This window comes from Acartia tonsa, chromosome 12 (genome assembly GCF_053477335.1).
Source record: "Acartia tonsa isolate MP-2025a chromosome 12, ASM5347733v1, whole genome shotgun sequence".
Lineage (NCBI taxonomy): Eukaryota > Metazoa > Arthropoda > Copepoda > Calanoida > Acartiidae > Acartia > Acartia tonsa.
The window spans coordinates 33,563,304-33,630,096 of NC_137271.1; the positions used below are offsets into that span (position 1 = coordinate 33,563,304).

The 66,793-nt window shown below is 33.3% G+C and overlaps 3 protein-coding genes across 5 annotated transcripts; 1 reads left to right on the forward strand and 2 right to left on the reverse strand.

Moving 5' to 3' along the window:
• Positions 1-18,954: 18,954 nt before the first annotated feature.
• On the reverse strand, positions 18,955-39,498 carry LOC145333907 (uncharacterized). 3 transcript variants are annotated; one of them, XM_080179169.1, is made up of 8 exons: positions 39,456-39,498; positions 33,639-33,696; positions 32,940-33,016; positions 30,196-30,277; positions 24,687-24,752; positions 23,760-23,816; positions 22,315-22,412; positions 20,264-21,262 (listed from the first exon to the last, which is right to left on the reverse strand). In XM_080179169.1, the coding sequence occupies exons 1-7, from the start codon at positions 39,469-39,471 to the stop codon at positions 22,316-22,318; spliced, it is 453 nt and encodes a 150-aa protein (XP_080035295.1). In that variant the 5' UTR covers positions 39,472-39,498; the 3' UTR covers positions 20,264-21,262; position 22,315. The 3 variants fall into 3 exon arrangements, with proteins under 3 accessions (XP_080035297.1, XP_080035295.1, XP_080035296.1); XM_080179171.1 differs by lacking the exons at positions 20,264-21,262; positions 22,315-22,412 and adding an exon at positions 18,955-19,088; XM_080179170.1 differs by lacking the exon at positions 22,315-22,412 and having other exon boundaries at positions 20,265-21,262.
• Positions 39,499-44,568: 5,070 nt separating this feature from the next.
• On the reverse strand, positions 44,569-51,202 carry LOC145334410 (C-type mannose receptor 2-like). Its single transcript, XM_080179863.1, has 14 exons — positions 51,171-51,202; positions 48,364-48,413; positions 48,146-48,184; positions 47,967-48,031; positions 47,744-47,804; positions 47,567-47,665; positions 47,303-47,367; positions 46,908-46,992; positions 46,778-46,819; positions 46,448-46,576; positions 46,108-46,203; positions 45,901-45,974; positions 45,237-45,330; positions 44,569-44,736 (listed from the first exon to the last, which is right to left on the reverse strand). The coding sequence occupies exons 2-14, from the start codon at positions 48,404-48,406 to the stop codon at positions 44,732-44,734; spliced, it is 897 nt and encodes a 298-aa protein (XP_080035989.1). The 5' UTR covers positions 48,407-48,413; positions 51,171-51,202; the 3' UTR covers positions 44,569-44,731.
• A 6,959-nt stretch (positions 51,203-58,161) lies between these two features.
• On the forward strand, positions 58,162-59,776 carry LOC145333536 (uncharacterized). Its single transcript, XM_080178695.1, has 3 exons — positions 58,162-58,372; positions 58,757-58,806; positions 59,560-59,776. The coding sequence occupies exons 1-3, from the start codon at positions 58,204-58,206 to the stop codon at positions 59,701-59,703; spliced, it is 363 nt and encodes a 120-aa protein (XP_080034821.1). The 5' UTR covers positions 58,162-58,203; the 3' UTR covers positions 59,704-59,776.
• Positions 59,777-66,793: the final 7,017 nt, after the last annotated feature.

Sequence of the window (66,793 nt, forward strand, 5' to 3'; positions counted from 1 at the left end):
ACAAAAAACCTATATATTTCTTATCTGAATGATTAAAATTCTTTCCTTAGGACGTTCAGACAAACAGACAAAGATAATTATAAAGTAGTTTTTTTTTATTTTAAGATTATTATTAGGGACAAACTTACAATTTATGAAAATCTATGGAATTATGAAAAAGATATTAGTCATAATAAACATGCTTATGTGGTAATACGACAACCAGACGGACAGGCAGTTTACAGAGTTGCTACGCTGTGACTTATCATAACAAACCCCCTGCACTAATCTTATTATATCACCATCTATCTCATGACCGAAGTTGACCCCGCAACCCAGCGGTCAAACTGGCCTGCCTAAATGTGGGGAGGGACTCAAACATGCAGCTATCACGCGCTCTTCACGCGATTATACAACCGGGAGGCGCTGCCTCCCCTTTTACCACCGCTGCCCCCACAGCCTGTCTACCGCCAGGAGCTAAGCCCTAGCGTCCCACACCCCCTTCAAACCTAACCATTGTTATAATCTGTTGTATATATATAGTAAACATTCACTGTAAATATTATTCAGTTAAATATATAATTTCTGTATGACTAAATCCTGCTTGTTTGTTTTGGTAGAATAATTAAAGGCTAGGGCTCGTTGAACTCGAACTCGTTACCCTGTGGGCCGAGAACGCTCGGCTTACCAGAACTTGGTGTCAGCGTGTTTCAATCGAGCCTTACAGAAACTAGCCTATTCTACCTCTGATTGGACCCTTTGGCAAGTAAGGGGACAATCAGCCGCCAACTGAGAAGCCAACTGACCCGTGAGACGGCCTTTTTAGGTCGAATTTCCATCATTTTGAACGCAATATGTGGGCCTCTGGCCTACGGCAAGCAGATTTAGCCTGCTAAAAGCGCCAGTTAAGACGCTTTTTTCCGTACCGTGTAGGAGTAGCGCTAGGTGCGCAGCCACGGTAATCGGATAATTTAGCTCAGACGGCTACAGAACTGAGTCTAAATTGGCAAGTGTAGCTGGGACAAGCCCCAGGACACCCAGGCCAAACCTACGAGACAGACAGCTGGGTGCTGGTCTCCTTGAGAAGGCAATGTGTGGCTGCGAAGCTTCAGCACACAAGTAAGCCCTACCACTGCGACGGATAGCAGATTTTGAGCCACAGGCACGGCAGGACGGGACATTCCCTGCCGCTGCCTCCCAGGATTCGAACCCGAGGCGCTGTAGGACGGGCCATTCCCTGCCGCCATTTTCGGGATTCGAACCAGCGGCGCTGTAGGACGGGTCATTCCCTACCGCCGTCACCCCTCTGAACCTTGCAGGACGGACATTCCCTGCTGCCAGTGCTTCCAGAATCACACCTAGAGCTCCTAGTGATAACAACACATAAGTGTGTATAAATGTCAACCAAGTGATAAAAAGAAATATAAAATTGTTGACCCAGTGATAATTAATAAGCTCTAGTGATTCGAAGCTACAGTCTAAGCCACCATGGTAAGCGATACCACCATAGCTGCGGTTCGGCCACCACCGAAGTTTCTGCCAACCCCAGCCGAACGGAAGGCCCCCTTGTCTCAAGGGCAGGACCTCCACTTCCCCTGCCATATCAGGGTGAGGTTTCCTACTCCTGACCCTGCCCAGCATGTACAGGTTGATGCCATGATCGATTCTGGCAACCGTGTACCAGGGTCTGCTGTAATTTCTGAACACCTCATGCACGCAATGGGCGTGCAACGCATGTTGATTCCGGACAACACCCAAATCCTGACTGCTAACGAGGAAGGCCAGCTCCTCCAGGTAATAGGAAAATTGAAAGAATTATATATGGCAGTTTCACACACCCTTATACTCCATCTGTACCACGTGACTGTGGTCCGGAACCTCTCACACCCTCTGAACCTAGGAGGGTATTTTCTCAAGGAGTTTGGAACTAGGCTCTGTTTCGACATGCAACCACCTTGCTTGTGGGTGCGTGGGGAGTTTATCCCACTCCGTGGCGTCCCCATTGACCGGGAGACAGCCGAGAGAGAGCTGAGTTATGAGGGGCCTCTGCCAGGCCCACTGCCAGAGCAGCCGCGTGTGGTCGAGAAAGGCACGCACTGGGTGGACACTGCGCTCAACGCCCACAAGGGGGCCAACCTGCTAGCCATGGGGTTGCCCCCAGTGCCCCAGGTGCCGCGGGAGAACCTGCCAACAACGTTCCCTGAGATTGCCAGCCCTCCAGAACCCATCTTCTCCGCCGACACCTTCATCAACGGCCAGCCGTGTCCCCCTGGCTCCCTCTACCTGGGGCCCCCAGCCAGTCAGCCAGCCAAGTCCGAGTCCAGACCCGTCAAGTCGCGGTCTGAGGCACCCGGAGCCACACTCGACTCCCAGGAATCAGCCTCTCCCGGCGCCGAGCCCGTCAAGTCGCGGCCGGACGCCCACGGAGCCCAGGCTGGACCCAGCACCTTGGCCTCTCCCAGCACCGAGCCCGTCAAATCGTGGCCGGACGCCCTCGGAGCCACACTTGGCTCCGACACGTCAGCCCCTCCAGAGGCCGAGCCCGTCAAGTCGCGGCCAGTGGGTCCCGGAGCCGAAGCTGACCCCACACCAGCCACGTACAGGCTAAGCGCTGTCACTCCAATTGACGGCCAGCCACCCCAACTCCGCACGGCCAAGCGGGTGGTCTTGCCTGGCTGCGGTGTCATGGCGGTCCCTGTTGAGCTAGTAGGCCACCGCACCAAGGATGCCATCCAACTAGCTGCCCCAGAGCAGAGGTTTGGGGAGGATCTTGTCATCCCAGAAGGCCTGTATGCCCACAGGCCTGGCTCCGCCACTGTGTTTCGAGTGTTGGTGGTTAATGAAGGGGAGATGCCCCTCTTGCTGGACGCTGGCCTCCCAGTGGCTGGGGAGCTGGTCAAGCCTGACATTCTAGAGGTTTCTGATAAGCCTCCCCCGCGTCTCCACTCGTTCCAAGAGCCTGCTGAGCCCCCAGATATGCAGGAGTTGTGGGAGGCCCTTGAGATGGAAGACAACGAGTTCCTGCGCAAGGACCCCTTGCTCAAAAAGGAGGTTTGGACCATGTTATCAGAATACAGGGACGTCTTCTCCAACTCTACCCCCGGCTGCACAGATGTAGTCGAGCTGCAGCTGCGCCTCAAGCCAGGGACCCAGCCGATCCGCCAGAGATTTAGGGATCTGAACCCGCGGCAGGAGGCTGAGCTGGAGAAACAACTGGACACCTGGCTACAGGAGGGAGTTATAGAGCCGTCAGACTCCGCCTGGAGCAGCCCCCTGGTGCCCATCAAGAAGAAGGACGGGAGCACCCGCTGGGCCGTCGACTACAGAGCCCTCAACAAGTGCCTGGAACTGGATAGCTACCCCCTGCCCAGGATCCAGCAGTTGGTAGAACGAGCTGGAGGGCACCGTGTCTACAGTGCCTTAGACGCGGTGGCCGCGTACTACACCATCCGTGTGTCTGAGGACAGCCGGCCCTGCACCGCCTTCACCACCCCCAGGGGCTTGTATCAATGGAAAAGGATGCCCTTTGGCCTGGCTACGGCACCGTCTGTCTATTCCAGGTTTATTGCAGGGGTCCTAAATCCACTAGGCACAGCCAACCTCCAGTCATACCTTGACGACGTCCTGACCTTCCACCAGGATAACTGGGCCCACCTGGCTAGGCTCTGGGAGGTCCTGGAAGCCCACCGCAGGGGAGGAATCCGCCTCAAGCCAGCCAAGACCAAGCTGTTCCGATCCAAGGTGGATTATCTGGGCCACACCCTCAGCCGTGAGGGGATAGCCATGCAGGAGGATTATATTGACCGTATCCTGGACTGGCCGGCCCCCAGCACCCCCAAGGATTTGCTGGCGCTTCTGGGGTTCTTTGGATACTACCGCCTGTTCATCCCAGAGTATGCAGACCTCATCTACGAGATGAATCGGCAGAAGACGGCCAAGACCCTAGCCTGGACGCCTGAAATGGAAGCCCAGCTGCTACAGCTCAAGGACAAGTTCCGCAAAGCCCCCATCCGAGCGCCGCCCAGGTTTGACTTGCCGGCGGTATTCCAGCTCACCACAGACTTCAGCAGCCGCGCCATCTCTGCCATTCTGAGTCAATGCCAGGACGGCAAGGAGAGGCTGATTGCCGCCGTGGGGCGCAAGACAACTGACCCTGAGACTCGCTACCCGTCCTGGAAGGGAGAGATGGCCGCCATTATGTATGGAATCCGGAAATTCCACGGCATCTTGTCCTACCGCAGCTTCCAGATCAACACTGATTCCTCAGCCTTGCTACAGATGAAATCACTGAACACATCCACAGGGATGGTGGCCCGCTGGCAGGAGGAGCTAGCGGCCCTAGATTTTACTGTCTGCCACCGTCCTGGCACCCAGAACACCAACGCCGACGCCCTCAGCCGCCGGGAGGACGCCAACATGCCAACGGCTAGCGCCGAAGAATTAGCAGAGCAGGCTGAGTATATCCACACCCTTTGCCAGCTAGGGGAGTCCGCAGCTAGCCGGCCCCCTGCCGCACGACTGGACCCAGCTAGAGTGTTAGAAGCCCAGACACAGGACCCTCTCCTGCTCCGTGTCCGCCAGTGGGTGGCTGACGGCAGAGCCCCAACTAAGGCTGAGCTGCGCGGCAAGGAACGAGACGAGCAGCAGTACGCCAGCCGCTTCCCAGCCCTGGGGCTTGACGAGCATGGCTGCCTCACCACCACTGACCAGACCCTGACAGGGGAAAGGACAAGATACCTGCTGCCTTCGGCCCTCCAGCAGGACGCGTTCTTTCTAGCCCATGGGACCCCCATGGCTGGGCACTTTGGGATGGACGCGACTATCGCCCGCGTTGCCATGCACTTTTGGTGGCCCAACCTGGCCCGTGATGTCCGTCTGATGGTTCAGACTTGTCCTGAGTGTGTCCAGAAGGTTACCAAGGAAAGATTGAAGCAAGGGATACATGTGCCCTCCCGCCAGGGGTATCCACAACAAGTCCTATTTATCGACCTGGTGGGGCCACTGCCAGAGACCCCAGCCGGGAACCGCTATATCCTCACCTGTCAAGACGGGTTCAGCCGGTTTGTCAGCCTCTACGCCATCCCCAACAAGCGCACCCTCACGGTAGCTGAAGCCCTGCTGCACTGCCACCTGGCCACGTTCGGATGCCCCCTGAAGATCCACTCCGACAATGGGATGGAGTTCACCGGCCAGGTATTCCAGGAACTGGCCTCCAAGCTTGAGATTGGCCTGACACATCCACCACCCTACAACCCGCAGTCCAACCGAGTGGAGAGGTTTCACCGGACGCTCAATACAGGCATGCGCCTGTTCCTAGACAGAGACGACAACAACTGGGAGCCCCACTTGCCTGCCATTGCCTTCGCCTACAACACCAAGGCCTGCAGATCCACTGGCGTGACCCCGTTCCTGGCCTTCTTTGGGAGAGAGGCCAAGCTTCCGGTGGACATGGACGGCGACGAGGATGCCACCGAGCTGCCGGTTGGAGCGGCGGCGCCCACAGCCTAGCGGCCAGGATCGTGACCCAGTAGAAGAGAACCTGCAGGAGCAACCCAACGAACCACCGCCGCCGCCGCCAGCTCCAGAGCCACCCAGAGATGCCATCTGGAATCCTGATACGGACATGGAGAACCTGCCAGCCAGCAGCGAGCCTGTAGGAGGAGAACCAGCCACTGCGATGGAAGAGGCCGCCCCAGAGGATGAAGCTGAAGCCATGTGCCCCCTGTTGATGACAGCCATCCCCATCCGGGTAGGAGCTAGGAGACCAAGCAACCTGAATCAAGCAGGCGCCCCCATGGAATTTTATGCGCCCTCTGCCATCGTCATTCCCCCCTTGGGAACCACCAGAGTTAGCCTAGGCCTCCGTGTCCAGCTACCCGCTGAGGCAGAGCTAGTCCTGCAGACGAGGCAAAACTTCCAGCGGCGGGGCTTGGCCGTCGCCAACCCACGCCTAGAAGCCAACCAGGAGCTGACAATGCTGATATCCAACCACAGCCAGACCGAGCAACGAGTGTCCCGGGGAGCCTGTGTAGCCCGAGCTGTCCTCCATCGAGCAGTGCCCCAGGAAGAGCCTGTCCTGCGCAGACATAGGTTGTCGTATCCCCAGGTTCAAGGCCTGGTGGCTCGAGAGCCACGCAACCCTTGAAGGGGAGGTTGTGGTAATACGACAACCAGACGGACAGGCAGTTTACAGAGTTGCTACGCTGTGACTTATCATAACAAACCCCCTGCACTAATCTTATTATATCACCATCTATCTCATGACCGATGTTGACCCCGCAACCCAGCGGTCAAACTGGCCTGCCTAAATGTGGGGAGGGACTCAAACATGCAGCTATCACGCGCTCTTCACGCGATTATACAACCGGGAGGCGCTGCCTCCCCTTTTACCACCGCTGCCCCCACAGCCTGTCTACCGCCGGGAGCTAAGCCCTAGCGTCCCACACCCCCTTCAAACCTAACCATTGTTATAATCTGTTGTATATATATAGTAAACATTCACTGTAAATATTATTCAGTTAAATATATAATTTCTGTATGACTAAATCCTGCTTGTTTGTTTTGGTAGAATAATTAAAGGCTAGGGCTCGTTGAACTCGAACTCGTTACCCTGTGGGCCGAGAACGCTCGGCTTACCAGACTTACATAAAAATGATCCTTAAAAAAAGTTAGTCTTTTGGGGAAGAGAAAAGTTAAATGCTTTGAAAACTTATAAATGAAGTTTTACTTTTAAAATAAGTTTTTATCCTAGTGGTCAAAGGGTTGGATGTTTCTATATTTGGTTGTATCAAAAGATCTCGCAAAGAGATGTACTAACTGCTCGCCCTTACAAAAAGGCTTACATATAATCATACATCATTGGATGGTTTTTTGGCAATTTATAAAAAAAATTATATAAATATCGGGGAGTGGCCCCTTCAACCCGCTACACGAGGCGCAGCCGCTATTTAGTATTTAATAACACAATAATTAATGTTAATTAAGTTTAAACAAAAACAATAACCTATTTTAAATGCAGTCTTTTTACGGAGGACATTTCATGATCTTTTTACCACTGATTTTTTGTAGTCAAATATGTGCACGATTATTTTTGAGGCAAGGACCGCTAGTCCTGGGTTTTATCCAGGGATCTAGAGGGTTGATAAAACGGCCGATAAATTGATGTACATCCCCAATGATAATATACATAATTACCCCTTCTGTAGATTACAATTAGTAGTTGAAACGTTTAAACACTCAACACAATGAAACAACCAAACAAAATTCAATAGAAGTCCCCAAAGTTGGTACGTTTTTATAAAAACTTTGGGGACGAGTGTAATAATCAGCCCAATGTCCCCTCCCTCCCTGGCTTTTATCGATGGTTTTGTTGCCGTGCAATCATTTAGTTACCACCCAGGCATACAGGGATAAGACAATGGACGATAAATTATTCTGTGCTATCCCTGAAAGAACCTGTCGAACACTAAAACTTTTTCCTTTTGGAATAAATTGAAAATATTGTTGGAGGGGTGGGGTATTTTTTTCTATGCCTACCCTCTGTGGGGCCCATACCTGCAAGGTAGTCAGCTTAAATATATGTTTATTCGAACCTGACCTTAACAAATGTATACCCCCTTACAACTCTTAACTTTAAATATTTCAAAAATATTAAAGGGTTAAATGCTCGAAAAGGCACTTATAATGTTCATTACCAATAGAGGCTTGAGAGAAAAAAGGGTTGTAGAAAAATTTAATCTTCATTGTCAATTCTCCTTCCATCTCTGGTCACCATCTGTTTTTGACAACATCATCTACTTGCCATGGGCCAAATACAATTAATCCTAACCCCCCCCCCCCCAAAAAAAAATAATAATAATACTGTACAAAATTATGAGTTTTCAAACATGAAATTATTAAACTAATTCAAAATAGATTAGTTTAAATTGTTGATGATATAATATTTCATTATGACAGTTCTCTAGGTAACTATGGCCATTTTAACTAAACCATGATTGGGTTGTATAAACTAGCAGTGTCCAAACTTTTCAAACAAAAAAATAAATAACAAAGTATTGTTAATTTATCGGCTATTGTCTTATCCTTAAAAATCCCTATAATTTTTGTATTTTATTTATTCAGTTAAATTTTGAATTATTGCCTTAATTTCATATATCATACGGACAGACGGACAGACAAACATAGATTATTTATAGAGTAACAACGCTCCAAAAAAAATTCATATTACCGTTGCAATGATTGGCTTACCACGCAACCCAAAATATTAATAGATAGATATTAAGACATCTATGATATGATCTAAATCAGAGTGAGAGGGGGGACAATGGGCTGTTTATTACACTATATTTCCCAAAGTTTTATAATAACATTTTCTTATTCGTTGGCTAAACAACTTTAAGGACTTTTATTGAATTTAATTGGTTAATTAAGTCAAGTGTTCAAGCGTTTCAACCACTAATTTTAGTCTACAGAAGGGATAATTTTGAGTATCATCATTGGGGATGTACAGTAGCAGTCGGGAAGGGTGAGGGTAAGCTACAACCGTTTCTTCTACCATTAATTCTAAGATATCAAAAATATAATTTCAAAAATGAATTTCGGAGAAAAGATTCATTTATTGTCCATTGTCCTATTCCTGTATCCCTGATGGTAGTAAAATTGGTGCACAGCAACAAAAATGTTGCCGTCTTGCAATCATTGGTTTACAACTAACCCAACCCTCCCAAAAATATGATTTATACACATACACAAGAATGATAACATCAATAAGAAGCGAAGCTTATAAAAAATGTTAAGAATTAGCTTATACCAACAACGACATTAATTCGGAAAAAAAATCACGAAACCTATACGTGATTTTCAGCTGTCTTTTGGGGGCAAAAAATTATATAACTGACGACCTTTTTATCTGCCCCCCAAATATTATTTTAGATTTATTTTGCTTGTTGGCTATAGCTTATTCCTCATTGAGAACAAATAATAAGATAATGCTCATTGCTAAGGAGAATCTCCTCAAGAAACTCCAGAACCCTATCTCAATTTAATTCTAGATCTTATTTAATAATGTCCTTTGTGTAAGGAAATCTTCAAAAAAAAACAATTATCTTTCTTGAATTGCAGTAAAGTTTTCGCAAAATGATGGACAAACTGACTATCCTATTATTTAAAGTAGTAAGTTTTTTTGTCTGTAGCGAATGATCTCGCTTACCGCTGAACCGATATGGTCCTCCTTTACAGTGAAGCTTCTTATAGGTCCCAGGATGGTTTTTGGCTATTTTATTCTTATGAAATTAGGGGTATGGTTTAGACTATTTTTCTGTACTTTTATATTCTTAAAACTAGATGCTAGAAGCGCAGCCGCTAGTAGAATTATAAAGTTATCTCACTACTAGTAAATTATGGTAGTAAAATATGTACACAACAACAAAAATGATTCTACGTTGCAATCATTGGGTTACCACTACCCCTAAAAATATTAGATAGATGGATATATGTTTAGATATTATATAAACATAGTTGAGAGGTTGAAAATATTTTCATTTCTTATTGATTCAATCTTAGATTACTATCTATAATACAAAGTAGTATGATTTCTGTCTGTCTGTCCTTCTGTATGTCTGTCTGAAGCCATAGATCTCAGTAATCACTGAACCGATTAGGCTCTACTCTTCAAGGAATATATCCTACTGGTCCTGGTATGGTTTTAAGCTATTTTCTTAAATTGTGTGACACCTCCATCCCCCCCCCACTAAAAAAAAGAAAAATACCCCCCCCCAAAAAAAAATTTCTTTATAAATCTAAAATATGAAAAATTATTTTGATCAAACCTCTTGGGGTGAAGCGCCTAGAGGCTAGGGGCGAATATAGTTGCATCTATATACAATTTTAGTTTATTTGTGGATTTTTTTCGATAGATTAATTTATGCATTTATTTTTATATATCAACTTTTTTTTTAGATAAAATATTTACCATGGATGAATTATATACTTTTATTTTCATCAAGTTGTTACTTATATAATGAAGAAAATAAACAGTTGAAGAAAAAAGGTAATACATTGGAAAATTTCATACAACTCAAAGTTTAAAAGAAAAACAACATATTTTTAGCACTTATTTTAGTTTTGATTTAATCAATTAAGAGTTGGGAGATACCCACAAGATTATGACCCCCCCCACACCCCACCAGAAAAAAAGGGCTTTTTAGAATTAAGAAAAGGGGGGGGGGAGATATTTCTATTTCTAATAATCTTAAGAGAGGCGATAATGTCTTCAACTGCCCAACTTTAAGATATCAAGAAGGATAGAGATAGAAAGATTTATCTATGTATATTTAGACATAAAACCAAATTATGGTATTGAAATACGTGCACAGTTTACGGCATTGTTGTACCGCTAGCTACTGTTGCCGCGGTGCAACCATTGTTTTACCTCCAACTAAATTTATAGGGTGCCACATAATATTCTTTCTGTTGTTTTTTTATCATAAATTTTTCCATGTTAAACATCCTATATATTTCCAACTTTGTATGCAGATTTCTTTATTGATAAAGTATGAAACAGCTTATAGTGCATATAGAAAAATGACGTCATACAATACAAATGTCCAAGGATAGGTCAGTAAACATTTTATCATTGGTCAATATAAATGTATACTATCCTATCATTGGTCAATTTGTATTGTATGACATTATTTTTTATAGGCATGATTCAACTGTTGTTTTAAGCATGTTGATTTTTCATATATACTTAAACCTTAAATTTTGACATGAAATAATGATCCAATTGATTTGATTTCTAAAATAGTGATTTCTAGGACAATTAGACACAGTTTTACAAGTGTAATATCTCTAATTTTGAGCCTTATATTATAAACAATTTCATAATAATATTTTTATATTTTAGGAAATTTCATGACATTTAATTAATATTAATCATCTTGTTTGACAATAATTTGATGTATTAAATAAAAAGAAATTACTCCCCCTTTGAAAGCTGAATTATTGGAGGATAAGTTTGGTTCAATGCAAGATGAAACAACTCTTTCAAGATTTATTTTCTTAGTCAACAAATGAGAGAGCGTGTTTAGACTTCTCAAAAAAATTTCTGATTTCTGAGCTTCCATTTAAATAATGGTGTCACCCTTATTTGTAACCCATAATTGCAAGTTAGCTACCACACAAAAAATAATAAAATTATTGGTTTTTTGATATACGGCTTTATGGCAATAACAAATAAATTTATAAAATCCAAAATCTTCAAATGGAATCTTATACCCCCTCCCCCCCTCCTCTCGCCTTCTTTTATATATATTTATTGTCAATTATCACAGAATATGTAATTGAGCACTTACCCCCTAGTCTTTGGGTACCAGTATAATTTACAGTCCAATGTCCCCTCCATCCCTGCCTTCACTAGATCAAATTAAACTTTTGAGAGGAGATTCATTTTAAGCCAAATTGGATATTGAAAATTGAATTGGTTAATTCTAACCCCATTTATTCTTTATTCTGTTTTTATGTTTGAACATAAATACTAGATTTAGCTAACATTAGATTCACTAGAGCAGACAAAAACTAAAAAATCTTAAAACAGAATATGATTTTGCTTAGGTATTGAGTTCCCTATTATAGGGAAGCTATACATAGGTCCTTCCTGTGATGGTTTTAGATCCCCTAGATGATATGGGCGTAACCGATAGTTATAATAAAGTGACTACAATTTAATCATTATGTCTTATTGATGCAGTAATCTTAATATCATTTGAAATTTACTGCAGGCTTACAATATGCCCATTATGGAGGGAAGGGACATTAGGCTGTTCATTACACTAGTCTCCAAAGTTTTAAAATAAAGTTTTCTTATTTGCTGGCTCAACATCTTTGGTGATTTTTATAGATTTTTGATTGGTTGGTTCATTACGATGAGTGTCCAAGCGTTTTAACCACTAATTGTAATATACAGAAGGGATAATATGCATAATTTTATGGATTTACATCAATTTATCAGGCATTTAAATCCCTTGAATTCCCTGCCCCCAACTGCAGAAAAGCTTTGCTTTGTGATAATTTTGGTGTAATGTAGGATATACAAAAATGGTATCAAAACCGTTGCACGTCTAACAACGTAAGCTGTAATAGGTAGCTGTTCTTAAAATTATCAAACATAATAATAATGTCAAAACAAAAGTTTAATTTTACATAACAACATCCATAAAAGCGAAGCTGAACACTAAAATTACTAAAAAAGGATGGACATTTATGTTCAATTAACTTTTAAGATTAAGAATTTACAGTCAATTTGGTAAAAACTACCTAAATAAATGATAAAGTTAGTCAAATGATTTTATTTTTAGATAAATATTTTTTAAAGCGAAGCTTTTCTATAATTAGGGTCGGTCCGTCCGTACGTTCGTCCGTAACGGATAGCTTTTTTCGTTAATTTAGGCAAGTTAGTATTGTCCAATCGATTTCAAATTTTGCATGGTGATTCTTGTAGAATTAGGTAGTAATTAGTACTAATTAGGTAATTAGGTAATTTAGAAAGCGTAGCAACTCTATAATCATTACCAAAATGTCCGTACGTCCACTTTAAACATGTTGATTTTTTACATTTTTAACAACAAATTTTTATGTGATCTAATCATCCGATTGATCTTGTTTTTGGTATATTGATTTCTGGAACAACAAAGTATAATGTTATTAGCGAAGCAGCTATATAATCAAGTCCTAAAAATGTAAGAATGTCCATAAACATTGTTCTGTATTAAGCAGTTTTTCAACAAATTTACTTACAATTTTGCTTTGACACTTGTACATTTATATTCTTATTATTTAGTTCTGACACTGCCGTTTCAGTGTTTCGCTTTTATGGATGTTGTTTTTTGATAATTAACTGTTTTCCTGAAACTATTATATAGACCAAACCTGTTTAGTAAGCATAATCCAGCAATTTGTGTTATCACAAAAATAATGAAATTCACTTTAATGCAAAATTTTTCTAATATTTGGGTCGGTCTGTAACGGATAGCTCTTAAGGTTAATTTCAATAATCTTTGATGTAACGATTTTATACAATTTTTAAAAGCGAAGCTTTTCCATAATCACGGTCGGTCAGTCCGTCAAGCAGTCAGTCCGTGACGGTTAGCTCTTTTCGATAATTTAGGCATGTTAGAGTTGTCCTATCGATTTTAAACTTTGCATGGTGATTCCTGTAGTAGTTAGGTACAATTTAGAATACGTAGCAACTCTATAATCTTTACCAGAATGTCCGTACGTCCATTCTAAACATTTTGTTTTTTAACTTTTTTAACAACAAATTTTTATATGATAGAATCATTTGATTGATCTGATTGATTTTGCAACACTGATTCCTAGGACAACAAAGTACAATGTTATAAGCAAAGCATCTCTATACTCAGGTCCTAAAAATGTAATATGGCCTTAAACATTATCCTGTATTAGCGCAGTTTTTTAACAAATTTGCTTAAATTTTGTTTCTAATTTTATACATTTATATTCTGATTATTCAGTTATGGCACTCTACAAGTTTCAGAGCTTCGCTTTTATGGATGTTGTCATCCTTGTTTGTATAACTTAATTTTCATTCAACTAGTCTATCGTTAACATGATAAATATATAATAATTTTCAATAATCCTATCAATATCCTATCCCTTTTCATTTTTGGATATTGATTTCTAGGACGATTAGGAACAGTATTTATTATGAAATTTTGTACAGACTTCCAAATTCAATCAATGTTTAATATAAAACGCTGTTACTTTACATTTGTAAATGTTCTTATACGTCTGATTCTTTGAACTTGGGTTTTATGGATGATTTGAACCTTTTTAAAAGAGTCCGTACGTCCGAGATAGTTAGCTTTTATTCGTTAATTTAAGCATGATAGAATTGTCCTATCGATTTCAAACTTTGCATGGTGATTCCTGTAGTAATTAGAAAGCGTAGCAACTCTATAATCGTTACTAGAATGTCCGTACGTCCATTTAAACATGTTGATTTTTTTACTGTTTTAATAACAATTTTTTATGTGATTCCTATTACAATAAGGTACAATATTATGAGCTAAGCGTCTCTATAATCAAGTATTAAAATGTCAGAATGTCCTTAAACAGAATTCTGTATTTAAGAAGTTTTGCAACAAATTTACGTATAATTTTGTCATATTTTCATATTTTGTATATTCAGTTCTGACACTCAACAAAAGTTAATGTTCGTCTGTCATATCGTTTCAGAGTTTCGCTTTTATGGATGTTGTCATCCTTGTTTTTTTAAAATATATTTTAACGTAATATTATGAAAACTTTCTGTAACAACTAAGGCTTTTAAGTCAACTAAAGAGAGAAACCTTAATTTTGTATAAAACATATAACAGGGATTTAGGGGATAGGGCAATAGGAATTAAACTAATCTCCCCCCATAAAAAAAAATGCTGCTGGAAGCTAGTTGATATTGGGGGAAGAATGTGTCATAGATTTTATAACTGCCATTCCCCTCCCCCTTTGTCCCTGAATACATTTATAGGTGAAATTATATCTCGTACTCTATAATACTGCTAAAAATTAACTTAGTGTTTTTAAAATGTAGCTGATAAAAGAACCTTAAGTAGCGCAGTAATTAAATATATTTAGGATTATAAAAAAATACTAGGCGTTATCCTCTTAGACAATTTTTTTTCAATTTTGAAAATTTGAGTAGCCTCACCCCCGCCTTACAACGACGAACAACTATTTTAGGTTAGGTTAGGTTTTAGGCTAGGGAGCCGAGCGCTGCGGTCGGAGTTCATAGTTCTCTGTCGGGGGGGAGGAAATTGAATAATTGAATTGGGAATATATATCAATTTATCGGCAATTGTCTTATCCCTTTAGATCCCCGATTTTGCCGTTACTTGTATTCAATAATATTTTATGATAATTTTGGTTATTTAAGATTTCTTTCTAGTCGTGCCATATAGAATTATGTTTTCCAAAATACCTAAATTTTATGACAAATTATAGTTATCAAAGAACTAATATGTAACGTTTGTTTTTACGTCAGTTACGTGCAGAGGGTTTTGAGGGGGGGGGGATTAAAAGAAGAAGGCAGGCCTTTTCAGTTATAATTTAAAAAAGGGTGTTACACACCCCTTCCACACGCCTATGCATTGCGTCATTGACATTTAGTATTTTAAGGCTTGATAGAATATCCGATTTCTATAAAACTTTGAGTAAGCATATTTGTAATAATTTGACACATTTTTGTCAATCGTTTGTGTTTTAAAAAGCGAAGCTTTTCTATAATTAGGGTCGGTCCGTCCGTCCGTACGTCCGTCCGTCCGTCCGTAACGGATAGCTTTTTTCGTTAATTTGGGCATGTTAGAATTGTCCTATCGATTTCAAATTTTGCATGGTGATTTCTATAGTATGTAGTTAGGTAAGATTTAGAAAGCGTAGCAACTCTATAATAATTACCAAAATGTCCGTACGTCCATTTTAAACATGTAAATTTTTTACTTTTTTAACAACAAATTTTTATGTGATCTAATCATCCGATTGATCGGATTTTTAGTATTTGAATCCTGGGACAACAAAGTATAATGTTATAAGCGAAGCAACTCTATAATCAAGTCCTAAAAATGTAAGTATGTCCTTAAACATTATCCTGTATAAGCAGTTTTTCTACAAATTTACTTAAGATTTTGCTTCATTTCTTATACATTTATATTCTGATTATTCAGTTCTGACACTATAAAAGTGTTAATGTCCGTTTGTCCTACCGTTTCAGTGCTTCGCTTTTATGAATGTTGTCATCCTTGTTATTATATCAACATAATCAGAGAGTGATGAGACATTGCTCTGAAAATTTTACTGGTACCCAAAGTTTATAACTGTGGCTACTTTTAACAAGTTCTAAATGTTTTGTACAAAACTTTCAACTATTAATTCTAATTTTTATCATAATTAATTTATAGCCCATTATCTTATCCCTTAAGATTCCTGCAACATAACATTTCATTTCAATTGGAGTGACGTCATGTCGCCATTATGTCAGCCTTAACCACTTTTACTTTTAATAAATGCCAAACAAATAGCCGAAATTTAATAGAATAACGAAAAATCGATGATATGTCAGCCTTTATCAGTTTTGATATAAGAAATACATAACAGATTTTGTTAAATAATCTACATTATCCAGTAAAATGATAGAAAGTCGATAATATGTCAGCCATGGTCCCTTTTCATTCATATAATTGACACTATGAATTATAGAAGTTGACAGCAATTAACATTTTTATTTAATATTAACTGTTGAAATTGTATGGTAATACAAAATTACTTGGTTTCAGGGAAACTAATATAAAATTTGCTATATTGTTTAAAACGTTGATTTTTTTCCAAATTGAAGAAAAAAAACATAGGACCATACAGAAATAGAATTTTGTAGTGTTACCATAGTAAATATTCATGCAGTGAATTTGATTACTAAGGTATTTAATTTTATACAGTTTTTTAGCATATTTGCTTTGTTTCCTGTTAATATATCGTATTATAGACATGTGTTCGCTAATAGTTAAATAAAAGATTATACGATCAATACCAGTTTTGTTGGCCTAAGAGACTGAAGGATTCGGTCACCAAAACTGGTAATAATTTAATGGCTTTAGTTTTTTATACTTGGAAAATAATTCAGAGGAGCAAACATAATTTCTTCTTCGAATATTTATTGCGTTTTGATGGTTGATAAATAAATGGATATAACCGTCCTTGTTGATTGTTGCTATAGAGTAGTCACGGAATAAACATAATGTTATCGAACTTCAAGAAAATGGTGGAGGGCTTATGGGTCAGATTTTGCACGTGTGAGTTCTTATCGAATTTTACAGATATTTTTATACCTGATGTTAGGTAAACCTTGTTATTTTATTAAGACTCTAGGGGGCTTGGTGTCGCTTCGGGTACTAGGTAACTAGACCTCTCTCCACGCACCTTGAAACCTACTCCGCTTATGATTGCGGTGTAAAGCGTCCATTCGCCCATCAGACAACCAACTCTCTGAGATGCACGACCCTTGTCTGAGAAGTCCCAACTGTGCATGGTAACGAGTTGCGCCTGTTTTAGGCCAATGCATCCCCCCCCCTCTGACTATTTACGTCACGCATCTGACATAGTAGCAGTGGGAAAATTTTTTAATTTTTAATTTTTACTACATAATAAAATTTTAACTTTGTTTTTGTAATTGATCTTTATAATATGAATAATTACATTTTACATATGGATGGAGCTTTTTGAGGCTGATATTAAAGCCAATACATGACAAGTACATGAGCCAGTGCAGTGGCAGGAATATAGTATTTTCGCAGGGAACAACAAGCTAGGAACTTAAGTTGTTTTTACACAAAGTGCCTGTGGAGCACAGTTATCCCTTCCCCCTTTATTTGAATTTGATTTTTTTATTCCCCTATCTTGGACGTCTATGAGCTTGTTTAATTTATCCCTGCTTAACTCCTAGAGGGGTCTCTTACACTTCCGGGGCTACATAGTTCCAAATATAACCTAACCTTACTTGACCGTTTGAGAAAAAAAACGAAAAACTACATCCCCCTTATTTTCTTTTTTTACTGACTCTTTAAATTTTACTGTAAATTACACAGGTACCCAAAGTTTCATCCTATCTGTTTGCTCAAATTATTTGGATACTTGAATTTAATTTTGATTTGTTTGTACCGTATTATTGAAGTCCAAATTTTTCAACTAATGATTTTAAGCCATATGTAACATCATTGGGGATGTATCATCTATTCTCTTATCTCGTAAGATCCCTAATAAATTCACAAAAACAACAGTCCAACCAATACTAAAGAGTGTTACTAGTCGCTTCGCTGCCGTCTATGTACATACTATAGGAGACTTATGGATGGTTAGTAAAATAGCCTAAAACCACCTCAAGCATTTATAACAAGTTACTTGTAAAGCTACAAACTATAACCTTACTACTTTATGTTACAAAATTAAAAGAAATTAATTCAAATAGTTTATTTCAAATTAATAAAAATTACACTTAAATAAGGCTTAATAATTAAGAATATTTTTGATTTTAGATTTTTGACTAGAACATGATAAATAAATAGATTAAATATTTTGATTTTTCAGTTGTACTAATATATAAAGATTTTCTGGCACTTTTGAAGTTTTTTTTTAGAGAATAACAAAACAGTTATTTTAGTTACGCAGCTACCCTATAAATAGGTTACATTTGTACGTTAATTTGAAATCATGAAAAATGTCATAAAAGAATTTATAAGGTATTTTTCTAATGATTTAGTAAATTGACTAAGCGAATCAAATTTTGAAACTAAAATGTCTAAAATCTTACTGTATAATAGTTTGATCTTATTTGTTTAAATTGTTGTAAGCTTGTTATTGCTGTGCTGCTTAAGAGACAAAATTGTCTTTTTTAATCCAAAAGAAAGGAAAATTTGAATTATAATCATGGATTTTACATTTTGAAATTGGTATTTTTAGCATTTATAATATATATGTTTTAAAATTGACTAGTATTTTACTATGAAGCCTCTGAAATTAAATAGATATACATTGCATGTCCAAATTAATAGTTCATAAAAAAAGCATTAAAAACTTTAAATGTTTTCATTCTTTTTAGAATAATTCTTTAAAAGGGAATATGCACAAAAAATTGCAGAATTAAAATATATTTGTAATTTCTAGTGTAGTTATATTAATACATAAAATCATATATAGATAGGTGGAGAGGTATACAGACAATTACTTTGAATTCAACTATTGTAAAACTTTCATTAAAATAGAATATAAAATAACAGAATTAAATAGATTTGTAGTTTCTAGTGCCCGTCCCCTTTAAATTGTTATATTAATACATAAAATCATAGATATAGAAGGGTGGACAGGTATACAGGCAATTACTTTGAATTCAACTTTTTTGAAACTTCCCTAAAATAGAATATAAATAATTGCAAAGAAACATAAATAAAGTTTGATAGGTAGGTATATTTTATCCTCTGACTCTGTTTCTAGTACACCTTCTTTGTCTACATTCGCGTTGGTGGGGACAGTCACGGTTTGTACGGCATCTCCTGAAATTAATAATTATAGAGTAGCTGTGCATATCGCAACTCAAATTTACAAAGGACCAACAAAACAAAGGTTGTTAAAATAGGAGGTTAAGGATGCAAAATAAGAATTTGACTGTATATAGCCTGAAAATCTTTACAAAAATAAGAAACCAAAAACTTGAAGTTGAGAAATAAAGGGGGAACTTTTCTACACAGTCAGACACCTGTATGCCTCAGGGAAATCAACCTTAAAACAAGCCCTAAGGTTAAACCTGACCTTAATATGGCAATAACTCTTTTCCAAAAAAAAATGTCAAAGCATTCAAGCTGGTGTTAATTTGAGGCTTAGCTTGCGGATGATGTTAGAGCCTTATAAAAAAATGTTTAATGTTAGACTTGTACAATACTTTGAAGCTTAAGGTTTGAGGTCAAAACACTTATATGAAATGAGTTTTACATGTTATGAAATGAATAAAATGGTTGAATTTTGTAAGAATTTAGTAAGTGAAGAATAAATGTAATAAAATAAATGAAATAAAATAATGAAATAAAATAAATGAAATGAAATATAATAAATGAAATTGAAATAGTAAATGAATCAATAATAATGTTAGTATTTAGTGAACAAATATGGAAATTAAATGAAATGAAACTTACAAAATAATGTTAATGGGTGAAGGAATTTGGCTACACAAATTTTCTATCTAATGGATACAAGGGCGGTTTCATGGGAGAGATGGGAATACTTTAGTTAATTTTCTGGGAAAATGGGGAGGGAAACTCAAGGATGAGTAGGTTTCTTTTAGTTTCTTTGGTTAGGTGGGGAGGATGAATTTCTCCCACACATATATAGGAAGCTTATTTTTCCTAATCCAAAAAATATTTTTGGAAGAGTCAACATTTTTTCAGAAGTTCAAAAAAATCTTTGTAAATTTGATGCCATCTACCTTATCCCATCTGGAGCCTGTAATCCATCCTGTTTCTGAAACATCAGCACTGGAAGCATTGAAGCTCATGAGGACAATCTCTGTCAGTTCTACATCGTCTAACAATCACTAATAATGCTTTTATTGGAATTTCACCCACACAGGATTTTAAGAAAGCCCCTAGCCCCTGCAAGGACCCATAATCAATTAATTATTATTTGAAATTACCATGTGCTTTACCACTGTCTGTAGCCTATATGGGACAAAAGGGTTGTAAGTAAAACAGCCTAAAACCACCTCAAGTCTATATAAAAAGTTACTTGAAAAGCTACAAACAAAAACCTTACAACTTTATATATCAGAATGAATAAAGATCAATTCAAACAGTTTATTTAAATAATAAAAATATACTTTAATAATGCTTAAATAATAAAACTGTTTAGATTCAAGTTTTTTGTCAAGAACAAGAACATTATAAATCAATAAAATAAAATAAATAAATAAAATTAATGTTTTGATTATTGAGTTGTACTAATATATATAGAATATCTGGCACTTGAAAAGTTTTTTAGAGAGGAACAATTATTTTAGTTCCGCAGCTACTCTAAAAACAGGGTATGTTTGTATGTCTGTCTATTTGTACTGATGAAAAATGACTTTTAAAAGATATTTCAGATAGAAAGTATCTTTCTAATGAATTAGAAAATTAATCTAAATAGTTTGGTAATCTTTCTATCAAATCAAAAATTGAAAAAGTCTTTAATCTTAATGTTTACAACTTAAATCTTATTCTTAAATGTTTTTAGCTTGTTTTTGCTTTGCTGTGTATGGAATTTAAAATTTTGAATTAACTTATAAAAAGGCTTAATGTTATCATTAATTACATATTATAAAAAATGACTAGTATTGATATGAAATCCTTTAAGATTAGATATTAAATGCCCAAAATAATAGTTTGTAAATAAAGCATTAAAAAACTTTAAAATGTGATCATGGAATCATTCCATGAATTCTTTAAAAAAAATATGCATTAAAAATTACGGAATTACTGTAATTGTTGTAATTTCTAGTTACCATTCTCTCATGAATACATAAAATGGTAAATATAGAATCTGTGAATTTCCCTTGAAATAGAATATAAATAAATACAAAGAAGCATAAATATAGTTAGATAGGCAGGTAGTTATTTATCCTGAGACTCGGTTTCTTGTACACCTCCTTTGCATACATTGGCGTTGGTGGGGACAGTCACGGTCTGTACGGCACCTCCTAAAAGTAATCATTACACAGTTGCTGTGCGAGTGCGACAATTATTTGACAACTGTTAAAAGAGGACCAAAAAGCAAAAGCATAAAAAAAACTTTGACTATTTTAAAGTCGGAAAATCTTGGCAACAATGAGATTCCAAACTGCAATTATTATAAATCTTGCTGTATTGGGAGTTGGGTGCTTTTTAACACAGGGCTTGACAGTCATGTGTCAGCTGACTGTACACCTCAAGGAAATCAACCTTTCACAATTTTAAAATCAGCCTGAAGTTTAAACTTGACCTAAATATGACAATTACTTTTTTCCAAACAAAAATTTTAAACATCGAAGTTAAATTTGAAAGATTGTTGCGGATGCCGAGCCTTGATTTTACAACCTTCATTAAATAATGGTTTATGTGTCAAAGTAAGACCCTTAACTTTTATGTATTGTATACTAATTAACAGACCAATTATCACAAAAACTTGTACAATACTCTTGCTTTAAAGCTTGAGGTTAGAATTTTAAAAAATGAGATGAGTTATGAGATATTTATGAAATGAAAAAAATGGATGAATTTAGTAAAAAGATGAATAAATGAAATTAAAATAATAAATGAATCAATAAATAATGTTAGTACTTAGTAAATAAATGTGGACATTAAATGAAATGAAACCTAAAAAATAATGTTATTAGTTTCAAGGGGTAAAGGAATTTGGCATCAAGATTTAATTGCAAGTTGATACAAAGGCGTTTTCACTGATGGGGGGAGGGAAAGAGCCCCTTTAATATAATTCTCTGGGGGGAGGGGGAGGGAAACCCAAGGAGGAAAAAATTTTCTTCACCTCCATATCTATATCGTTTTGAGAGATGGGGAGCCTGTGGTATACTACAGGATACTTTTTTCAATTGGGGTTGATTATTCTTGGTTGGGGGGGGGGGGGGGGATGGGTGGTGAAATAAATTTCTTCAGGGGCAAAGAGTAAATATTTTTTATCCCCATCTGAAATTGTGGAACGCCCTTATACCTATTTGTATAAAAAAAAAATATTTTGAAATTTGATGCCATCTACCTTATCCCATCTGGAGCCTGCCATCAGTTCTGTTCCTGGAACATCTGCGCTGGAAGCATTGACGTTCATGTGGACAATCCCTGTCGGTTCTACACCGTCTAATCAAGCATAAAGGATGATTATGGTTTAATTGTAAAGCTCTTTATAGTGCCTTTAAAAAACTTACGTCATACAATACAAAATGCCTAATGATAGGCCAGTATACATTTATATTGACCATTTTTTTACTTTCCCATCTTTGGTCATTTGTATTGTATGACGTTGTTTTTAATAGGCACTATAAGCTGCTTTCCTTGATTGGAATTTTACCCACATGGGATTGTACCAAAAGCCCCTAGCCTCTGAATGGGACCTAAACTAATCATTTTCCCTAAAAGTGCCCTACGAGCACAGAAACCTCTCTCTCTTATTTCAAAATTCATTAAATGAGGGAGGAAGAGGTGTTTTATAATACCCCCCCCCCCCAAACTTATTTTAAAAAGGTAGTGGGTATTCTGTATTTAAATAGGTTTTTTGAGGTAATCATCTTAACCAAACCTAAACCCCCTAATAGATACTTTGTATCCCGTATGGGTGCAATTCCAGGTTCATCGATAATTATGTATGCTATGGTGAATGTAAGATAAATTAATCTCATTCTAAATTAAGTTAAACAAAGAGATTAATTTTACTGCCATTCACCTTAAAGATGATATGATAAATGAAATAATGAAAAGTGATTTTTAAAATTTATGTTAATAAATGATATTATGAAGTATTATAAAGTATTATGTTAAGTTTTAGGCTAAAATAATATTTGCCTTGATATATGACAAATTTAAGGAGGGTGGCCGGTTGAGCAGTGATAATACCCCCCTCCCTACCCCCCCCCCCTATTTAGAAATAAATTAAAATCAAGGGGTGTTTTTTTCTTATAACTAACCCTATCTAGGCCTATACCTCTACTGGTCTTAACCTGCGAGGCTACCAAAGGCCTAATATGACCCAACCTAATCTGACTTAAAGTAATAAACAAACAATCAAAAACTACTACCCCTACCCCTGCTAAGTGGGGAGGGGTGTTATCTGTGTTATACAAGGTATTATGTGTGAAGGTACCGAAATTAAACATTTTATGATGATTAATATGTGCATGCAAATTTAATGAAACTTTTATAGTGCCTATAAAAAAAAATATGTCATACTGGCCTACCATCATTTATAGGCACTATAAAGAGCTTTAAATTGAACAGGATTTGCTGTAAGGATTCGAAACCGATTAATATCCGCTGGATTATAACAGGTTCTGAGGCGCACTAAAAAAATGTATTGCATCTTATCAAAAAAAAAAATTAATAACCCATGAAATTAAAACTAATTATTATTAGTGGCCAACAAACCCTGGGGACAACAAAGCTGTAATTAATTTTATAATTTCACTATCTGCAAAAAGCTATCTATAATACCTGCCGATACAGACACCCTTGTGGCACATCTGCCAGTTGACACACTCGTGGTTGAACCTTAATTATTTAGGATTAGTTTTCTTACTTGAGAAATGAGGAGGGCGGAGAAGGAGATTTTAGTTTTAAGAAGAAAAAGTAAAAAATATTAAATTTATTTTTTCCAGGGGCGATATCTCTTTGAAGGGTGGAAGTACCCTCTCTCAAAATAGCTAGAAACCTTTCCAGGGCCTATCAGAAGCTTCACGAAGCTTCACTAATAAGGAGAACCATAGTATAAACTAATAAAATAAACTAATAAATTAATAACTAATAATAAAAATCTAAGTATTAAAAACACCGAAGATATGCAAATTGCAAAGTTAAACAGACAGACACAGACAGACAGACAGACAGACACAGACATTAGTAAATCTATCTATCTAACGATCTATATATTTTTTTTATCTATTCAGCCATCTATATCAAGCATCTATTTCGCATTTATACCGTTAGTTACACATCTGTATTATCTATCTAACTGTCTGTCTCTCTGTTTTTCTGTCTGACTGTCTGTTTTAATTAATCACTTATTTCTTCATTTATCTACTTTATCTATCCATTTACTTTTATATCTACTTACTCGCATCTGTTACGCGTAGATACTGTGGGAGTCTTACATTTGTATTTTTCATAAATCTATTCATCTATTTAATTATCTATTTATCTATCTACTTACTCGCATCTATTACGCGTAGATACTGTGGGAGTTTTACATTTGTATTTTTCATCAATTTACATATTTATCTATTTAATTATCTATTTATCTATCTATCTATCTACTTACTCGCATCTGTTACGCGTAGACACTGTGGGAGTTTTACATTTGTATTTTCCATCGATCTATTTATCTATTTAATTATCTATTTATCTATCTATCTATCTACTTACTCGCATCTATTACGCGTAGATACTGTGGGAGTCTTACATTTGTACCATTTACACTCCTTTCCAGAACTAAAATATAATCAACAATGAAAACATCAATAAACATCGAAGCGGGGTAGAACATAGAATCAGGAACTTTTGTCCGTTTCAAAACATCTCGTTCCTAGCCATAGAAATTACTAAAAAGCCATCATTTTTTAAAGATTTATTGAAAATTGTCCAATTTGTAGAGGTTTTTTGAGTTTTTCTCAGGCTAGGAACGAGATTTTTTGAAACGGTCAAAAGTTCCTGATTCTACTCCTCAATGCCTTTCCTAGGAGCACCATGAAGCCATAGTTCTGATTCAATAAATTTTTGACACCCATTTACAAATAGATCTACAACTGAAAGTCTGATCGTCAGCGGTTTTAAGACTTAGGATAAATTTTAAATCATCCAGAGGTGTATTATACTCAAAAAAATCATTTGCAGATCCCCCCTTTGGTCTCAGAAATTTTTTTTTTAAATCGACCCATCCTAATCTACCTGGATCCCTCTGTTGAGATTGTCTGCTAGCAAATTGCTTACTGCTCTTTTGTAGCGACTTGGCTGTGAATATTATCCCGCTATTGATTGATTTTCAACAACCCAATTAAAAGTCGTCATAGGGTCCTTGAAGGTAGGGGGGGGGGGGGGGAGGAAATGCAGTTATTCAGGCCCTTCCCCCTCTATTGTAATATTCGGGCTATATGATATTGACTGATTCTTCTTTCATAGAGAATCTTTGCGCTATCTCCTTAATGGACATTTAGACAATTCATTTATATGTTTGTTTATAGAAAGATTAACTAATGATCAATGTAATTTAGGCTTCATTGAATTTAGATAATAACAAGGATGACAACATCTATAAGTAGCTAAGCTCAAAATTTATTGATAGACATCAGGAAAAAATAATCTTTTGAGTATGTTAAAAAGACATAAATGAAATAAATCACGAAACCTTTTAAAAATGTATAATATCTTTTGAAGCATTAAGCTAAGAAGAAAAACGTAAAATCTAGGAACCGATCTAGCACCCAAACCAATAGCAATAGTCTTTAATAAACTTGGTGAAAATATGTAGAATGTTGACTTAATTAATCCCTAAAAATTACAGCTGTTTATCTTGAACAGGAGTCGAAAAAAATCAATCATGAAAACTTGAAAAACTAGGAATTGATCTAGCACCCCAACCAATTATCATATCTTTATAAAAAACTTTTTCAAAATGTGTAGAATGCTGACTTAATAAATCCCTGAAAATTCCAGCCGTTTATCTTGAACAGGATAATCATGAAAACTTGAAAAACTAGGAATCGATCTAGCACCCCAATCAATATACAAATCTTAATGAAACTTAGTAAAAATATGTAGGATGCAAATTTACTTAATCCCTGCTAACTTCAGTTGTCTGTCTTGAAAAGGAGTCGAGAAAATTACAAAAACAAAAAAATCTAGAAGTCGATCTAGCACCCCAATTAACAAACAGATGGACAAAACAATGTATAGATTAGATGCGCATATGTCATGGGAATCTTCTTCAAAATTTCAGCTGTCTATCTTTAATAGGAGCCGAGAAAATCACTTTTCCCCCACTTTGCCTCAGACAAACGGACGGACGGACATTTCAAATTATAGAGTAGCTTCGCTACTAATAATGGATATAGTATTAAATCATATGATTGGATATGTTTCTTTGTCTTTTAATATCTCTTAAACAGCTGGGCCGATTAATCAACAATTTTAAGATTAACTTAGTATTAGTATTTGTTTCATACAGAAGGACACATTAATAAACAGACGGACGGACGGACAGAGCGACAGAGAGGCAGAAAAATAGACTAACAGGCAGACGGACAGATAGACAGACACAAAGACACACTTATATTCGAATGGAAGGACAAACAGGCAGACATACAGACGTAGAAAAATTGATTGTTTAATGAAGAAGCTCTAATGATAGAATTGACAGTAATTTTTTCATTAATTCTTTTTACTATGAGAATAAAGAACAAGAAGAGTTATGTCCATAAATAGTGAAGCAACATAAAACTACCAAATATTTAAAATAATAAAAGCATAGTAAATTATAATACACATTTTTTAACATTTTTGTTGGCTTTTTATTTTTTTTTTTCAAACTTTAAAAAATAGTAGATAGTAATAATACTGTTGTAAAGATAATCTTATTCCACATTTAGTAAATATAGGTTTAAATTAAAGTTTATAAAGTTTAGTGGTCCAAGAAAGGTTTATATCTTTTTTAAAAATATATTTAAGAAATGGTGGGTGTGACTTCCCACCACCCCCCCTCACTCAAGGACCCCTAGAGGCCTCTAGGGAAGTAGCCGCTAGTATATTAATAAAGCTCTTTATCTTCATTTAAACTATCATTACTTCAAAGATTATTAATATTAATAATCTTTACAGTTTATTAATTAAATAAGTATATAACGTACATAAATGATTGGGAAAATTATTTTAACATTAATGTTTTGTTTTATTTTTACGGCTCTAAATAGTTATAAACCTTCCCCGGACTTATGATCAGCCTCACTGACAAGGATAACCAAAACCATGTTGGTTCAGATTAAGAGATCCTTCGCTACAAAAACACATACACACATTTATAAATATCCTGTTACTTTCAGCATTAAAGAAAATTGAATTTTTGGGCTGAGAAAATGAAGTCAGCTAATTACAGCTGCTGCCAAAAGCTGCCTTAGTAAGTGCTGCTGCTTTAAGCCGCTTTCGAGCCTTCTTTTTTTCTAATTATTACAAAATGGACTGTAAATAATACTAGCACACAAAGTTTTAAAATCATGTTATCTTATTTGTTGACTCAAAAGCTTTGTGTAAATTTATTCAATTTTGATTGGTTCTTAGTGTCCAAACTTTTGAACCAATAATCTTAATACTCAGGAAGCGTAATTTTGTTTATGATTATTAGGGATGTACATAAATTTATCGTCCATTGTCTTATCCCTTAAAAATCCTGGTATTTCCCTTAAAAGGGCCGATAAATTGATGTACATCCTCAATGATGATACACAAAATTACCCCTTCTGTAGATTACAAATAGTGGTTAAAACGTTTTGACACTCAACTTAATAAACCAACCAATCAAAATTTAATTAAGTCCCCATGTTGTTAAGAAAACTCCTAAAGTTTAATTTTTATATTTCTGAACATTTTTTCGTGTTTTCTATATTATTTCTTTTATGCTTTTTATGGATAAGGTTGATATTGTTTATAACTTATGATAATAAATTAAAAATAGTAATTAAAAATGTAAGCTAAAATAATAATAATAAATCATAGGAAATGCTAATGTGTTCATACATAACTAGCAACTTTATAATGTAAACTTAGCACATATAAAAAAAAAACTTATATGACAACAATTTAATTATAGAGATGCTTCGCTTTTAATAAAATGTATGGGGACTCTTTGCTAAAAATTTCATTTGTATCACTCAAATAGCAGCCAAGAAAATCACATTTCCCCCATAGCGTTACTGACTGACTGACGGACGGACGGACACACAAACTGAAATAGAGAGTAGCTTCTCTACTAAAAAGGGTTCTGGCTGACAAATTACCGACGTATTTATACTTATACTAGAGGCGGCGTTCTAAACTTATCCCGCTAGATTATTGCCTAGATTGAATATTAATCTTTTTCTTCCATTGGCCTATCCCTGAATATTAATCTTTTTTGTCCATTGTGCAGTCCCTGAATATCAACCCAACTAAAAAAAAGTTACTACACATTAAGATTACTACGACTTTAGTTTAAATTAAATGTTTCTCTCTCTCACTTCCTTCTCCTTCCGTCTTTTTTAAATTTCATTATTTTTATGTAAAACCGTATTTATAATTTTGTCTCTCTTTCCTTAAAATGTTTTAGGATCCTAGTATTTTTTGTTTCAGATTATCGTCCTGAAAGGGTTATAATGTTTAGTTAAATGTTAAATTATAGTTTAATATCTGAACACATTATGGATGCGTTGCTAGTAATAAATAATATGAATTTATTCTTCATAGAGTAAAATAATGGGTCTTATCGTTCTGGTCAATGAGAGTTTATCAGGGAGTAAGGGAGGGGACAATGGGCAATTAATTCAATTTGAGAGTTTTTGAAGAAAGGCCACGAAAACCAGAATATTTCCGAAAATATGGTGGAAATTGTAAAGTGATTGTTGATTAAATCTAGAAAACCATAAACTAAGAAAAAAGTTCCAAGAAAAAAAGCAATCATTTGAAAATAAGATTACCAGTATTACAGACTGACATAACCATTCTGTAATTAATTACTAGAAATATCTCCCTGGATCTCTTCAGATGACAGGGAAAGAGAAAAGAGATTTGGGGGCAAGTGATGTGAACACGGAAAAAAGGGGCAGGCAGGCGTGTAGCTGGATGGGCAAGTATATGACCCGCATGCCTTCCTGCCCCTTTTTATCCTGTTTATTTCCCCCACCTCCCTTCTCCATTTCCCTTTCTCGTCTACTTTTAAAAAGGAGGTGGGGATGAAGGAAGTGAAATATAGTATGGGAGGGGGGCCGTGTATTTATATTTGAACTACTCTCTGTCTGCAAAACTATATATATTCAAATAGCGAGTAACGCAAGTCCCCAAACTCAGTCAGAAACTGCTAAATTCTTGCACATTCCCTTTAAGCCAGTCCCCAAAGTCTGAGACTCCTAAAGATTGAATATTCGATCCATTGTCCCCTCCCTTACTCCCTGGAGTTTATTATGGATTATTGAAGCACTATGAGTATTAAACACTCTACTATTGAAAGACTCGAGCTTATTTATATATGTTTATTTCCTATATAGATATGTCATGGATCTTGATGCAATAAAGCAAGCCGTTTTATTAAAAAAATCTGTCGAAAATAATTCATAAGGTAAAAAACAGAAAAAGTAGTCGCTCATATAGGTATAGAATAACCAAAAAAGACGACTGTCTGACCGTTCATTGACATACATATTGTTTATATCTTTATGACTACATATTTAGACACAGATAGAAGAATAAAGGGCATACAATCAAGCTGAATAAAATTTGGGTTTTGTTTGTGATTGGAAAAAACACCATCTAGTCCGTAGCTGTTAAGTTAATTACTAATTAGTGGTTATACGCGGATTTTACAATAAAACTTTTATCTTTTGTAGTTCCAGAAATCTTTAAGGACATAATTTAAAATTATACAGTAATCTAGAAGGAAAGATATTAAAGCTCTTTATAGTGCCTTTATAAATGACCAATAATAGGCTAATACACAGGCTAAACAACCAATGGCAGGCCAGTGTACATTTTAATTAACCAATAGTAGGACAGGATGACGTCATTTTTATGGACACTATAAAAACCTTTAAAGATTTTATTAAAAGTAGGGCAATTTTTAATTACGAAAACAGCCTAAAACTTCCATGGAATTCTTTCTATCTAGATATATATCTATCAATTTTTATGTACTAACCTGCAGTGGCTATCTTTAGTACATTCCGCGCATTTGGTTGTTACACATAGCTCAGGGTCTCTGTCTTTACCAGTCAATATTCCTATAATAATAATATATACTTTTTTCACTATCCTAGCGGCCACAGGAGCCATCCAAATTTCATAAAAATCCAGGTCTTTTTGAAAAGGTACATAGATCACATTCTTTATGCCATTTCTCCTCCAAAAACAAATAAACATTAATTATAAACTGACAAAAAAAAACATTTTTAACCTTGGAAAGGCCGTTAACAGGTATACCTGACAGGCACCAGAATTACCTGGGGCCTGGAGCGTCCTGATGACTTATAAGGTCAGAAACTCCATATTGTTTTAATGAAAATAATAAAACTTTAGCAAATGTTTATTTTTGACACATCTATCACATATTTTTCTCCCTGTTCTCTAAAACCAACAACAAAATATGCAACTATTCTACTTTTTCATGTTTTCTACCGTTATGGCCGTTTTAAACAATAAATAAGAGTGCAACGGCGGTAAAAATAATTTGAATCTTCCTGAATGAAAAAAATAAACAACTTTGTCAATAAGTGCGTCTTCATATCTCTTATAGTTTCCGTGATATGAAATGGGAGGGGGTTGAGCCCCTCGGAATTGTGATTATTCTTCTAAGGCATATACAGGTTTATGAAAAAATAGATAAGGCTTTGACATTATATAATATTAACTTTTTAAAAAGGTATTGTATTAAAACAACAAATAAAAATATAAATATGTTGTTCTATTTTTGTACATTTAGTGTGTACGGAGGTGTAGGTGTGGGTTGTGTGCGTGTGTGTGGGTTGTGTGCGTGTGTGTAGGTGTGGGTTGTGTGCGTGTGTGTAGGTGTATGTGTGAGATGCGCGAGTGTAATAGTTTTTGAGGCAAAGAAACGTGATTTGAGTGAGGGAATCTAGGTTATAAATAATTTTAGTGCGACAATTAAAGGGCATGTGCCTAAAAAAAATCCTTATTGCCTTTAGACATTCCGACTATCAAAAATAGTGTGCTTTTTAAAAATTAATAACAAATACAGCATGGAAATGTATACAAAGCGCAATAATTAAAGAAAAAGGATCGTTTTTTGGCATAATAAATTTGTAGTGCTTTATGTGTATAAATGCTAGTGATTTTAAGGGATAACACAATGGAAGATAAATTTATATACAAACACAAAGACAATAAACAAAATTTCTCCTTCTGTAGATTCAATTCTTGGTTAAAAATTGTATCACATCTAGTTTTAGTCAATCAAACAAGATTTAATGGAGTTAGCCAAAGTTTTCTAGCCATAATATAATAGGCTTTTAAACTTTGGGTACCGGCATAGATTATGGTCCATGTTCCCTCCCTCTCTGTCATGCGCATTATTTAAAAGTGCTAATGTGGTGGTTGTGATAGTGGGATAGGACAAGGAACGATAAATTAATCTTCTACCAAACAAGTATTATTAGGAAAAGAATTTGGTGTAGATTAATTACATAGCCATTGTCCTTTCCCTGTGTGATTTTTTTTATAAAAACCTGTTTGAAAAATGAAGTTCTGAGCTATGCCTAAAAAAAGGAGACGAAGTTATGAAAAAATTGGTGCTTTGATGGCTCCTTAACTATTTGACTAGCATCCAAGCCTTTAGAGGCATCAAGGGACATTTTAGGTGGGGGGGGGGGGGTCTCTCTTATTTCTAATTTTAGTTTTAGAAAGAAAACGATAGATTTTTTTTTTTTGGGGGGGGGATAATTTAGTTCTATTGAGGATTTCTCTTGATTCGGGGGTTGGTGGTACCCTCCCCTAAACTATTTATAAATCATAAAGCTACATGATAAAGGAGAACCATATTGGTTAAGCGGTTAGCAAGATCCTTCAGTAAAGACAGCCTACATCTTGTTACGTTTAAATAAGGAAATATCATTTTAAAAGTTACTGAAAAGATAGAAACATTTTAACATGTTATAATTTGCGATCTCTTATAACTTTTTGTTATCTCTTTGTTACAGCCAAATGGACAAACGGATATACAAAAAAATGAATATTTAAAACAACCTTAACATTTCTTAGAATATTAAGGCAGCAAAAAGTAAATCCAACCTTTTTATTGGAAATATGAATTCAAGGTTTTTATTTGAAAATCACAAAAAATAAACTTAAATAATCATAAGAAACTGCTGAATTAAAGTGATATGAAATTAATACAAATTTCAACCAATGATTATGTTTTAATTAAATACTTTTTTATGAAAAAGTATAACTAGAATAAATATGCTCATAAGTATATCTGCTAATAACTAGATAACAGCAATTATGTTGAAAAGAACAGTAAAGCATTATGCAGTAATAAAAGAGTATATTTTCAACCCTTCTTGACATTTTAGAGTAATATAGTTTTGAAATGAAATATCCCAGGAGAGACATACGGATATACTGCACACTATTGTTGTATGGAGCTGTGCTAACAAAAACCCAGTTAATGTTTTTATTGAAGTAAAAAAAACATAGAAACACAAAAAGTTGGGTTTTGTTGTTAAAAATTAAATATTTTTTTAATTTTAATGCGCTATTGAAAATAATCCTTCATAATACAAGGACAAGTTTATCCGTAAGTAATAAAAAAGTGGATCGTCAAATATTTTAATTTTGAGGGGAGTAAATGAGGGGTTTTAAAGGTTTTGGGCTATTAAGCTGGGGGTTCGGTCAACCTACATATTTTTCGGTTTAAAACTGACTTACTGTTAAGATAGCACAGCTTATTGAAGGAATAAAGGCACTTGTGGCTGGCACAGTCATAGTCACGGTTACACGTTCCCCTAGATAGATAGATAGATAGATAGGTAGACGGATAGGTAAATAGATAGATGAATATTTAGGTAGGTAGCTAGGTTGCCAGGTAGGTAGATATATATTTAGATATATACAAACATAGAGGTATACAGAAAAACATAGAGACAACAGACATACAGACAGATAGACAGACAAACATTCAGACAGATATACATATAGATATAAGATAGACATACAGGAATTCCTACGGACAGCCAAACAGACAGTCACACAGATGACCGTATAGACAGCCGTACAGACAGACATACAGACAGTTTTACAGACAGAAAGACATTCCACAGACATGCTGAATAATAAATGCATAAGTATAGATGTATAATCCTGACAACTACCTTGCTCAAGTGAGGGAGACCCTTTTCGTCTGCAAGCAAACTGCTTTCTGTTCTTTTGTAGGGACTCAGCGGTGTTTATATTTTTTATGCTATTTGCTGATTTCAAAGACCCAATACAAAATCGGGACAGAGTCCCCACCCCAAGGGTAGAGTTACATATAGCTCATGCCCTATATATTCTTTTATTTTGATAATTAAATCCCGTTGGGAGGAATCCAGTGGGAGGAATCCCGTTGGGAGGAATCCCGTGACTTACTTTGCTTTACTGTACTTGGCTGAAGTAGTCTCCAAAATTACAACAAGAATGGCAACAACTAAAAAAAATATTGCATAAATAAATATATTAAAGTGTTGGTGATGATATTTATGTATTTTGTCGTTACTACCTCGGTCTATAAGTTTATAGAGATCCAGGATACATTTGTTAAATTTATTTTGGGCAAAGTAGACAGATCTATAGTGATCTATTCATGGTTACCCAGACAGAACTGATAAGGATTTAGGTTGTTTTTTGTTACAGTAATTTTGATTTTATCTGTATCTTATATTTTAGATTGTATGACTTTGTATAAAATTGAATGCCAAATTAAATATTTTTATAATGCTTATAATAAAAAAAATCTTATACATAATTTGAAAGAAATTTGAAGAAAAACACAGTAAAGTTTTTCCAATTCTCTAACTATGCTATATTAGACTAAACTGCTCGCGATGTGACGTACTATACACGCTAATTATAGGGTAGTTTCGCTATTAATAATAGTACTTTTACTTTGTCTTCTTATAACATAACATTAATCATGACATAGAAGTACTTTTTAATCCAAATTTTTCTGGTATATTATATTTTAGGGTACATAGGGATAGATAAATGGATTATACAATAATCTCTCCTCTTATCTTAGAATATCATATAAATAGATATATTAGATGTATTTCAACATAATATAATTTTATGCATAGTTTGGTACTTTCATAACCTGGGTTGGCCGTTGCAAAAGCTGGAAGTAATAGGTATATTAGATCTAGATACCTTATTATCAAATTAGACCAATAAGAACACAATGTGAAAACAATCCAGTCATACATAATATTTGTTAATCATGTACAATCTTGTTTTTTTTATTTATTTATAATATAAGTCTACTAAATATGTCAAATTTCTTAGATTTAAGAAATTGTCCAAAAATAGAATGAAACATAGTGACTAAATATAAATAAAATTATTTGCTATAAAATCCTTTTTAAATTAAACGGATTGTTATGTATCACAGGGGCAATACATTTGTTGTAATATAAGATCGATAATTTCCATAAGTAGCGCAACAACATTAGAAGTCGTAATTATATTAGTTGATAATGTAATCCCTATGTAATATTAATCCGAACAACATTACATCCACGATATGTCAGACATAATCACATTTATTTAGTAACATATACTCGACATAATTTTTAAAGATTTTAGATTAATCTATTATTGTCCTTAAAGATTTTAGATTAATCTATTATTTTCCTATCTCCCTAACCCTGTAATAAAAAATGATATTTATGTGCCTTACTTATATTTCTGAAGACAATACGCAATTACGTAAAATTTATATGTTTAAAATACGCGTAAACAAGGACAATTATATCAATATGAAGCGAAGCAATAAAGATGACGTCTAAGTTTTCTTGTGTGATAGGGGGGAAGGGCTGGCTAAAACCTTTTGGGTTAAAAAGTGAGGGGGGGGGGGAATGGGAGTAAATAAGTTTTTTTTTCATTTCACATTTTGTTTTTGTGTTGTAATAACCCAATTGACCCCTTCCCCTTCCCCCCACTTAGACGTTTCCGATTCGTTTTTAATTCATTATTCTTGCATAAATAAGCTAAAAAAAAAACTAATAAAAAGCATTAACTAGTTAATTAAAGAGTAGTTTCGCTACTAAAACGTCCAGAGTTCAAAAGTGCGTTACTCCTGTCAGAGCCAGGGATTTTAAGAGATAAGACAGTAGAGGAAAAATTGATGTAAATATCCAATGATGAAAATATAAAATCCACAAACTTTAAAGCTAACATAGGTGTTTTAACCTTTGGGGACCGGTATAATTTACAGTTCAATGTCCCCTCCCTCCCTGATAGCTCTGGTCAGAGCGTAAAAAATGATCATGCGTTTATGTGTAGTTATTATATATTAATTAGTAGCGAAGCTACTCAATAACTAGGATATGTACATCAATATGTCCGTTTGTCCGTTTGACCTTTCTTAAATTAGAATATTGTTAATGTCGATAATATGTCAGCCATGGCCAATTTTAGTTATTGCTTTAGAGTCAACATAAACCAAGAAAATTAATAGGATAAATCAACTTTACCATCAATTGTTTATTGGTCAATTTTAGTTATGTAACCCTTACTTTTAATTTCAATTATATACATTACCATTAGATACTTATTGCTGCACTACTTATGGATATAATTATAATTATTTTGATAAAACTAATTATTATTATGTAATAACTGGTAAAATCTAGAAATGCTTTCACGATAATAAATTCGGACAAAAAAAGCAAAGGACAGTTATGTCCATAAGTAGCGGAGTAAGTCTTTCGAACCCAGTATTTTCAAAGTTCAATTAGAGCTTAATGGCCTAAAACTTGACCGGGAACCATGTTAATCTATACTCATATATGTAGACCGATTGTTCAAGCAGTTTCTGAGATAATATTGTAGAAATATGCATCTGTTTTTGTGAGAAATTTTAGCATTGGTAAAAGACATGTTTCAAGCTATATTTGTGATGCCAGTTACGAAATATGACTTTTTAAAATATAGATAAAATTGAGATAAAGAAGCAAAGAAATTTGTCAACCTTTTCATTTAAGAATTCGTTTATATGTAAATAATTTATTAGCTGGATAAAATGAAAAAAAAAACATATTGATTGCACTTTCTAATCAATAATGTTGTCGGATTGTTCCTACAACTACTAGAGCTTTCTATATCTGTGAGACTGTAGTTGTCCAAAATGAGATGCGTCATTTGCGTAAATCTCATGTGAACGCAATTAGTTTATTTCTCGTGATTAAAAAGAAGACTTACAAAGAGTGTGCATTTAAACATGCAAATTTTTTAACTGGGGGGCATTTTATAGGATCCTACAAAAAGATCTATTAATTGTAAAGGTTTTTCTTCTTTTCATGTGGAGGGGGTAAACCCTTCCCGCAAATAGCCAAAAACCATACCATGACGTATAAATGGCCTTCCCTTTAAAAACATACCCAAAAGGTCCATTGGTTATCAAAATCTAATAGATAGATAAAAGTAATCTATTTGTTTGTTTCATGAAGATGAGTTTCCTAACTCTATATTTCTATTTCAGCTTTAAAACTTAAAAGTATTCATAAACTTTGCTTATATGACGAAACATATCAACATAAGCAAGAAATAATATAAAAATATTGTAGAACTTCTATTTAGCAGTTTTTACTTAAAAATCCAAATGTTCTTTTTTATTTAAAGCTGTTTATTTAAAAACAAGAACGTTTACTTCCAACATTTACAGATAGAAAGGGGACTGTATATTATTCTGGTACCCAACGTTTTATAAGCAAGTCCTCTAACTCGTTGTGTTAAAAAAACAGGGAATTCATGAATCTTGATTGGTTGGTTCACACTACCAGTTACCACATTTCAATAATTTAAATCTTAAGAGTGGCAAATTTGTTTTTATCGTCTATTTTCTTGTCCCTAAAGATCCCTTACCTAAAGCTGAATGAAAAGAGTAGAAAATAATGAAAACTATTTTGTTTTTGTCTAATTTATATATACCCAGGGATCTAAAGGGATAAGACAATGGCCGATGAATTGTCTAACAATTAGTTGTTGAAACGATTTGACACTCAATTTAATGAACAAATCAATCCAATCATAAAAGTTCCAAAATGTCATAAGCAAATGAATAAGAAACTTTATTTCAAAACTTTGGGAACTAGTTTGATAAAAAAAAGCCCATTGTCCCCTCCCTCCCTGATATATACCACTAATCCTCAAACAAAAGTTGGGAAGGTGGAAAACTTTTAGAAATGATTTTGATGATTTTTAAATCCTAATGCCATTATGATAAAAAAAAATGTGAAGATTGCCATGCTTATTCTATAAACCAGTGACTCTGATTTGTTTTACCTATTATTTATATGCTTCGCTACTTAAGGTTTTTGTCATCCTTTATTTTTATCATGTTATTAGTTTTTTTAAAAATATTGGGTACTATTTTATTTGATATTGATTGGTTGGTTTCAAATTAGCAGTGTCCATACGTTTTAACCAATTATTTATTCTACAAAATGGGGTGATTTTGTTATATTGATTAATTAATTGAAGAGCAATATTTACCATCCTTCCAACTTTGTGGGACAGTTATGCGTTCAGTATACCCTAAGGTTATTTCTTTAGGGTCTGGGTTTAACTTAACTAAGTTTTAAAGTGCTGAAATTATTTTGACTATCTATGATTTTCTAGTTTATTATTGTAGTTATTTTTATATGAAAGTAATAGTATGTCTGTCTGTTTATGTCTACCAAAAGTTCTCGCTAACCGCTAAACCATTATGATTCTCCTTCTTCTCATAATTAATAATTAATAATTTAATTGATTTTTATATGCTTTAAAGAAACTGTAATCTTATTTTTTTTAAATTACGGTCAAAATTAAGCTACCATAACCCCATTCTAATTACATTGTTGAATGTTAAATTATTATTTAATTTTTGTTATTTTTGCTTCACTTGACCAGAGAAAAAATAACAAGAATAAAAAGTTTGAAGCAGCGAAGCAATAATTAATGAATGGTAGATGTTTTTATAAAAGAATAATATTTTAGAATATTAAATCATTTAAAGATTTTTCCTAATTTTTAGTAGCAAGAGAGATTGGGCAAATTGTTGTACCTTTCCAATGACTACAAACAAAATTAACCCTTCCGTAGACTAAGATTATTGCATGGAAAGTTTGAACACTGCTAGTTTTAACCAACCAATCAAGATTATTACTTAAAAACCCGAATTTTTAAGCCAAGGAATGATAAAGAATGTATAATGTTTATATATCTTGGGTACTAGTATTATTTCTTTCCATATCATTGTCCCCTCCCTTCCCGATAGAAACATATAAACCTTAACTATAGAATAATATACTTCATGGCGTGAATTATAGAATAGAGACGCTAAATTTAATTATTTCTAGACATATTTGCATTAATTTAGATATCAGACTTAGACAACAATGTTTTCATTTTTATGTCTCCATATTTTTTAATGACAGGCGAATTCGGGGTCCGATTTTGTACAGAATGTATTATGTACAGGATTTTTTTACAGTTTTTCTTAAATAAAGATATTTTCAGAAATAATATAATATTTAAACTTTTACAGGTTCTTTGTAATTAAACTCAGGGGTCTTATGGGATAAGACAATGACAGATAAACTGATACACCAATGATTATAAACCCTTCTGTACATAATAATTACTGGTTAAAACCTTTGGACACTCATCTTAATGAACTAACCAATCAAATTAGTTAAAGTCTCCTAAGTTGTTAAGCTAACGAATAAGAAACTTTGGGGACATGTGTACATTCTCCTACTACTGGGTATCTTTAATCATATTTCTGTCTATTTTCTTACATTTCTTTGTCTGCGTGTCCATCTGTTCTCTTCATTAAAAATGTCTTTTATTTTGCAAGTTTGTATCTACTGTATGATATATCAGCGATTGTGCCCCTATATTTTAAGGGGGGGGTGGCAGAGTGGGAAATAAAATAGTTCAGAACCATTCAAAGACATTTATGAAATAGCATAAAATAAGTAAATTTTTCAAAAAGAAAAGGACTTGATCGGTTTATTGTTTAGTGAGATCTTAACGGACAAACAAAAGATAATATAACACTCTATATAATATGAGTACACCACTTTTTTAATTAAAAGGGGGGGGGGGCTACCAAAACAATAAACGTCTTACTCTACTTCTTTAATTGGTATAACTACCCCTCCCCCCTCATTTTCTAACTTTCTATCTTAAAAAAATGCTTACCTAATATTTTTCTCATTTTCTTATTATTAAATTATCATAATCTGAAAAAAAAGAAAGAAAAAAATTATTAATATCATATGGCATAGCTAAACCGGTTCAGCGAATTCTAAGATATCAAGCTTCAAATATTAATTTTAGTTAGTTCTCTAGTGAGGCTGTCGGTACCCTCCCTTAAAATAGCTATGAACCTTCCCAGGATCTATAAAAAGTCACACTGTAAAGAAGAACCTTATCGGTTCAGCAGTTAGCAAGATCCTTCAGTTCAAAAAGACATCTTTCTTTTATATAAGGTTATTCCGCTACTTTAGGTTTCAGTTGTCCTTATTTGTAAAGTGTCTAGGGCAAAATGCAAAACCACATAAACAGTTTAAAATTGCAAATTTATTTGAGAACAATACATTTTAGGCAATTATTAATTTCCTTATTTTACATATCAAAACAAAATGGTTGCACCTCCTCTATAACTAAATAATTAATATAAATAAAAGGATGAATATTGCCAATTTTGACAGGGAGGGAGAACACACTGGGATAAAAATTATCTTGGTAACCAAAGAACTTTTTACAATTTTAAGCTTTTGGTACTTTTCTGAAATCTTGATAGGGTTGTACAAACCAGCAGTGTCCAAACTTTTCCATCATTATTAAAAGTTTAAGACGGTGTTTTTCTTTATAAATTTATCTTCCAAGTATTACAAGCATGACAGAAAGACCAACATACAACAATTCTTGTATAGCAGCTTAGCTTTGTTTTATACTATCTTGTTAAGAACAATGTAAGGAAATATTGCCAACCAGAGGTGGATCCTTAAAAAAAGCAAGGGTCGCTGAAACGGCTAAGGTAGCCAGATCACCAAATTTTATTTTCTTTACAAATTTTCGAACAATTTAGATAAAAGTGTTCTAAAATCATAGAAGGGTTACTGGCATATGGTTTTTATTCTTTAATTTGGAGATTCTTAATATTATTTTGGAAGATTTAAAAAAAAAATTTTGTGATTTGTCACAATTGAATCAGCGATACTTATTATTTTTAAGAATCCACCTGAGAGGTGTGCACATGATTATTATTATGGTGTGACTTCACTTCCGCACAGTTATTAAGTAACTAAATTAACAAAACAGCTAATTATCACAAATAATCAAGCTACCCATTCCCCTTATATCAATAATCTTTTTGCTAGGACGCTTAAGTGATGTACATAACTAATGATGATAAACTAAATTACCTCTTCGGTGAATTAAAATTACTGGTTCAAAATTGTTTACACTGCAAATTTGAACCAACTTAAAACTAAGTATCCAAAGTTTTTAGGCCAAAGACTAGAAAATGTTTATAAAACTTTGGGCACCAGAATTTCAATTTCCCTTCCCTTTTTGCGATTATAAAGCAATAAGCAGACTTATTAATGAGGATGGGATTGCACACTTATTTGCTAACCAGATAAAAGTTAACAATGTATTTTTGTGGACAGATTTGCATTAATACCAACTTCTTTCAAGACTTTTATTTGAGGGGGGGGGTACTACCCCTCCTATTCTAAAGAAAAAAAAACACGAGGTTTTTTTTTGGAAGGGGGGTTAAGTTTATTTCCTACCGCCCTCTCAAAGAAAAAAAATAGCTGGATGTGGTAATCAAACCTTTACCCCTCCCCACATGTCAATAGGAATCAAACCTAAAATTCAATCTTTATTCTTTAATTATTACATATAATTTAAGATGTGTTAGCTTGTCAATGCTGATCTACTTTTGGATATAAAAGTTATACTATGGCTTTTCAATTTTAAATAGCTTTTAAATCATGTAAACTAATATTAAAATATTGTTTTAATTTTCAAACTTTTTTGTAAATTCTTTCAGTATTGTTGCTATTTCATATGTTAATAAGATAATAATATGTTATTTAAAATAGCATTTTTATCATATATGTTTATTTAAGACAGCAAAAACATAACTTAGTCCACTATAATAGATGAAAACAGAAAAATAGAAAAAAATTAGCTTTCTTGGAAAATTGTTATTTAAACCATAAAATTCTTTTTAATGTCCTTTAATTTTGCTTGTTATATTCTGCTTTACTTTTCTGTTGTAAATGTTATGGACATAAATGCGCATTTTTTTAACATGTACACTTTTAGAGCTGAATTTCCTCTAGGGCATAAAATTAATACAATACTTAGTTCTGTTTTTTGTGGTCTGGTTATATCAATCCAAGCTTTTCTATATTTAGGTTATTAAATTGTCAATAATTGGCTAATAAACACAATTGTAATTATATTCAAACAATTTTTACTTGATATAAGTAATTCTAACTCAAAGAATCTTAGGGCTCTTATTCAAAAGGGTAAGTAGGGGTTAGAAAAATTTCCTAAAACCATCCCAGGACATAAGCGATCTTTACTAAAAAAAGAAAACTTAATCATTTTGGTAGTTATTAAAACCTTAGGCTTCTACCCATAAAAACTTACTACATTTTACAATAGGATTTTAATATAGAATTTATCCCAGATGGTGGATGATTGCTAATAGCCTCAAACAACCACTAACATACACGAAGCTTCCTCGAAAATAACATAATATTCTGTTTAAAATAATGTCTATTGTTTTATTTATGGACAATTATTATGAAATATTAAAATGTAATACATACTTAATCTTAAAATTCAATATTTCATAAATTCAATCAATCCTAATCAAATTACTGCAAGGATATGATTTACTCAGCTGCTATAAAAGATAAATGAATAATATTTCTTATGAATAATCTCATGACCAAAATGCTTTAATATGTAAAGAGAAATAGTAGTTTTCCTTAATAAAATATCACTGTATTACATAGATTAATATTGGCTTATTATTGCTGCACTACATATGGGCATAAGTGTTCTTGTTATAAAAAAAGTAGAGGTGGATTTTTAAAAAAAAAATTAGGGTTGCTGCTCGCGGGGTAGGCACAATTTTTTTTGGTGAAAAATCCTCCAAAATCGCATAAAAAATCCACAAAAATTAAATAAAATCATAAAAAGGGTTAATAACATAAGATTTTGATTTTTTATGTGATTTTGAAGGATTTTTTAAAGAATCTACCTCAGGTATTTTAAAGGATAAGACAATGGATGATAAATTGATGTATACCCAAATTTACGAAAAACAAAATAACCTTAAAAACCTTAAAATTCTTGGTAAAGTTTGAAAATTGCTAGTTTGTCTTGAATTAAAGTCTACAAAGCTTTTAAGCCAACGAATAAAAGATTGTGTTGATAAAACTTTGGGGACCAGTATAATTACCAGTCCAATGTCTCCCTCCTCCCTGAAATCAATACAGGAAGAACATTGGGCTAATAACCCGTTATTGCTTTAAGGCTTTTTTATTTTAAAAAAACAACAACAAGGACAATTATGTCTATGAAAGACACAACAATAACAACAAGGGTTTAAAGGGATAAGACAATGGCCGATAAAGTTATGCACATCCCCTATAATAATACACAAAATTAACCCTTCTGTAGATTACAATTAGTGGTGGAAACGTTTGAACACTCAACTAAATGAGGTAACCAATCAAAATTCAATAATATATTTAAGTCTAGTATCATGACATTATAACTACACAAAATCTTAACAATTTTATCTTAATCGAATATGTGTTTAGCGAGATCTTAATGGAAAAAAAGTGTAATAAAACGTTAATAAATTAAATAAAAGTAATATAAAAAAACACTATGATAGAAGCGCTATTGTAACGCATGTGCGTACATCTCACCGGTTTAACAACAACTGAGCTTTTGCGTCAGTCCAAGAATTCTTTTAAAAAGCACCAGAAGCCTCAGGGAAGCAGGGATATTTCACATGGACAGTAAATCAATCTTCCTCAAAATAATACTTCTAATTCTGAATGACTCAATATATCTGGGAAGTTAGGGTTTTAGAATAATTATCTTATATTGTACTTTTCCTCCCTGAATGACTTTGAGTAAGCATTAAGTTTTTCTCGTACGCATTTTGACGCATTTAGTGGTGGTGAGGAGGGAGGGGCGGGGGGAGTAAAAGTAAGAATATGGTATAAATTGACGCATTTACGCATATTTTTTTTAGCATTATCCATCAAATTGTGTTTATAACATTATACAATTCAATTCTATTATTAATTAACTAAATATCTTATTATTAGTAAATCTTTACTTTCGATAAGTTGCGTGGAAATTAATGTTAAAAAAATTTATGTTTCATATGACTCTTTTATAAAGAAGCAAACCAAATCCAATTAAATCCATGAAAATGTTTAAAAATCCTTAGAATTTATTAAGATTAATTATTTTTTTCCTCATAACAGAGCTTACTACAAGCACTTTTTGACCTGTCACAAAAGTAGCTGATGACTACAGCGCCCTGCTAACTATTAACATTCATTATTGTTTTTGTCTACTAGATAACCATGTTCCTTTATTCTAAGACCAATTTAAAATTGCGTTGTTTGTCTGTTTTTTAATTTTGTTGTGACAAACCACCGACATTTTTAACAAATGCATTGAAAAAAAGGTTTTAGCTTTTCTATAATTAGGGTCGGTCCGTCTGAAACGGATATATTTTTCGTTAAGTTAGGCATGTTAGAATTGTCCTATCGATTTCAAACTTTGCATGGTAATTCCTGAAGTATTTAGGTACGATTTAGAAAATAACAACTTTATAATCATTACCAGAATGTCCGCACGTCCATTTGAAACATGTTAATTTTTTTACTTTTTTAACAACACATTTTTATGTGATCTAATTCTCCGATTGTTCTGATTTTTGGTATACTGATTCCTGGGACAACAAAGTACAATACTATAAGCGAAGCAACTCTATAATCAAGTCCTAAAAATGTAAGTATGTCAAAAAACATTATCCTGTATCTAGCAGTTTTTTAACAAATTTACTTACAATTTTGCTTTGACTCTTATTCATTTATAATCTGAATATTCAGTTCAAGTGTTAATGTTCGTTTGTCCTACCGTTTCATAGCTTTGCTTTTATGGATGTTGTCATCCTTGTTATATCAGTTTTCTACCAGTATTGTCGTTTATGCTGGTAAATAGCGGTGTGACAGCAACAATATTAAATATAATTCTCTTAATTTGAACATTGCTTTTGAAACTGTTTATTTTTGGAAAACTATGTTATGAATATTAAAAATGATAAAAAACTTGTAATTTATGAAAACATTTTTAACTTTTGTGTGTGGGTATTGTGATACATTGGCAGAAAACCTTCTCAGTTGAAGCTTCCATTCAATTTATGCTGAAATAATAGTATAATGAAAATTGAATATTTTAAACTAAATAGTATATATAATGATCATATCATGCAGAAGCTTTTATATTTTTAATTGTGCCAAAGAGTATCTTTGATTAGAATTTTTTATCCTATTATGTAAAGTAGTAAGCTTTTTTTTGTATGTAGCAAAGGATCTCACTAACCTCTGAACTAATATAGTTCTCCTATACAGTGAAGCTTTTTATAGAACAAGGGAAAGTTTTTACCTATTTTGGGGAAGGGTATCTGCACCCTCCCAATAATTGATAAACCCTAATTAATTTGTATTCTTAAAACCAACTTTTTCCTCCTCCCAACTTAAGTACCCCTAGAGGCTTCTAGGGGTGTAGCCGCTAGTAATGTGTACATATAGCTATAAGAACGATTCTGTATAGGATGGGGGTCTAAGCGCCCATTTGCTACGATTGAAGCTTTAGGTAATAGATAAATAGGGACAAATACAATTCTGATATGTGTGTTTATACCTGAAATTTGACAAACAGCAGGAAAGTATCCATATCTTCCATCACAAGGAGCATCATTCCATTGGAAACTTGAAGTGGAAGACCACCTGCGCCACTGATATATGCAAAGGTATCAGTCATTTTCAATACACAGCCGAATACCAAATATTAAAAAACTATATTTTAGGTTAAGTTAGGTTATAGGCTAGGGGGCCGAGCGCTGCGGCTAGGCAGGCCAGGGGGGCCGAGCGCTGCGGCTAGGAAGGCAAGGGTGCCGAACACCGCGGCCAGAGTACATAGGAGTACATAGTTAGAGGATAATACCAATATCCGGGTATCCAGCCCAACCCTTGTCCTTTTCTGTTTATTGTAAACAAATAACGGATATTTATCATCATTGTCCAGAAATTTAGCAGATGAAAATAAACTTTTTCCTAGTCAAGAGCCTAGTTCACAAAAGACATAGGTTGACCTCAGGAATTTTTAGGTCGACCTATGGAAGCTTTAGGTTGACCTATTTCATAAAGGTATTTGTTAGTTGTACTTGTATAGGTTGACCTAAAGAAAAAATGGGTCAAGCTCTAAAAGTTATTTGTGAACTGGGTCTTTAACAATTTTAAGAATTAAAATATACATATGATTAATTTTATGATTTGTATTTAAATCATCAAAAAAAACACTCTACCATAGCACAGTCTTCATCTCCTATAGCATCTTTAAAATTATTTGGTTCATTGACTTGCCAAGCTGTGAATTGTACTAAACAGAATAATTTCTTTATAAAAAATCCACATTTATGCTATTTTTGAATCTTCCCATTTTATTACATAAATTGAACTTAGATAGTTCTTCTCCTTTAGTGATAAATAATACATAACTGAAATGTTTATACCTTCAGTACCATCCACCCAGACCCAGGTATCTTCATTTTGGATATCATTTGCACCCATCCAGTATCCATCATTCAAATTGGTTTTCATCAACAGTTCTGAATGGAAATAAAACTGGATTAAATGTATTATTTCTATTTCTGACCTAATTCACTGAAATTTCTTATATCAAACACAATTTTTTTTAAACTTGAGAAATGAAAAGTGGATGAGAACCATATCTATTACAGTGCAGTGCTAGAAGTTGATATAGTATTAGCCTCAAGAATCAGTGTATGATTTCACCAATAAATTGTTCTGAAATATGACAAAATATGTATCACTATAAAACACTAAACTTACCTTGTATAACAAAATTGTTTTCTTCCAATGAGCTAATAATAGCAAGTTTTGAATTTCTGGCCAATTGTTCACATCCAACCCTAGCATCTTCCCATTTTAAGTTTTGGTTTAAAATTTTGTAGCATGAGCCTATAAAATGAAAACACTCAATGGTTAATAATTGGTACTTAAATGAACAGCGGTAATCATTAAAAGTGTTTTTAGAGATTTTATTATGTCAACAATAACTAAACTAAACTTTAGCAAAACCTTCAATATTAATATTTGCGCCTAAATAATTGGATTGTTTTATTTAAAAGAAAATTACATATCTTTTTACTAAGAATTGACCTGTCCTTGGATCTTCAGTCCAACCACTTCCACAACTCATTGCTAAATAATAAAAAACACAAAGAATAAAATATCATACTAGTTCGAAAAACTTTTTAAATGGTTAAACTTAAATAAAGTACATTTTCACCTGGCATCTTACAAACAGCAGGATTTTTTTCTGTACATTTTGCATCATTCCACTTGAAAAAGTCATCAGAGGGCCATTTACGCCACTTTCCAATAAAAAGAACAGATTTAAAAATTAGTGAAAGATGGGTCTTTGAACATAAAGTAGTATATGTGTAATGGAAGTTGATATTAGCAGAAAAATAATAACTGAATATGAAAACATTCATAAAAGCTCTGGAAGGAACGGTAGGACACACGAAATCATGTACAGTAAAAAGTAGTATATTGCATGTACCGTGTGATTGTACATCTATTAAGATCTTAAAAACAACAAAACAATCATTCCACAGAGAAATTTTGTAATGTTTAAGGAAAGATTTTTACTAAAAAAAACCTCCAAAATTTGCTAAATACCTCAGCGCAATCTTGATCATCATTATAATTATTTGGTTCATTAGGATGCCAATCCAAATAATTCACTAAAATCAAAGAAAATACGCATAAATAACAGGTAAAATCTGATTAAGCAGGAGTGATTTATTAATCTAAAAAGAAATTACAGCTACCAAAAAGTAAATTATCTCAAGTTATCCAACAAATGTTTTGTTATTATCAAAAGTATATTGACATGCATAAAATGAACACCTAATAGAAAAAATGAAAGAGTACAAATTATACCTCTTGAACCATCTGCCCAAACCCATTTCCCTTCATTGTCTATGTCAGTGGCTCCCAACCAGAAACCAGAATATCCATTGTAATCTTTTAGCAAATTTTCTAGGAAATTTAACATACATAATTCAGTAATATTATACAGTTTCATACAAATCAAACTTGATTAATCAGAAAACTGACCTATTACAAACTCATTCTCATCCCTATTGTGAATAGATGCAATTCTTGAATTTGTTGCTAGCCCTGCACACGAAAACAGTAAAAGTGTCTGACTATGACGTCAGAAAAAATTAACAATTAACCATTGAGAAGCCAGTATTCACAATGGTAAAATATATAGCGGCCTCTCATTGGTTAATTGTTAATTTTTTCTGACGTCATAGTCAGACACTTTTACTGTTTTCCCTGCACACTTGTTTCTGGCTTCTTCCCAGGTTAGTTGTTGTGGTAAGACTTTATAACAAGACCCTAGTATTAAATAAAAATTAGATTTGTTCTATCTTCATAAAATGACCAAAAGTTCATTAAGCAGTCAAGTAATTTTTAAAAATACAGAATACATTTTATAATCATTTTGAAAACCTGAGGCTTGGTACCCAGTCCAACCATCTTCACATAAAGCTACAAAAAAATATGAATTAAGTAATTGTAATAAAAAATAATAAAAGTTATAATTTATCAAAAAAAAATTAAATTAGAATTGTGTAAATTTTTTAAAAGTTTTTGCTGAACATGTTGGATGTTGAATGTTTGTTAAATAAATTTTAACATGAATTATTTTAAAGCAAATAACTGTTAACCTGTGATTAGGCTGGGTAAACTTAGAAACATCAACAACAACATTGAATTTCTAGAAGAAAAAAAAAAAATTTGTAGCAATGATATACAAGTTAACTTATTTTTTTTTTGAACATGTTCTCAAGAGGGGATGGGGGGATTTAAACTCTCATTTAAGCTCATTGAAAAATACAGTTAAAAATAAAATGACTTCTCAATTGGCACATAAAAAATTTTGAAATCGATAATAAGCTTACTAAAGCCACTGTTGGCCATGGCAAGGCCTTTGACAGGCACCAGTACTACCTTTGACTAAATAGTTTCCTGCCTGCCAATTATTCACCAATTGGTAATAAACTATAATTGCTTGTAGGACACAAGAAAAGTAAACTTAGGTACATTCATGCACTTTTCAGGTTCCAGGTGAATAAGAAACCACGGCAGTAGGCACTGCGAATTTTAAAAGAAAAAAAGTTGACCCTCAAAATTTCACCTTAAAGTGATACTTTTCTAATAGTTTATAGTCCACTGAGTCGTAAGCAGTAAGAATTAAAATCTATTAAGTCCCTTCTAACGAGATATTGGCAACTTTTTGCACACATTTTCGCAAACGGCAATTATTTCCTTTATTTGAAGTTTTTGTTAATAACATTTTCATAAAAGTTTTCAGTAATAATCATTTAAGATCCATTGTTGAGAAGAAATAACTGAAAAAATGTGTTTCCATGCAAAATAAGCTTAAAATCTAATGATTTTAAATATTTGCGATTTAATGGTAAAAAAGAATATTTTTTGCTTTTTGATAGCCTGAATATGTTTAATTTCGTTTTTTATTTAATCTATTCTTTGAAAAGACATGCATATTCTTTTAGATTTGAAAAAAATTAAAAAAATTAAAAATCGGAATTAATCAAAATTAATCTATAGCCTTTAAAAAATACTTTTAATATTTTGAACCTATATAATCAATAAAATCTATGGAAAATAAAATAGTTTTATAAAATAAACTTTTGGAAAAGGTTTAAGATAACTTCATAAAAGTAGCATTAAAGTAGGATATTTTACTTGTCTTTTTTAAAAATGCAAATTAAACATAGTTAACGACTATTTAATTATTAAGAATGGTAATAAAATATTTCAATAACCACTCAAACCTTTTTGTGGCTATGTTATTTACTTAAACAGAAATTCTATTTTGTCAGAATTATAAAAATAATTAAGTATTTTCCAAAAAGCTTGCAAAAAAAACGTAATTTTATCAAACTTACTCACAGTTTATAGCAGATATTGTTGTAAAATATTAATTATCAAAATAAAATCTTCAATTTACAACGTTTAAAACACCTGAAAGTAAATTCTAAGCAAAATTAGATTTATCCCCTAGATTTAGAGTAGCTGCGCTACTTAAAAAAACATCTAGTATTCAAACCAATCAGCTGATCAAATTGCTATAGACATAATTTGTTGGGTTGTTATTATCTGAAACATTTATTTTCTTTTTAATTTTAAAATGATGCTTGACATACTTAAAACAAGCAACTACGCCCCCAGCGCTCATTAGGGGCACTAGAATTTGATCCCCTCCATTTTTTAATTTAAGTTTTACAAAAAAAAAACCAAGGACTATATCTGTTCAGTGGATAGCGAGTTCCTTTGTTACAGACAGATATACATACATCTCATTATTTCTATATAAGGACTATCGGCTACGTACCCTTAAAGTCTCTAGGGGCACTTGGGGATAGGGAGGGGAGGGGGGGGGGGTGGAGAGTCCTAACTATACTTAAGATGATTGTTTTTCAAAATTTTTAGAGGGTTATTTTTTGTTCAGGAGCAATTTTTATATGGTGGAGGCACCCTTCCCAAAATAGTTATAAACATTGCCAGGACATATAAAAAGCTTTAATGTAAAGAAAAACCATATCTGTCTAGCAGTTAGCGAGATTCTTTCAGACAAATAGATAAATAGTTATCATGATACTTTTATATAAGGATAAAAAAATCAAAGACGTTCAAGCTTTATTTTAGGATTCAAATAAAAAAAAAGAGTTATGCGACAGGTTTGTGGGTAAAATGATACTCGGAGTGTCAAAATGCTGTTTCAAACTAACTTGAAATTTTTACATTGTGGGATCAGAACTGTGGTGCAATTTCACCCATTTTGTAACAACTACAAGGACGTCCAAGGGGAGGGGGTAAAGGGGTGATTATTCCCCCCCCCCCATATAAAATTTACCCCCCTCAAACAGTTTTTTTAATTGGGGGGTGAATATCCCCCCCCAAAAAAATAATCCTAAAAAAAATTTAGAGAGCTTCATGTGCATTTTTATGTCCACTATCAAGATTTTTTACCACAGCCCAAATTCAAAATACTTAATGGTTCCGCTAATAAATTTTGAGATTTCTAATATAAAAAATAATAAAGATAAACATCTTCTGAAAAAATTGTTTTTCTAACTTTAAAGATAAAAAAAGGGCAGCTGTTTGAAATATTTAAATAAAAAGGACCTAAAAACAAAGGTTGTTAAATAAAAGGGTTAAGTAAATTATACGATATGATATTTAGTCAAATTTCAAACAAATATTTTTTCATTAATTCATTTATAAAAATCAATATTATAAATATGAACTCACAAAGAGACGTTGTATATTATCATAATATATTTAGTCTGCTTTGTAAAACAAAACACACATTTTTCTTTCTTTAATGCAGGGATCATTTTGGAACAAAAAAAACATAAAAAATAAATTATTTTTAATTTAATTTGATATTATCGTACAATATTTTTTTATATACATAATTTAAGAAATATATTCATAATATAATAACCTGTTATAAAGACGACATATAAAAACATCATCCTGATAAGGAAATTAAAATATATCTTCAAAATTTTCAAATTCATTTTATATTCAAGAAGGAACGAGAAGGATTTGAATTTCAACATTAACTTGTTATTTTGGTTGTATATTTATCATATCTCTTTACAGTTTATTGGTAAAGTTTGGTAATACTTTATTTCGAGTCTATGCCATTGTGTAGGAATGAGTCCTCCTGATTTATGTCAAACAACTTTGCCTTTCCTTCTTTCTCCCAAATAATATGGATTTTAGGGAACCTCCCCGAAAAAGGGTTAAATTCCTTTGTATCTGAGACAAAATATTATTAGTGAAATATTAAACACTAGTGACTGCGCCCTTAGCATCAAGGGGCTCTGTATAATCATCCCAGAACCTATGAGAAGCTTTTCTAAGTTTGGAGGCTCAATCAGTTCAGTAGTTATTGAAATCTTAAGCTTCAGTCAAAAACAATATTACTTTTTTATATAAGGACATAATTTCATACTTTACAATTACTAAATCAATACTTACCTAGTTCTTGACTCCTTAAAAGATAGAATATATCTAAATACTCAACTGGTTGATATTTTTTAAAAACTTTGTTTTGCAACACGCATTGCAGAGAAAGCTAATTTGGGAATTTCCCAAAAAACTAGTTTGGGAGTGCCCAATGTAATAATAAAAAATAAATATAATATATCTAGATGGAAAAACTTACCCCATAATTTGTCAAAATTGTATAAGAAATTCTTCCAGACAAATACCCTTGTTTACTTTTTTGCAATCCATTCAAATAATACAAATGACAAATTTTTGACAATGTAATTTTTGATGGAATATTTGATTTACCCAAGAAAAACTTTATTTTAAGAAATGTAACTATTTATAGCTGACTTAAAATGTGAATGAAATGAGAAATGATACCCTTTCCTCCCAAAATCTGTACACAACATAAACCGATACCATGGCCGGATTGTTCTGCCACTGTTATCCTTTTGGCTGATTTAGAGTTTATGTCTACAGATTATCTCTATTATAATAATATAGCCAAGCATTTAATTTTTAAAAAGAAAAATTGGTGCATTTTATTTTTATTTGCAAACTAGTTTTAAAGTATGTACTTTATCTTAAACTAGCGGCTAGGCCCCTAGTGGCCTCTAGTGGCACTCTAAATGTTGTTTTTGTATTAAAATATGTCTATGTTGTGTTTGACGTTTATGTTTCGTTGAACTCTCTTTGTTAAATTGAGATTTGATTTTTTGTGATTTCACTTGGGAGAGTGGTGGTACCCTCCCCCAAAATAGTTATAAACCTTCCCAGGACCTATGAGAATCTACTCTGTTAAGGAGAACCCGATCGGTTCAGCGGTTAGCAAGATCCTTCGGTACAAACAAACACACAGACACACAAACAGTCATCCTGTTACTTTAGTATAAGGATTCATAGATTCATAATTTTATAATTAAGCTTTAACAAAAGTGAAGCTATGCTACATTTAGGGTCGATTATTTTGATCATCCATTTCAGATTGCTTGTATAATTAAACATATATATAAAAGTTTGGGAAAGGTTGGGTTGGAAGAACACTCTCTCCCCCATTCCTCACTCTGGTATTTTTCTGTTTATAGATAGAAAGTCATGCTGGTATGTCTTTTTTATCGGGTAAACTTTTTGCAGGCAAAGGATACCAGCAAACCTTGGTGGTTCATCCAGATATAAGTCAATAATATGTAATGTATCAGTATGTTTAACTTTTTTGTTTATCCTTACCTAAGAATTAATAAATGGCATTAAGAAATAAAATTCTTTGATGTGACGCACTGTTGGCTAGAATTGAATCAAGACAAAAGTAAGTGCCGAGCCCTGGGACCTATGTATGGTGAAAATAGACATAAAACTATGATGATTCCAGGTAAAACCAAAATATTTCAGCGGGGGCTTTTTGAGGAAATTAGATTTAAAAATTTCAAGTTCAATTTTCACCCGCTAGGAGTTGCCGCATAATCATGACAAGAAAAGCAAATATTATTTATTTTAAATTTTGAACAACTTTGCTTTTATGAAGTCCTTCTTAAAACCTCTCTATGTATGATTTATTTTAGGCTGAATTTTCGTGACCTTTGCAAAGCAAGTGATAAACATGGCCATTTATTAACTCCCTTCAGGAGTGGTTTTATGAAGAACTTTACAAAAGCAAAGTTGTTCAAAATTTAAAATAAATAATATTTGCTTTTCTTGTCATGATTATGCGGCATCACCTAGGGAATGAAAATTGAACTTAAAATTTTCAAATCTAATTTTCTCAAAAAGCCCCCGCTGAAATATTTTGGTTTTACCTGGAATCATCATAGTTTTATGTCTATTTTCACCATACATAGGTCCCAGGGCTCGGCACTTACTTTTGTCTTGATTCAATTCTAGCCCACAGTGGACGATGTCAATTAAATTTCCTACACAAATAATGCATTTGTGCCCTTAAGAGTCTAATAAACACTTGTTTTATAGGTTTGAATAATAACAGGTCCTTGTAAAGAAAAATGCACAAAAATGAAATAAATTAAATGTTGTAAATAATAAGTTATTCATTTCCTACAACTAAATTGAAAGTAAACCCCCAAAGTATGCTAATTCTATTGTATAAAGAACAGATTTATAGTATAGATGTCTTTACAGACAACTACCTCCCTTCCTTTTTCAAAGACCTCTTTCGTCTGCTTCTAAATCATTTTCTGATACTTGGCTTTGTTAATATAAGCGACACCAATGGTTGATTTTCAATGACCCAATAGAAAGGTTGCACAAGGTGGTTGCGATGGGGAGATACAGTTATTTAACCCTTTCTTCCCCTAATGTTTTACTCTAATGTATGGTTTGTCAATAATCGATTGATGTTGTTTTAAAGCGAACATACTATTTGAAAGTAAAAAATAAGTAAATATTTATTATCAGAAATTTTTAAATAATTTTTCTGTTTTTGCATTAAAACAACTTAATCATAACACAATAGATAATTTAAAGATATAGGAAAATTAGAGGCTGTAGAAAGACTGAGGGAAGCCAAGTTTTATGGAACGAAAATGCTATGCAACTATCAACACTTCCATGTCAATTAACAATGTTTACAGAATTTTGTAGGCAAACCATCAAAGATAATTAATTTCTTGTTCAAGGTGCAAGTATGGATATAATCTTAATTACCTAATGCTTAGAGTTTAGAATAGTCTAGGTTCTAGATGATGTAATTTTGAGATGATTATGAAAAAAAGTTCTTTAACTAAAGTAGTTTTGGTTTCAAGTAATGACGTTTGAAGTAAAAGATCTCTGAAACTATTATAACAAATAAATTAGATCTAAACTTATTTAGAGAGTTTAGCAATGGATTTAGGCTATTTTCCGAAGTAAAGGGTGGGACAGGACAAAGAAAAGGATAAATATGGTACCATTCCCCAAACAAAGATTGTTAAGTTGATTAACGTGGTTATTATCAATTAAATATCAACCCTTGAAAAAAAGAATTACCTAACTGCATAAATCATACCTACAATTTAGCTGTGCTTAAAAAATGCATATAAAACTGAAGCATCTAACATGTCAATCAAAATGTCACTTAATTTTTTAATAAGTATCATCTATAAACTGAATTTTATGCTAGTTTCTTTTCCAATTTGATAGAATGGGGTTTGAAAGAATAGCTCGATCAATTTTGATAATAGCATCAATTGGAATATTTTGTTATCAAATGCACAGTGCTTTAAACAAGCTAGCTCTGCAGCCAATAATAGGATAGAGATAGTTTGGTTGCTGTTTGATGCATTCATAGAAAAGTTGCGCAATTTTCAGATCACATTTGGCGGGGTTTTTAAATCCTAGAGATTTGCAAATTTTTGTAAAGAAAATTTCATCCTGTGATTATTGAAAATTTAAAGAGCATAGTCAAAGTAACAACTTGATTTATTTTTTTATTTTATTTCTATTTTAAACCATTATAAAAAAAACAACGAATGATTTTTTGACAATTCTCATTACATTTGTAACTTTCTAGCTTAGGCGTTAATTAGGTGAATCTCAATTGAATTAATAATCTATTAACTTCACCTGATAGTTATCATTTGGGGTGTGGAATAGCGTAAGATAGGGACAAAATGGATTGCTGGTTGCCACTTTAACTGAGCACCAAATTACTCTCTATCAACATTAGATATATCAACATCTGTTCCATGGTCACAACTAGATATCAGGCACAGTAACATTGAACCTTAGGACATTTAGAAAATTTTATAGATGACTATTTTTCACAGTCCAGTTTTAATTAAAACTTTATTCATTTAACATTAACAAGGCTGTAAAAAATGTAGAATAAAATTACAAAAAGACTGATTTCATACCATTTCCAAAATAATAAAACTTGATTTTAAAAAACCTACCTCTGCTTTTCATCTACTGTTTAGACCCTTGGTAACTGTTTGTCTTGACGCTCAGCTTGACTTAAGCTTTAATGATATACAGGCTCTACTTTCAGGTATAGAAATTATATTGTACAGTACAGGTGTGCAGAATGGTGGTTGTATCATCCCACATGGCTAGATTAATTGGTATGGATACAAACACCCTACACCAATCAACACCTGCTTGGCATGCGTCTACAACCCTTCTGATATACCCCATTTATGTAGCCAAAGGGGTGTCAAGTAAACAAGTTTTCGCTTTTAAATTACTTTGATGTTTAGGAAAGTACTGGAATGACACGTTAAGTTGGCAACATGACAATAAGACTTTTGAAGCAACCATTGATGTGATATACAAAAAATATAAGTTTGATGAACTACTAGTTGACAAAATTGAACCACAAATCGACTTTTATTACCCCATAGGACTTTATGAAAGCATGGAGTTTCAAACAGAAATGACTGTAAGCTTTATGTTCTCAAATCCTAAATATTCTGTTTATATGGAGTGGGGACAAAACACCTAATTTAAAAATGCCTAACTAAAAATGCCTAACTAAAAACACCTAAGTTTTAAAATACCTAATGTTAAAAACACCTACGTTAAAAACACCTAATTTATAAATGCCTAATTTATAAATGCCTAATTTAAAAACGCCTAACTAAAAAGGCCTAACTAAAAATACCTAATTTTAAAAATGTCTAATTTCAAAAACACCTAATTTAAAATTGCCTAATTCTAAACTATCTAAACGCCTAATTTAACAATGCCTAATTCTAAAATATCTTTTTTTTTCACTAAAATACTTAAAATTTTGATAACATTAATCCAATTGGCTGAAGGATCTAGTCATTGAACCAATATGGTTCATCTTTACAGTAAAGCTTCCCGTAGGTCATGGAAAGGTAAATAACGCTTTTGGGGAGGTTACCAACACCTTCCAATGAGAACTCGCCGTTTTTTTATAATTCTTCAATTTTTCTTTACAAAACTAGAACTAAAATGGGGGATGGTCAACTATCACCCCCTAAGAAAGCGACGCTACGGCTACATTGGTTAGGGAAGAAACAAATAAAAATTAAAATGCATTTCCTTTGTCCTTCAACCTTTGATTTTACTAATTAATTTATTTCTCATGTGAGGTGCCACAAAATAATCATAAAATTTTATTTTTAAAGGCGAAGCTTTTCTATAATTAGGGTCGGTCCGTCCATAAGTCCATCCAGTTCTCTATTTCAAACTATATTTTGAAATTTTAAAGGGGGTCTAACACCTCCCCCCCCCCCCCCCCCACCACCCAGACTAATTGAATTCCCCTCAGCGCTGCAATCGCCCCTATAGGACTCTAGGAGTCGTAGCCGCCAGTTTAATATATTCAAAAACAGTTTTAAGATATGCTTAAAATTAGGTTTTTTTAAATTAGGTATTTTAAAATTAGGTATTTTTAAACTTAGGTATTTATAGTTAGGTGTTTATAAAATTAGGCATTTTTAAAATTAGGTGTTTTGTCACATTAGGCATTTTTAAAATTAGGTATTTTTAAATTAGACATTTTTAAATTAGGTATTTATAAATTAGGTGTTTTGTCACATTAGACATTTATAAAATTAGGCATTTTTAAATTAGGTATTTTTAAATTAGGTGTTTTGTCCCCACTCCGTTTATATCACTGATCCATCTCAGGCAATAGATTTAAAATATTAATTCTGCTGCGTCAAAACATATTTCGCTTATGCATTGACCTTATTATTAATTAAAATTTAATTTATTACATATTAACGACAAACAATAAAATGTCTAGGTTATTTCAAAAATTTTCCCTCTGACTTAGTGTTTTTTGGGTGGCTGATTTAAAATTTGATTGCTTTGGCCTAGGTTTACATAGTTGTTTAGTAAGCCCACAGCAAACGCTAAGGCATCTGGGGCTGATGGTGGCTATAGCATAGGTTGCTAAGCCCTGGTTAATTATTCATAAATATAACTTTCATTTGCATTCATTATCTCATTTATGCCCCTGATTTCTGTAATTTTTGTTCATTCTTGACAAAACTTTTAGTGTATTACAATTCTTTAAAATCTATATATCAGGCAACTTACTTCAGTCTCGGACTGACCTCACACAAAGGAGCTAGAATAAAGACCGGCATTAAGTCAGAGAGTTATTATTATGATGTCATGGTGGAAATCAAAGATTTAAAAAACCCAAAGGAAAGAAATATGTGCAATTCAGTTAAAGATTATAACTACAGAACATGTGTTGATGATTTTGTTATTAGTGACATGTTCAAGGTAATTATATTAGACTTTCTTAGTATTATTTATAGAAGAATAGGAACCCTGAAACTTGCATCTGATCAAATGCCTGTCAATCAGTCCACATCTAAAGGATCACCAAGTATATTCACTGTATTGTATACAACCTGTCATTTAACAAATTTTAAATTGAATGTTTACAATTTTCAGTACTTGATTGAAAATATTAAATATTGTCTACCCTTAAATTAATCAGCTATATTTTTTTATTTTAGAATTTAGGATGTGTTCCACCTTTTCTTTCCAACCAAAATCAATGCACAATGATCAATGCTACTATGAAAAACAAACTCTTTGTTAGCAATGAGTTAAGAATGGACTACATCTACAGACTTTATAGATTTTTACCTACCAAAGCAGAATTGAACTGTTTGAAGAGTTGTAGTAGGATGGAGAATAATGTTCAGCTGACACAAAGTATCTCAGATAGTGGTAACAATTATATATATTTTAAAGCAAAGCTTTTCTATAACTAGAGTCGGCACATCCGTCCGGAACGGTTAGCTCTTTTCGTTAATTTAGACATGTTAGAATTTATATAATTATCAATTATCTGATTTTTGGAATAATGATTCCTATTACATCAAGGTATTATGTTATAAGCAAAGCATCTGTATAATCAAGTCTTAAAAATGTAAGAATGTCCTTAAACATTATCTTGTATTTAAGCAGTTTTGTAAAAATAATTACTATCAATTTCGTTGAGACATTTATTTTCTGCTTATTAAGTTCTGACACTTTACAAGTGTTAAAGTTGTTTGTCCTATCGTTCCAGAGCTTTTTTCTTATAGATGTTGTCATCCTTGTCGTGTTTAGGAGAAGCTACTACAATAAGATTTGATCCAATGGTCAAGATGACAACAAAGGTAATAAAAAAAACACAAATGCCTAATGCAGCATTTCTTTTCCGGTTGTGAGAACAAAAAATCAGATAAAAATATTTTTTCAAGTAATATTTTTGATCAGTAAAAAAGACAATTATCATAATTGTCTTCGTACGTTTTTGTTTATTATTGGAAAATGTATTTATTTTGATTTTTAGATGGCTTGAAAAATATAGTATGAGAGGTTTCGTGAGTTAAAAAAATTAGTCTCAGTACAGAATCAAAACTAAAGATATTAAAATTGTACCAACTGCTTTTATGTCAGACATTAATAGTAAGAGTTACCAATAAGATTAATTTACCTCATTTTTCATGTGGACCACATAGGAAACATTTTGAAGAGAAAAACACATGTTTGATATTTTTTGAGTTATGAGTTATGAACAAAGAACCATAATAAGCATTATTAGTTTTTGTCATCATGTTGAATAAATAGTTATCTATCACATAGTATTGTAGACAACTTTCCGCGTATATTGAAATTAAAAATTAAATTAGATAAACATTAAAACATTTTTTTCCCCCGAGGGACTAAAGTCCAGGCTAACAAAACTGGTACTAATTATAAGATTTTCAGTTGAACAATCGTAGAAAATTGTCTCTAATACGATACTATGCATAATTTTCAATATGGCTGAAAACTGTATCTAATCGAATGGATATTAATCGGTTTTGAATTTGATGTTCTAATGGAATAATTATTATCAACATTTCTGATATCTTAATAATGACCAGGTTGTAGTGTATGGATGGTTTGAGTTCCTCATAGATGCTGGCAGCTCTCTAGGACTCTGGTTAGGTCTCTCTGCTCTGGGAGTTTGGGATCTCACTGTCATTATGTTCATCAAGACTAAAGAAGTAATGAAAGAAATATTTTAAACCTTCAAGTTTTGTATATTTATATGTGTTAAAATAACTATTTTTCATTAATAAATATTCAATTATTTTTGAATTACTAAAATTCACATTTTTTAACAAATTTTAAGTAATAAAGAAACAATATGTGTGTTTTATGTATGTCCACTAAGATGGCGTATACAGTAAGAGATATAAGTTTTCCGGAATTTTAATTTAGGGAGTAGATTTGAAATCTGCATCAAATTTTAAGGATTTTTTATAAAATTCGTTTTTTGTAAAATTCTTTATCTAAAAGCGGAAATACATTTTAAGTTAATTAATTTTGACCAATAGGATAGGTGGATTTTAAACTACCTGCGCTCTAATTGGTTGAATGATGTACGACATCCAATCAGAGCGCAGATTTTTTAAATCCACCAATCACGGATGCCAAAATTAATTAACTTAATTTGTATTTCCGCTTTTAGATAAAGAATTATACAAAAAACGAATTTTATAAAAAATCCTTAAAATTTGATGCAGATTTCAAATCTACTCCCTACATTAAAATTTCGGAAAACTTATATCTCTTAGTATACAGGGATGGTTTTAGGCTAATGGTAAAGAAAAACATTTACCCACCACCAAATCTTTTTCCAAACCAAGTAACATTTAGGGGCCTAGACGCTATATAGACGCTAACAATAAACAGTAGATTATGAATGACATCTCTTTTTAGTGGGGGTAATGACACCCCTCTTCTGCAGAAAGGGGAGGATGAGAAAGGAAATAGGAGGAGAATAGAGGGAAGGGAAATGCTAATGTAAAGAAAAGTGGATTATCTACACTTGTAATAAATATCGGGCCAGGCTAATACTAACAACAAATGGACAGAAGTATATACAGACTCAAACACAAATAGAGTAGCTTTGCTACTAAAAATCTAAACATGTTATTGCTTTCTCAACATCTTGCTTTCCAACATCTCAACATATGCTTCTTACCTACCTTAAAATACAGATACTTCGGACAAGAAAATAAATTAAGAATATTTATTGACATTGAAACAATAAATTCTAAATAAATAAAGTAGATATAAAATAAGTTTATGGTGCTTTTATGCATATGTGTTGTTAACATTTGATTAATTTTTTATTTGAAGATCTAAAAAAAGTCATTTCACTTTATAAACCTCAGTCTTTTTTTTGCTCTTAAGACGCTATTGAAACATCCCAAGACAATTATATTTTGTAGGGCGTCTCTGAAAACTACAGCCCAATCAGACCAGCCATCTCCAAGATTCTTTGCTTTAAACAAAAGACAATTCCTACTTTATAATATACATGTTGCTTCATCCCTAGCCTTAAAGAAAGGCAGGGGGGGTGAGGAAAATGGCCTAAAACCATGCTCAGACATTCTTAAAACTTACTTAAAATTTCTAACCTATTCGGACTACTAATTTCCGAAATAAAAATATTTTCGAATAAAAATAATATTACTTATATAAAATGTAGATAAATGTTGGATGGATTAAAAAAAGTTTTTCCAAATATTATCAGTCCGAAATATGGGTGCTGTCAGTAACAATTGTGAAATCTCCGGTTTTTCTAAAACCAGTATTTTGTCTGCTTCTTTATATATAAACACAGAGAAGTCTAAAAGTGTTCTTTAAAGTGTTATAAATATTAAATAATTTTTTCTATAACGCAAATTTCCTACATTTAGGGTCGGTCCAGACGTCCGTAGCGGATAGTTTTACTACGTTAATTAAGTCAAGTTGGAATCCCTGGTTTTGGAGTATTTTTCGCAGATTTTTTAAAATATAACATCTACTAAACTTCATTTTACATTTTCAACACCAAAAGAACAATATCATATTTTTGTTATAGATTTGATTAAAGTTATAAAAGGTAATGCTGCAGGAATAATCCATGAGTTTAAAATCAATAGATAAATTTTTTGACGGACAAACGTACAGACTAATACCCTAATTATAGAATAGCTACACTATTATGAATGAATTGTAACGCAATGACTAAACAATTATCACATACAGACAAATGTACTGACAGATGTGCAGACAAATATGCTATTAGATTATAATCAAAGAATAGCTACTCTAATACAAATGACATGTAACTCAATGCCTAAACAATAATCTTCTACAGACAGATCGGTCGGACAGATGTACAGACCAATACAATCATAGAATAGCTACGCTATTACGAATGATTATAGTAACAGTATACTTAAACAATAATCTACAGATAGATGGACAGACAGACGTACAGAACCATAGCCTAATTTCAGAAAAGCTTTGCTTTTACGAATAAATTGTAAATAATCATTTACAGACAGACCAATAATCTAATCTATTATGAATAAATTGTAACACAATACCTAATATACAATTATATACAGACAGATTAACGGACAGACGGACAGTCAAATACTATAATTATAGAATAGCTATGCTATTATGAATAAATTGTAACTTGATGCCTAATAATCAGATATAGCCAGAGCATAATATGTCATGTTTCGATTCATATATTAGATTATTTTTAAAAACAAAGTTTTCTATAATTAGGGTCGGGTCGTCCGTCCGCAAGGAATAGCCCTCATCATTAATTTAGGCATGATAGTATTGTTCTATCGATTTTAAACTTTAAATGATGATTCCTATAACAGTCAGGTACGATTTGTCAAATGTAGCTACACTATACTAGAAAGTCCGCACGTCCATTTTAAACATGTACATTTATATTTTTTTATTTAATACAAGTATCATTTATATCTGATTTTTTTAATACTCATTCATATAGGACAACAATGTTATAAGCAGGGATCGGAAGCCGCGCGTAAGCCGCGTGTAAGCCTCAGTGAAATCTTCATGTTTTCACTATAAAATTCAGCTGGATGTATAAAACTGCTCTTTAGCAGACAATCCTTCTTTCTGAAATTTCTTTTTATGCTCACAAGCAGGTTTAAAACTGAGGCTTATGCGCGGCTGAGGCGCGGCTTCCGAACCCTGGTTATAAGCGAAGAATCTCTATAACTAACTCCTAAAAAAGTAAGTATTTCCTAAAACATTATACCCCGTATTTTACAGATTTTAGGAATATCTTTTATATAATTGTTTAAATCCCATTTTATTCATTTATTTGTAGTTATACTTTTTTATCTGATAACAATTGTTATAAGGCTTATCTGAATCTAAATTTTTTGAAAATTGGCCATCATTAGACTGAGTAATTATTGTTTGGAGATGGGTTGGTAGTGGTCAAAATTAACCTTCAAAGAATGCGACCCTACTCTACTTTGTTAGGCACTGAACGCCCTCAGAAATACACCTGGACCTTGAAAATATCATTTTTAAAGGCCCTATGTATGTAATTTGGTCATATAAAAAAAATTAGAAATACCAAGAAACCAAATTCTCCCCCAAATTTTTGTATTTTGACACAGGCTGGCCCACTGTGAGTGATTAGGTTTCAACACACTGTAAACATGTATTAAATAGATTATGAAAATATCCTAAATAATTTAAAAGTGTGATTGAAAGATGCATTTATGTAAATTATTATAGAGTATATGCAATCAAAAACATCTATTTTGTCTTTAATCATGTTGTATGAATGGACATTATTGTCTTTGTTAATTTTTTTTGTAAAGATAACAACCCCTTCTAACTTATCTCTCAGTAAAGGGTTGTCAATCAAACACTTGTTGGTGCAAATAAGGATGAATCATTGTGAGGCAGTGAAATTGTTAAAGATTTTTTATCATTGATATGCAAAGAAATATTATGTAAACTAGATTGATAATAAATAAAATTACCCCAAGTGTAGATTACTAATGGAAAAATTTAACACTTTAGTTTGTACAATCTAATCAGGTCTCAAAATGATCTGACTAGGAATAAAGGAGTATTTTATTCAGAGCCACTAGTTTTGTTTAATATGTTATAATTTTCATATTTTTTCAGAAATTAGAGATGTTGAAAGAGTAACAGAATCTACCACACACACAAGGTGATTCTGTAAACTTGACTTTTCTATGCTTAATGTGTGTCCATCCGTCCCTTACGGCTTCTATTTACTTGTATTCATGTTAGAATTGCTCTATTAGCTTTCATTCTTTTAGAAAAACTCTAAAAAATATTTTTATGACTCTAAGTAAAAGTTTCTTTAAAGTAATAAAATGCTATAAGATATCCAAAAATTGTTAATAATACATAAATACATCTGTCCAAGCCAATTTTACATAAGTTCAAGGTATGATCCTACTAGATCTGGTCCTCCAGGACTTAAGCAAACTACGAACATAAACTGTGTATGCAAAAGTTGATTTCAAATATTTAAACAAGGATGACAACATCCATAAGCAGCGAAACTAAAAAATTATGGATAAATAGTTCAAGTAAAAATGAACTTTAGAGCAGATTCACAAAACACGAAAATCACGAAACCTTGTAAAATCTATAAGGTGAAAATCTAGGAATCAATATAGCACCTCAACCAATTAGCAAATCTTAATGAAAATTTCAGCCTTCTATCTATCATAAAAGCTAAGAAAATCACGTTTCTCTATTTCTGTCTCTGGCAGACGGACAGACGGACGGACAATTCGAATTATAGAGTAGCTTCGCTAATAATAAAACTACAACCATTTTAAATTGGCAAGTAAAAAGGTTGTTGATAACGAAAAATAAATTATTAAAAAACAATTCTATGGTTCTAGTCTACTATAAGCTGATATAATATAATATGGCTCCATTTTTAGTATGCCTTACTTTTATTACCTTAAAATTGAATAAGTTTGTTATTAATGCGCTACATTGTTAACTAGCCTTTAATTAAGAAGGAAGGGGAGGATTGTTTCTGGTTTGATTTTCTTGATCTATGTTTTGAGAATTGAATTAAAAAATAAGAATGTAACATTAAAGCCTTTGTTTGTTTAGGACTTGGACAGAGCTAAAAGCAATAAAAGCAAATACCAAGTTAATCAAGCAAGCATTTAGCCATGGACGAAACAACTAAACCTGACTCATCAAGTGTAGAAACCTCTAAAAATCTGGAACATAATTCAAAGCAAGAAAAATGTTGCTGTAATCTTGGTCTGGGAATCTACAACATATCATCCAAAGATGTTAGAAATTCCTGTGAGGTTGAACAGAGGTATAATTTAGTCAACCAAGCAATAGACTTTAATGACTTTGCGGATCAATCCCAAAGAACAACAATACTCAAAAAAATTGAAAAAATCAAACAATATTCTTCAGAATATTCTGGTAATAAAGATGTGTTGGCAATTCCTAATGACATTCCTATTCACAAATATGAACTTGTTTTGGATGAATTGTCAAAAAAAGAAGATAAGGTAAAGCTTCAAGCAGATTATCTGGAGGATATACTGCATCAGAAAAGTATTTCAGCACTGCAATCAATGAATGTTAAAGCATTTGTTATGAAAGGATTTATTTCTGGAGACTGTCTCAAGGCTAAAACGGAATTGGGAAGAAAGTTAAGAGCTGAACAGGGGGCTCTGAAAAATGTAGCAGAGCTTAATATTCATGAAAGAGATATTATGGAAATTCTTGAGATAACAGACATTGTAGAGGAAAATCTAAAAGAGTTTATAGAATTGCATGAACAGTATGCTGCTGGTACACTGATTAAAACTAATTCTGAGATAAACAAGTTGTATCATAAGGAATGTTTCATTTATTCTTATCAAGGTATTAAAAAATCAAAGATCAAATTAGGATAATTGGAGTGTTAGAATTTAGGTTAGGATAAGTTAGGTTAAATAGAGCACCTGCAGGGATAGTATTCCACAGGTATTGAGCTTCGAAGGGTTATATCACTATGCAGGGCCTGGAAAACATGTTTTCTTTAAGAATTGCAGAGATGGGAAAGGTGGGATCCCTATAAGGATATGAGTGAAGGGCCCAAATACCTGTCATTAAGTTAAGGAATATTTAATTAAAGTTGATTTTTTTGCCTATTAATTAATAAAAAGCAAATATTTTTTCAATTACCAAAGGGTTGAATATTTTTTAGTATCAAAAATTGAAACAAATTACCAGGTGTTGAAGAAACAGAAACACCCTCAGAATATTTTGAAAATTCCAAAAGAACAAGTAGCCAACTTCTACAAACATCAACTATATGATCTTAAAGTTCAAGAGAATTCAAGTGAATGGGATTCATTGATTGTAATTCCTAATTATAAACTGATTATCAACATTGAAGTTAAATCAGGAAAAAGCTGGGAAGTTCTCAAGTCAGCCTCTAACCAGACAAAAAAACATCATAACTTTTTTAACAAAGTTTTTGGGTGTGTTCTGTCAGAAGATTGGAAATTCCTAAGATCTGTTTGTATGCCACATTACAATTTTGAAGGAGATACCACACCTTGCAATAATTGTAGAAAATACCTTTTGGGTACTACAGAAATGCTAGATATAGAAAACTGGATTAAATGTATTGTAGCAGATGATATCAACCATATTGACAACTCTTGTCAGGATGATTATGAGAATTTAATTGTAAGATTGATAGGATTTACTTCCATTCAAAAATCATTTGAAATCAACAAACTTTTAGTTAATCCAATAGATTTCAGAAAAAGAGCAGAAGAGAAGCTAGCTGGGGAAGATTCTGGACTATCTGGTGAGGGAGGCTTCAAGGATAGACATGAACTGAATAAGAAATTGAATGAAAAAATTATGTCTAAGTTAACAATTTCATCAGCAGAAAAATATAATTTCAATTGTTACATGTTAACCTTACAACAATTGAATGCATTGAAATATTCATCACAAATGCTCATACTTCTTGGAGATTATGGGTCTGGTAAAACTTTTGTTTTAAAGGAAAGAGCCAAACTACATGCCACCAAATACCCAGATGAAAAGATTGTGTATATAAACCTAACAAATTTAAATCTTTACATGAATGAAATAGAGAATAGATTCTCAGTGATGGATTTTTATGCTAAAATTGATTTCCAAGATTTTAGCAATATTGATGTAATTACATCAGAAAATCTAACCCATTACTACCAAAAGAACGAGGAAGATATTCCCACATCAATGACAACCAAAACTCTGTATGCCACAATAAAA

What these genes read in the sequence shown, in the direction of transcription:
- LOC145333907 (XM_080179169.1), bottom strand. An exon ending in TAAGCTGTGCTATCTTAACA is followed by an intron (nt 30,278 to 32,939) that starts GTAAGTCAGTTT and finishes TTATTATTATAG; the next exon opens with GAATATTGACTGGTAAAGAC. An exon ending in TCTACGCGTAATAGATGCGA is followed by an intron (nt 23,817 to 24,686) that starts GTAAGTAGATAG and finishes TAAATAATTAAG; the next exon opens with GTTCAACCACGAGTGTGTCA.
- LOC145334410 (XM_080179863.1), bottom strand. Translation starts at nt 48,406, where the DNA reads ATGTTGTTGTTGATGTTTCTAAGTTTACCCAGCCTAATCACAG. An exon ending in TGCTGTTTGTAAGATGCCAG is followed by an intron (nt 46,820 to 46,907) that starts GTGAAAATGTAC and finishes TTTATTATTTAG; the next exon opens with CAATGAGTTGTGGAAGTGGT. An exon ending in GAGATGAAGACTGTGCTATG is followed by an intron (nt 45,331 to 45,900) that starts GTAGAGTGTTTT and finishes TGCATATATCAG; the next exon opens with TGGCGCAGGTGGTCTTCCAC.
- LOC145333536 (XM_080178695.1), top strand. Translation starts at nt 58,204, where the DNA reads ATGATCAATGCTACTATGAAAAACAAACTCTTTGTTAGCAATGAGTTA. An exon ending in ACAAAGTATCTCAGATAGTG is followed by an intron (nt 58,373 to 58,756) that starts GTAACAATTATA and finishes TGTCGTGTTTAG; the next exon opens with GAGAAGCTACTACAATAAGA. An exon ending in TGGTCAAGATGACAACAAAG is followed by an intron (nt 58,807 to 59,559) that starts GTAATAAAAAAA and finishes AATAATGACCAG; the next exon opens with GTTGTAGTGTATGGATGGTT.